This window comes from Solanum verrucosum, unplaced genomic scaffold (assembly GCF_900185275.1).
Source record: "Solanum verrucosum unplaced genomic scaffold, falcon-dt-bn FXZP01000094.1, whole genome shotgun sequence".
NCBI lineage: Eukaryota > Viridiplantae > Streptophyta > Magnoliopsida > Solanales > Solanaceae > Solanum > Solanum verrucosum.
This window is the reverse complement of record NW_026019970.1, coordinates 2,048,675-2,118,863: the sequence shown is the minus strand read 5'-3', so window position 1 is coordinate 2,118,863 and position 70,189 is coordinate 2,048,675. Positions and strand designations below refer to the sequence as shown.

At 30.6% G+C, this 70,189-nt stretch overlaps 4 protein-coding genes and 1 non-coding gene across 5 annotated transcripts; 3 read left to right on the top strand and 2 right to left on the bottom strand.

Annotated features, from left to right (window-relative positions):
- Window positions 1-6,474: 6,474 nt before the first annotated feature.
- On the bottom strand, window positions 6,475-7,119 carry LOC125817111 (abscisic acid receptor PYL4-like). The gene has a single exon (XM_049496685.1). The coding sequence runs from the start codon at window positions 7,117-7,119 to the stop codon at window positions 6,475-6,477; it is 645 nt and encodes a 214-aa protein (XP_049352642.1).
- Window positions 7,120-26,065: 18,946 nt separating this feature from the next.
- On the top strand, window positions 26,066-27,419 carry LOC125817040 (uncharacterized protein At5g01610-like). The gene is made up of 3 exons (XM_049496629.1): window positions 26,066-26,171; window positions 26,739-26,793; window positions 27,037-27,419. Exons 1-3 carry the CDS (start codon window positions 26,085-26,087, stop codon window positions 27,408-27,410), a joined length of 516 nt encoding a protein of 171 aa, XP_049352586.1. The 5' UTR covers window positions 26,066-26,084; the 3' UTR covers window positions 27,411-27,419.
- A 6,194-nt stretch (window positions 27,420-33,613) lies between these two features.
- LOC125817034 (ferritin-3, chloroplastic-like) lies at window positions 33,614-36,503 on the top strand. The gene is made up of 8 exons (XM_049496623.1): window positions 33,614-33,934; window positions 34,863-34,946; window positions 35,034-35,094; window positions 35,316-35,403; window positions 35,597-35,658; window positions 35,765-35,830; window positions 35,922-35,985; window positions 36,261-36,503. Exons 1-8 carry the CDS (start codon window positions 33,672-33,674, stop codon window positions 36,293-36,295), a joined length of 723 nt encoding a protein of 240 aa, XP_049352580.1. The 5' UTR covers window positions 33,614-33,671; the 3' UTR covers window positions 36,296-36,503.
- LOC125817183 (U6 spliceosomal RNA) lies at window positions 35,456-35,560 on the top strand. The gene has a single exon (XR_007442279.1). It is a non-coding gene; the product is annotated as a U6 spliceosomal RNA (small nuclear RNA).
- Window positions 36,504-41,193: 4,690 nt separating the features above from the next.
- Window positions 41,194-41,880, bottom strand: LOC125817110 (uncharacterized). Its single transcript, XM_049496684.1, has one exon. It carries the CDS (start codon window positions 41,878-41,880, stop codon window positions 41,194-41,196), a length of 687 nt encoding a protein of 228 aa, XP_049352641.1.
- Between the last annotated feature and the right edge of the window lie 28,309 nt (window positions 41,881-70,189).

Sequence of the window (70,189 nt, the reverse complement as noted above, 5' to 3'; positions counted from 1 at the left end):
ATTACCATATCTTCTTCTCTATCCTTCAAATCACCATATGAATTACTTTACAATAGTTCTCTCATTAAGATTTTCCCAAAACTTTCGCTTGCCTTTTTTATCCCTTTCTTCGACCCTACAACAATCATAAAGTTGATTTCGGTTTGTTACCATATCAGGTTTTCCCGAATATACATTACTCTTCATGTTGTGTTCCACGAAAATACTTTTCCTTATTCCTCCATGCTTCCAATCACAAAATCATCCTCTCCATCATCACATTCCAAAAACTCATCCCTTTTTTTACTCGATTAAGCTTCTCAACATATAGTGCGTTCACATTCTCCCGCACACCTCATCGTGGCGAGGTCATTATCAAATATTCTAGTTGTATCATCTATACCCTCACCTGAGCACACTAATAATACAAACTTACCCTCTATTGTACCTCTCCGTCTCCTCCACAAGTAGAGCATACATCATCTACTAACCTACCTGAGCATCTACCATCTATTGGTTCCTCTTACCCGACCACAACTCCTTCGTATTTTCGACCCTCAGATACCTCTCACCATCACATAGTTGTTCGAAGTAAAACAATTTCCTTAAACCAAAAGCTCTTATAACATCTCGACATTTTGTTCCTCCTGATCCCTCTTACATTCCAGAACCTCCTACAACTTATCATCAAGCGTCCAAATTTCCTGAATGGCACCATGCTATGCAGATAGAATTTTTAGCTCTTATGCGAAATAAGACTTGGCCATTGGTTCCACCACCGTCTAACTCTAACATTATTGGTTGTAAATGGGTCTATAGGATTAAGAGGAAAGCCAATTGATCAATTGAACGTCACAAAACTCACTTTGTAGCTAAAGGCTTTCACCAAGAGGAGGGTGTTGATTACTTCGATACATTTAGTCCTGTTGTTAAGCCCACAACCATTCGGCTTATATAGGTGGCCCATTCGGCAACTTGACATTAACAATGCCTTCTTAAATGGTGATCTCTCTGAACAAGTATTTATAAAGCAACCAAAAGGATTCATTGAACCTCACCAACCGCATTTTGTATACAAATTGAACAAGGCCTTATATGGCCTCAAGCAAGCACCACGTGCTTGGTTCAATAAGTTAAAGGTTTTTCTCCTCGCCATTGGCTTCCGCTCTTGTTTATCTGACTACTCTGTTTTTGTGCAGCAGGCTTCTAAGCACACAACATATGTTCTTGTTTATGTGGATGACCTTATTATAACTAGCAGTGATAGTGATTTTATCACTACATTTATCTTTATCAACAATTCTCTCTCAAGGATCTTGGTTCATTAAATTATTTTCTTGGTGTTGAGGTAACTCCAACATCAGATGGGATTATTTTATCTCAAGGCAAGTACATTCGCGACTTACTTCGCCGCACTAACATGGTTGATGCTAAGCCCATTTCTAGTCCGGCTGAACCTGGATCTCGACTTATTCTTTCTGGTGATCATCTTACTGATGCTCATTTATATCGTAGTGTTGTTGGTTCCCTTTAATATGTTACTATCACTAGGCCAAAAATATCCTACGCAGTCAATCGAGTATATCAATTTATGCAATCACCCACCATTTCTCATTGGTCAGCTGTAAAACGCATACTTCGATATCTGAAAGGATCCCTCCATGATGGCCTCTTCCTACGACCTATGTCTGATTCTAGTCTGATAGCCTTTTCAGATGTTGGTTGGATATCTAACCTTGATGATAGTCGCTCCCAACATGGTTTTGCACTATTTTATGGAGGTAACTTGATCAGTTGGTTTTCTCGAAAACAAAAAGTTGTAGCCCGCTCAAGGACTGAAGCTGAGTATCGTGCTTTAGCTCTGGCAACTACTAAATTAATCTGGGTACAATAAGTTATCAGTGAACTGCGTGCTCCTCTCACTGCACCTCCCATAGTTCTTTGTGATAATTTTAGTGCACATTTTTTATCTCGGAATCCTGTCATCCATCAACGGTCAAAGCATATTCGTCTTGATTATCACTTTGTCCGAGAGATGGTTGAAGATCAATCTTTGGTGGTTCGCTATGTTTCATCTCAAAATCAAATAGCAGATATCTTTTCTAAAGTTGTTGGCACAACTCGGTTCCTCAACCTTAGATCCAAGCTCATGGTTCGATCAAGAACATGATTTTGCAGGGGGCTATTAGAGTCCATCACCTATTTGAATTCAAATAATGTAGTTAATTTCAAATTCAATTGTCGTAGCTTATTCTTTGTAACAAAGGATTACCCTTCCTTTAGAATAGGTATTAGATTAGGACTCTTATACTTATCGTCAATATGTACAAAATCTATAAATACAAAACAAATACGGCAGAACTATAATCTGCTCTTATTTTCTCAAAAGCTTCGCATACTTATTCTTCATAAGAGGGGAGGATTGTCCAATCAATATTAAGAATTCAAGGAATCCATTCATTTTCAATGTAAGGTTTCATTCATCACCCCCACACACTTGAACAATTTTGCGATATTATATGTGTGAACAGTCTATAAGGGACCCAACATTGATAAGACTCTGATGTCATGCTAAATCAAGGAAGAAGAACCACGGAAGAGAGAACAATATATAGTTATGAAAATTTTCACATCTTTAATTTCTCATTAGCCATACTATCTATTAATATTCAAGGAAATAATTGAATCTCTAACATATTCAGCTAGCCAAATCCTAACTCCTAACCTATTCACCTACCCAAATCCTAACTCATTAGGTCTATAATTTCTATGTCTACCATAATCCAAATTTACCATATGTACACGTATTTCCATGTTTACATTTAATTTAATAATAAATCAAGAGTTAACGGTCAGATAACTCACAAGACATGTTAGAATGACTTTTTTTATATGACTAAAAGAATAACAACTTCTTTTGTGACGAAATAAATTAAAAATAATAAGTTTACTACACATATAATTTAGTTAAGTGACCATTAGACTGATAAAATCCACCAAAATTAAAGAAACAAATCATATTTTATACTTAAAATGTGTACAATATATTTCTCACATCCAATCACACAAAATTATGGATCGTGTCTCGATCGAGTTGGGAAAGCCTTAGTTTGCACATTCTTATTTAAGTTGAAAATCCTTATTAGATATACATTCAAACTATATATACTAATTCTATCTATACTTTTAAATAATTACGTATCTTACCACTAATTAAGAATTTCTTACCATATATTGAGGAAGATAAACCTAGATACATGTATTTTTCCAACCAAATACACTAAAATATGGAGAGAAGAAAACGAGATTTGTTATGTATCTCAGATACATGCGAATCACTCTAGATACATGTATCTGATGTGATTTACATGTATCTGGGATACAACCAGATATACACAGGAGAGTGGCGAAGGATGCGAGGGAGGCAATCGAGATTTGTTATGTATTTGAGATACATGTGAAACCACAATTGGATACAATGTATCTAAAACAAATTACAGTTAATTTAGACCCATGTATCCCGAGATACATATATCTGGACGTATTAGACGCATCAAAATCTGATAAAATTAGTTATATTGCAAACTAAAATATATCTAAATAATTAACACATAAACGTAGGATTTTTGTAAGTTGCCCATATATATATATATATATATATATGATTCTTTGGCAAAACAAAAGAACATAATTAAAGAGAAACAAAAAAAAAACCAACAAAGAGATACGTAATTCAGAGCGGAAGGTAGTGTGAAGTCATTTTTTATAATATAGTAATAATAAAGACTCTAATGAGTAGTACATCCACTTGCAACTCCAACTTGCAATTATTAATTAATTAATCTTCTTAAAATATAACTCAAAGTCACAACACTACAAACAGTGATGAGGTGAGGTGAGGTGATACCAGCAATATTATTGATGCAACTTGCACATCTTCCTTTATTAAAAAGGAGCAAACGAATATTGAAAGTATGCAACTTGCAATTTCTTTATTGATAGATCAGAAAAGGAAACATCCTTAAATTATGTAAAATTAAATAAAAATATTGTCTTTTTAATAATTTGATTTAAAAATATTCTTACAGTCAATAGTGATATTTTTGGATCAAATTATTAATTAAGAATATTTTTATTTAATTTCACATAATCTTGAGACATTTTTTAATCCCATTTTCGTTGATAGATGTATTTTCAACTAATTGGTATCTCTTTCAACAACAAAAAAAGAGAATAGTTCGTTCCAACTTGCAACAACCCCAAGTGTTTGATTATCATCATGTTATCTACTTATTTGATTTATACTACTGTATAGTTATTCGATTTAAGTTATATATACATTGATAAAGTATTAAATTCCCACATTATCATATATTTTAATGCCTCCTCCCCATTATGCCTCAAATGGAAATTCTTAGGTTTCGCATTTGCTTTCATCTTTCTATCTTTTTTTACTATACCAAAATGATTTTTAGCGACAATTAACTAACGACAATAGCTTAATTGCCACTAAATATGCATTTTTATTGGAAATTAACATTCTTTATAAATGACCCTAAAGCCTATAGCGACATTATATCTAATGACAATTAACTAATGCCGATAAATGTTTTAACACTCTGTCAATGTGCTTTATTGCCACTAAAAGATGTTTTTGTTATCGTGTTTATACATCATCTTTTCTACGTTGTTACTATTTTACTAACTATCATCTTTCGGATCTAACCCGATTAAATAACTCGAAAATGGCAAGCAAGGTGCTAAATATTTCTTATATCTTGGATTTAAGTACTATATAATGGTAGTACAAAGAATTTTTTATATCAGAATTTAATTTAAACGGATATAATAAGTGATCATTCCACTTTAAGATATATTATATATACTTCTCCCATCTCAATTTATGTGCTACATTTGGTTTTAAGGATTCAAACTATGTAAAGTTTGACCTAACATTTTAAATTATGTTTTTTCATCATATTAACATGAAAGAAATTACAACTTATAGTGTTTTTCGTGTAGTTTTTGAATATATAAATTATAAATTTAAAATATTGAATTGATATAATCTAATTCAGCGTTAAAGATTAGTCAACCTGACTGTTCAAAAGCAAAAAAATATGGAAATATATAAATAAGACAAAGCTAGTAGGAAGGTCGTAGGAAGATTCAAAGGAGCAGTTTCTATTGGTTTGCCCAAAGATTTTACGAGGTTTATCAACTATCGTGCGGGCCAGTAAACTTGATTAACTTAATCAATAAAATAATCAAACACTATTAAATAAATCATATATAATAATAATGGCTTCATCGTACTAATTAGTTTCGTCGAACATATATAGAGACAAACAATTAATATTATTCCCTTTGTAACCTATTGTAAGCTAATCGCTAGCTAGCATTACTATTATATCACACCCGCATCCATTCACGTGGATTCCACAATACCGTTTCTCGAGAAAAAACTTACCCGCACCGTGTGTATACACCAAACTAATGCAATTTTCATTATTATGTGATTTAATAAAGTAAAACACATGTTAATTAATTAAAATTAAGTAAAATGAATTATAAATTTAAACACATTGAATGCATGTATTGAATTGGTGTATACATGACCCAATGCGGATAAGTTTAATCGCCGTTTCTCGGGTATGTTTACGCACATCTCAAATAATTTTATCATAACTTACCTAATTTATTAGGTTCAAAATTTAAAACTTAGTAATTTATTTTGATTTAGTAATACAATGTATTTAGACATTATTCATAATCATCCATACTGTACTCAATAGGGTAACAATGCTAAACAAATAAAACAAAACACTTCGCTAATTAGTTACTCCATCTTTTTTGAATCTGTCTTTAATGACAAAATTTGTACCCAAATTAATTGATTGATGATATCTCCATAATTCGATCACCCAAAATTCTAATTCAACAATAATATAACAACTCAATGAGAAATAATTATATGCTTTGGATAATATGGATATTAAACTAACATGAAATACTTGCATTTGAACTTGTCATTTTTTTCCTTTTAACTCATTACTTATTCATATCCTTCAGTTTTTTGTACCATAAATAAGAATTAAAATGCATAGATCATAGATGAAGTTGAAAGAGGCACCAAAGGAGAAACAAATTAAATTCCTACCATAATAAGTTTATTACAATTAATCTTTTTTTAAATTTTATGATATTGAACATATCTTCAACAAAATATGAAAGAAAAAAAAAGGAATTATTTTAAGATCTAATTCGTACCCAAAAGATATCTTCTGATAAAAAACAAAAAAAAAACATCATGATCCATTAGTTGTTTTAATGTGTTTAACTCTTTTGATGACCTCAATTCCCCCAATTCATAATTTTATGATTCATTCTTTAGCTCATTTTGACCAATCTATTTTGACTCCAAGCAAACTTTGAACAGACTTGATGATAAGAAACTGATCAACCAGTTCATTTGACACCTCTACGTACCTCATTTCAATTAGCAGTATTTCGTCTTGTTGAATTCTGAGCGATCTGGGCAAGAGATTGAAGGTTACATTTAACAATCGTATCCACAAACACACATGTTTCTTCTTTAGTATTCCCATGTGGTATATCAACAACGTACGATTCGACAACGATCGTCGTCGTCCCAATATTATTTTGATCGGAGTGGAGGGTGGTAACAGATCGGTAATTCACCAGGCGGTGGTCCCCGCCTACGACGCTGAAGCTGATGACGTGGCGTTCCTCATCAAGGATCTCAAGTCTCTCCATGCTGTTAGCAGCGGGTAGCCCCGAGATGACCCGCACTTCACGGACGGTCCCCACGTTCCCATCTCCACCGATGACGTGGCAGCTCTTGACGAAGTGTTTGTATGCTTGAGGATTATCGAAGCGACGGAGGACGGACCAAACGGTGGAGATTGGGGCGGAGATATGTTGGATCACGGCGGAGCAACACTGGTTTGGGCTAACGGAATGAGTATGATGAGTAGTGACGGAATCGGGGACTTCAGTGGTACATGGTATTGGTGTACGTCTTTGTAGTTGTTTACCGGAGGTGGCGGTGGTGGTGGTGGTTGTAGAAGTGGTGGTGGGATTGATTCTTTGGAGTAAAAGTGATGATTTTGGAGGCATTTTTTTTTTAATTTGTTGATTGTCTAGTGGTATGATTGTTTATAAAATAGAGAGAAGGTGTTCTTTCGGATGAATAGAGTAGTATATATTTTCTGTTCCGTTTTATTTTATATGATACGGTACAAATTAAAATAAAAAGGAAATTCTATTTTATTCGTCTCAATTTATGTTTATTTTTATTTTAACAAACTAAAAAGAAAATAACGAATATAAGTATATATAACGTAAGAATGGGTATGGTAGAGCTGAGGTAAGAGAGAAAAGGAAGAGTTGGTTGGACTTTGAAAGTAAGAGAAGATGTGTGATTGTTCATGTGTGAGGATAGTAAAAATAGGAACTAGTGGCGGCGTGTGAGCTTATTATATTACTCACGCAGTTTTAATTTAATTCAACTCAAAAAAAAAAAAAAAAAACTTTCGAAGGGACTTCTAAGTCAAACGTCTAAAATCAAGATTCAATTGAGAAGTTGGATTCCAAAGTTTTAATGTAATTTTTTTATAAGAAATTATGAGACAAACATCTTTATCATGTCTAATAAATCTTGAGTTAATATCTCATATGGTCACTCAACTAATACTTCTTTTCACAGAAAGTCACTCAACTTTCATTTATAATCTCAAAGTCGCTCAATTATGGATTTTTTCACAGAAAGTCACTCAACTAATAGTTCATTTTACAGAAAGTCACTCAATTTTCTTTTATAACCTCAAAGTCACTCAACTATGAATATTTTACCTACAAAGTCACTCAACTATTGATATGTCATTTAGAAAGTCATCCAACCAATTTAAATATGTTTTCATTAAATTTTGTTGAAAAACAATTCTTTTTACGAAAAAACCGACCGAAAACCATATCACCAAAATATTCATGGAATAGAAAAAATTATCTAATTCCTTTAAATGGTTCCTAATACCCAAAAAAATGGCGAGCCTTCACATATTTCACCCCCAACACCCTACAGAAAGTTCCGTAAAAATTTTGCAAAAAAATCATCTGAAAACCATAATATAATAATATTTAAAATGTTGAATAACATGCCTATTGACACTAACGTTCTGATAAGAAGCAAAATAAATAAATTGAAAAGGCACTTTAACTTAATATAATAATATAAAAAAAATGCCATAACAATCCCCAATAATTTTAAAAATATTACACAAGAGGGTATATCAGCTAAAGAAAGATTATTATACAAAATGAAATTGTGCTCTGCATTGAACCTTCACTTAGCGTAACAATAACTTTTACTCCAGAGTCATAGTGGTCTCAGACTTAAAACTATGACTGCTTAAGGGAAATAAAATATCACTGCTCACACACAACAATGAAGGTGTTGACATGAGCTTTAAAAGCCAACACGTTACGTCCTTGTGCTATCCCAGTTTCATGAATGCTTTTGAGAACAAACTCAATTCTCATAGGAAGTGACCTACTTCCACACTCACATTGGTGAAATCTGTCGAGAGTGCTCTTGTAAGTTTAACACTCCACACATATGAGTTACAGATTTTCATTAAGAACTTTGTAAGCTCAACATTCACAAATCATTACAGGAAACAATGCACTCACATCATAGGGAGGAAATAAAAAGTAGTGCATTTTTTCACATCAAGTCATCATATGATTCATTTTTCCATTGAACCTAGTTATAGGATCTCTAGTCCCCATGTTGGATTTCCTCATATATGACTCAAGGATTTATATAGGCTTCAATCATATCCCTCTCGATGTGCTCCCGGCCTTTTCTCTTGCTAAGGCCTTAGTAAGAGGATTTGCAAGATTATCACACGATTTGACATAATCAACATTAATGGTACCACCTGTCAAATACGATCTTACAATACTGTGTTTCCACTTTATAACTTTAGATTTACCGTTGAAATATAATTTTGAACTCTATCAATTGCAGCATTGCTATCACAATGAATTAAAATAGAAGAAATTGGTTTTTCAAAATAAGGTATTTGAAATTGTTGGTTGATAGAGGATATTCTCCATATCAAGATTTGATGCTCTAAGATCTTAAGATAATTGTTGTAATGCTAGAATATCTTTTTCTCTTCTTTTTTTTTTTGTAAAATATATGATTTTATTGAATTCCAGAATTTATGGGATCTAGGTGATTTCATTCCATAATCTCCCATGTATATAAAGTTATGTATATGACATAGAAAGACATAAATGAAATTATTCAACTATCTAATTTTCACATGTTATCAGAGCTTTAGACTTTTTCCTGACTAGTTTTATTCATCTTGTCTTGAAAAAATCTTTTTTTTCTATCTTTATTCAAAATCATTCAAGAACCATGTCAGAATATGTGATTGTTGCAACTATTCCAGCCTCTGGAAATGTTTTTGCAACTGTAGAGAATATCTCAACAATTTCAACTGGTGATTAGCAAACATTTAAGTCTCTTATCGGTTGAATGGAAAATATTACCTAAAATGGGCCCAACTGATTCATACATTTTTAAAGGGTAAAGGGAAAATACGACACCTTCTCGATACAAAACCATCTAAAGAATACCCCACGTTTGATACATGGGATGAACATGATGTGGTGGTGTTGTCTTGGTTTTGGAACTCTATGCTTTTAGAAATGAGCGATAACATTATGTTAACTGAGCACCGCTTAGGAAATTTAGGATGCAGTGAAGGAGACGTACTCTAAAGTACATGATGTTTTCAGGATCTATGAAATAAAAATATTTTTTTTGCAGCAAAATAGGGAGATCGACCTATCACTAAATATTCTAACTTTTTACAGGGGTTATGAAAATAAATGGATCATTATCAATGCATTCAAATGGATTGTAAAGATGATTCTGTAATTCTGAAAAAAATTATTGAAAAGAAAGGATTTATGATTTTCTTGCAGGGCTAAATGCAGAATTTGATTCCATGAGAGTGTTAATCTTAGGAAAAGAAGATTTGTCATCATTGAATGAGACAATGACCATTATACAGAAGAAGGATGGAAGAATGTTATGCTTGAAACTCAAATTAATGAAGGGTCAGCTCTTTAGCAAAAGGAACAAGTCCAAAAGAATCTGAAGTTTAACAATGAGAGAGCACCATCAAGCCTGTGGGTTCATTCAAACCGTCATTCAATAGGGACAATCTATATTGCACATATTACAAAAAATATCGGCACACCCAAGAGATGTTGGAGACTCAATGGTAGACCTCCAAATAGAAACATTAGTGATGGAAAGTAGACACATATAGTTGTTCATTGGTCTTCACATGTATTTCTTGCTCTTTTGTTACTAATATCTCAGACAAAATTTCTCCAATATAGCTGGTTGATTCTAGGGCAACTGATCACATGACCAATTCCCTTTATCTCTTCATATCATATTCCCCTTGTCCTTGTTATAAAAAATAATTATAGCTGATAGTTCAGTTATTATTGTATTTGGACAAAGAGACATATACCGGAGAAATTCTTGATACTTAAAGTTATTTGCAAATCTCATTTCTAACTAGAAAATGCCAAAAATTTCAAATGCCAAGTAATTTTCTTCCCTTCATATTGTTTATTTCAGGAACAGAACACAAAGAAGATGATTGGGCGTGCTAGTAAGAAATGTGGTCTTTATTGTCAAGATGTCCACAGTGGTGAAGATATAACTAAGAATTTCGTATCTAGTTTATTCTTGTCTGAATCTGTTATGTCCAATAAAGAGAAAGTATGGTTTTCTCATCATCGATTAGGTCAACCAGCCTTTTATGTAATCAAAATGATGTTTCCATCTTTATTCAAATATTTGATTATTGAGTCTTTACATTGTGATGATTGTGAAATTGCAAAACACAAACGTATTTCCTATTTAATTAGTCACAAAAGAAGTCAAAGATCCATTTTATCTTATTCATAGTGATATTTGGAGACCCTCTTCCATTCCTAATATTTCTAGTGCTAGATGATTTGTGTCATTCATCGATGATTGTAAAAGAGTAACTTGGATCTATTTTCTAAAGAAGAAAAATCAGATTTTAGTCGAATTCATCCTACTTTTTTTAATTTGATCAAAACCCAATATAATGTGCCTATGTAAAGATTCCAATTTGATAATGCCAAAGACAACTTCAATCAAATCCTCTCTGTTTTCTTCTAAAAGAGTGGATTATTCATGAATCTTCATGTGTCAATACTCCTCAACAAAATGGAATAGCAGAGAGAAGAAATGGTCTATTATATAACATTACTAGATCACTATTGTTTCACAAAAGGGTGCCAAAACAGTATTGAGGGGAAGTTGTCCTAACTGCTACACATCTTAGTAACAAAATGCCGTTGAGAATTTTGAACTTTAAAAGTCCGCTTGATACTCTTAGAAATTTCTTTCTGAATTTTAAAATTTTCAACAAATTGGTTACTAGATTTTTGGGAGTGTTGCCTATGTTTATATTCATTCTCAAAATTGAGGCAAATTAGACCTACATGTTTTTAAGTGTGTTTTCTTAGGATATTCTCCTACTCAAAAAGGTGATAAGTGTTATCAACCATCATCAAAGAAATTCTTTGTTTCCTGATGTTACATTTGATAAGAGTGAATCCTTTTTTGGTCATTCTTACAATCAAGGAGAGTTATTGAAGGGAGAGGGACCCCTAGACTTGTCACTATTTTATTTTTTTATTTCTAGTCGTGTCAAATTCTTGCCTGAGTCATCATTTCTTCGGTCACCCGAGTCTCTGAATTCAAATGAATTTATTGAGTCTCCTAATCCGGATATAGATAATGGAGATCTAGAAAATAATCTACCATTGTAGGTTTATTCCAGAAGAAAGAAGCTAACTGATCATCTCCTAAGGTTACTGCTCTTAGTACCCATCTTGAACCTGTTGAACTATCAGAAATACAGAACCAAACTAATCATGAAGAAGAACCTAACCAACCTAATGACCTTGACCTTCTAATTGCACTCATAAAAGGAACCAAAACTTAGACACAACACCTTTTGAGCCTTTCCGTGACATATCAAAATATATCCCCCCCCCCCCCAAGTCATAAAGTTTTTCTTTGTAACCTCCACACAATTTCTATCCCCAAATATTTGTCTGAAGTACTAGAAAACATAGAGTGGGAGAAAGCTATGAAGGTTGAAATTGAAGTGTTGGAGAAAAATAAAATTTAGGAAATTGTGGAATTACCAAAAGGAAAAAAGTTGGTCGCATGCAGATGGATGTTACTGTGAAATATAAGTCAGATGGCTCCATATAAAGATCTAAAGCTCATTTGGTAGCAAACAGTAAAACACAAACCTATGAAATTGATCATTTGGAGACTTTTTCATGTGGTAAAAATGAATACTTTGAGAACCTTATTATCATTGACTGCAATTTTTAATTGAAACCTACAATCATTTGATGTAAAAAAAAATACTTTTTTATATGAAGACTTAGATGAGGAGATCTATATGAAAGTGCCATCTGATTTTGAAATCTAGAAGGGAATGGTGTGTAGATTGAAGAAGGAACTCTATGGATTAAAGAAATCACATCATGCATGGTTTGGAAGATATCACCTTATGCATGGTTTGGAAGATTTACAAAGGTTATGATCAAGTTAGGATATCGACTAAGTCAAGGAGACCACACCTTGTTCATTGACACGCAAAAACAGAAAATGTGACAGCATTATTGGTTTATGTAGATGACATCATAGTAGCATGTAATGATTCAGAGGAGCTACAAAACTTGAAGAAGTGTTTATTGAAGGAATTTGAATCAAAGAGCTTGGAAAATTAAAGTATTTTTTGACAATCGAAGTGGCACACTCAAAATAATGAATCTTTATTTTCCAACAAAAATATGTGTTTGATTTGCTAAAAGAAATAAGAAAATTATGGTGTAAACCAATGGCTATACCAATTGAATATAATCACAAATTGTACAATGCTCTAGAAGATTTTGTGGTAGATAAAGGCTTGTACATAAATTGATTTACTTGTCTCATACAAAGCCGAATATTTTCTTTGTTGCAAGTGTTGTTAGCCAATTTATGCATGATCATAGAAAATGCATCTTCAAGCTATCAACAAGATTCTACAATATCTAAAGGGAAGTCCAGCAAAAGGAATACTATTCAAAAGAGAAGGAGACATAGTTTTAGAGGCTTATATTGATGGAGACTATGTTGGTTCATTAGTAGATCAAAGGTCAAGTTTTGGATATTGCACTTTCTTAGGAGGAAATCTGGTGACTTGGAGGAGTAAAAAATAAAATGTAGTACCCAGATCAAGTGCAGAATCTGAGTTTAGATATATGGTTATGGGAGTTTGTAAGTTATTATGATTAAAGATAATCCTCGATAATTTGAAGATAAGATGAGAAGGACCTATGAAACTATATTGTGACAATAAATCAACAATAAGTATAACTCATAATTCTGTACAACATGATCGCACTAAGAATATTGAGGTATCTAGACATTTCATTATGGAGAAATTAGATAGCGGACTCATTTGTACGTCATTTGTATAAACAAAAGATCATGTGGCAGATGTTTTAACAAAATGACTGCCAAATAATGTGTTTCAAGATCTAATAAGAAAGCAATGAATAGAAGATATTCATTCACCCGCTTAAGGGAGAGTGTTGGCTGATAAAGGATGATCCTCTAAGATCTTAAGATAAATGTTGTAATCTAGAATATCCTTTTCTCCTCTTTATTTTTTTGTAAAATATATGCTTTTATAGAATCCTAGATTTCATAGGATCTAGGTGATTCTGTTCAACAATCTCTCATGTATATAAAGTCATGTATATGACATAGAAAGACATGAATGAAATTATTCAACTATTTTATTCCACAGAAATATAAATCTCTCAACCAATTTGTTTCCTCACTAGCTGAAGCTAGCTAAAACAATTAGTTTAGCTTCCATTATTAAGTTAGCAATTATAATTTTCTTTTTTGATCTTCAACAAATAGCACCACCACCCAAAGTAAAGATATAACAAATAGTAGAACAAAAATCTCTTGATAAAGTATTTCAATCTGCATTAGAAAAACCTTCAAGTACAACAAGATATTTTCTGTAGAACAAACTATAAGTTTTTGTCCAATTAAATATCTCATAACTCTTGTTATAGCATGCCAATGTTCATTACCTGACTTGCTTGTGAACTTGATAAGTACTCCACCTGCATAACAGTGGTGGAACCAAATTTTTTGTCAATGGTGTTCATACTTTAGGACAAGTAAAAAATAAACCTTTCTGCTTAGGATTTTCGTTACTTTTATTTATTTTTTTAACTTAAAAAACGGAACTAATTTTTTTAAAAGTAAAACGCCTAAGCCTAGGCTCGAACCCAAGCTTCCAAGACAAATTTGAACAACCTTAACCATTGTGTTATCTTTCTTTACTATGTTAAAGGTATTCAACAATTAGTATATATCCAAAAATATTGATATTTAAAATATATACTCGCAAATATTTTTCGAGGAAGGTTGTTCATCTGACCACCCTTGTTAAGGTATAGCTCCGTCGTTGCTGCATAAGCAATATCAGGTCTAGTGCAATCAGTCATACATCTCAAACTTTCGATTAATCTAGCATATTCTTTTTGATTTATTACATCATTTTCACTTTGAACAGGGAACAAGTGAAAATTTGAATCAAAAGGAGTACAAAATGCTTGCAATCAAGAAAGTTATATTTTTTCAAAATTTTCTCAACATAATGTGATTGGTCAAGGAAAATTCTACCACATGTTCTTGTAATTTTTATTCCAAGAATAAAATTTACCTCACAATCTTTCATATCAAAATGGATTTTAAATATATTTTTACCTTCATTAATAACATTCATGTTAGAGCCAAAGATCAATAAATCATCAGCATATAGGCAAATAATAACATGTGATTGATTTCAAGACTTATCATATATGCACTTATCACACTCATTTGCTTTTAAAAGGCAAAAGTACTCATTACCCCCCTGAACTTGAAGCTTTTTATACGGTGTACATCTAAACTAAATTCCATTTTAATTACCCCCCCCCCTCGAACTTGTTTATTCCTCCCTCAAGTACACATTTATTGTCCGATCACTCCAATCGTGTCTACACATGCATGACACCTAGATAAATATTAGCCACCTAGATAAATTTTAGCCACCAAGATAATTAAATGTCAGGTTTTTCACCTAAATTATAACTTCCGGACTAATCTCTAATCCTCTCACTAAGCTCTAACTTTTGGTAAGAAGTGTAATCGACGGACGACGACATATTTCAAAACTTTTGGCTCTCTAAGAAGTGTAATCGACGGAGTAAAGGGTAGATTTCGCGGAACTCTTTTCGGATTTGGGTCAGTTGCAGTTCTTAGACGTGAAGGCTTGCTCGATTTCGTGAAGCATTTGGTCGATTGATCGATTTTCTTTCGATCTTGTCTAAAATTGTTACCAAGTAAGTGATTATCCACTCTTATGATGTGTTATTGTTTGTTTCCTTTACTTTTTTATTTATATTTTGCCCTATTTTTCGTTTAAGGTTTCACCGTAATTTGACTAGGGTTTCGCCATAGTTTCCGATTGAGTTTCCGATTAGGGGTTTTATGGTTTTCAACTAGAAATTTCACTTAATGAATGTATTATTATGAAGTCGTTCAGCTTATGCATGCATGAGTATTAGGGTTTCTGGTAATTAGTTCAAAAAATTAGGGCTTTTTAGTAAAATTAAGATTCTAGGGTTTTTATTTCAATATTCTATTTTGGTATTGTTAAATGGTGGGGTATTTTGTAATTTCCTTATGTATATTTGTATGATGTTGAGTAATATGGCTACTAAGTACCAATTATGTTTTTGTATTATTTATTATAATTTCCTTGTATAATTATATGCTTATGAGTTAAATTTGGTTTTGTTGCTTCTGTTTTGGTGTTGTTGCCTCTGTTTTGTTGTTGTTGCATATGTTTTGTTGTTGTTGCCTTGTACAATATATTGATTGTTATTGGTGGTTATAGGTTGACACTATGGCTACTAAGTACCTCTATTTAATGTTCAAATTTAGGGGTATCTTGGTGAGTGTGGTAGGTCCAATATATGTTGGGGGTAGGACTGAATATGTAGAGAATGTGGATGAAGATCATTTGTCAATTCCTGAACATGCAGATTATGCTAAGTCTTTTGGGATTAGTAAGTTAGGAAAAACTTATGCTAAGCCTCTAGGGGGTGATCTGGTGGAATTACAAAATGACATGGACATTTGTAACATTGCATTATTTATGCATGATGGGGACACAATAGATATTTATGTGATGACACTATTATGGAGGATGTGGGTCCCAATGAAGGTCAAATTAGTCAATCTTTAAGTCAAGTGGTTGAGTCTTTTAATGCACATGGGAATCTGATGGTTCTTTAACTGCACAGCCAAAAAAAAACAGATCTAGGGTTAGGTTCCTCTTCTTCCTTTCCATCTAGTGAAAGAGTTGAGAATGATGGGGTTGCAAGGGTCCAACAAGAAACTGATGATGATTATTCTTCAATAGATTGGACTGATACTGAAGAAGAAGGTGAACCTACTGTCCAACAAGGAACTGAACCTTCTATTCAAGAAGAAGTTGAACCAAGTGCCCAAGAAAATGCAGAGGAAGACATAGACAGTGATTCTATTTGTTCTGACCAATCTATTGACTATGGAAGTGATGTGCATGAGGAGTTGAGGATTGTTAAGGAAGATGTGAGAAAGTTTAAAGAAAGTAGGAGGAGAAAGAAGAAGGAAAAAAACAAAAGGGTTTTTAGGTGAAGTTGGACTTGATGAAGGGTATGAGGATATTGAAAAAGGCAAAAATAAATTCAAGGGTAAGCTAACAGAAGATGAGCCATACTATGACAGTTCTGATTGTGATAGTTTTCAAAGTGATGAAGAAGAACCTGTTTCTGATGATGAACTTGAAGGAGGGAGTTTAAGGGGAAGAAAGAAGAGTAATAGAGTGATAGATGATTCTACTTGTGATGTTGTAATATGGCAGTGTGGTTTGGTATTTGAAAGTGTAAAGGAATTTAGAGAGGTAGTTACAAAATATGCTATAAAAAAAGGAGTTGAGTTAGACAAGTATGTGAATGAGAGTACTAGAGTAAGAGCCAAGTGTAAAAGTGATTGTCCATGGCTGTTGTATGCAAGCAAGGAAGGGAGGAGTGAGAACTTCACTATCAAGACATACAACCCAAGGCACAGATATACTAGGACTACAAATAATATTTTGTTTAATTCAAAAATTTTATGTAAGTATTTGAAAGATAGGATTATTTCTCAACCTAGTATAAAAGGGTGGGAAATACAAGATTTGGTGAGGAAAGAGTTGAATGTTCATGTAGGCAAGACAGTTTGTTTAAAAACAAGAAAAATTATTTTAAAGGAAATTATGTGGGATCATGTGGCAGAATTTAACAGAATCCTAAACTACAGGGATGTGTTACTCCAAACAAATCCTGGTAGTACTTGTATTGTGAAGCTTAAAGATTCAGAATCAGAAAATGGGATGAAACAGTTTCACTCATTTTATATATGTTTTGATGCTATGAAAAAGGGTTTCCAACAAGGATGCAGAAGATGTATAGGGCTGGATGGGTGTTTTCTAAAAGGAATTTGTAAGGGTCAACTTTTGATAGTTGTTGCTAAGGATGCAAACAACCAAATGTATCCAATAGCATGGGCAATAATTTGTACTGAAAGCAAGTTGACATAGAAATGGTTCATGACCATTCTGCAAAATAATCTTAATCTAGGAGATGGTCACTATCGTTAGTGATATGCAAAAGGTAACTGAATTTCTTTTTTTTTGTTTATCTTTAATTTAATTTGATCAAAATTTAACTATTTTTATTATTTTGTTTTGCAACTACAGGGACTAATAGCTACTGTAGATGAACTATTTCCAGAATGTGAGCACAGAATGTGTGCTAGACACATATTAGCAAATTAGTCACAAAACTTCAGAGGCATAGAGAGAAGGACAAAATTTTTGGCTTGTGCTAGATTAACATTTGAGGCACAATTTAAGTACAATATAAATGCCCTATCTAAGTTAGGAAAAGGTATAGTTGAAGCCCTTATCAAATACAATAAGGAGAAATGGTGCAAAGCTTTTTTCCAAACTTTTTCAAAATGTGATAGTATAGATAACAACATGGCAGAGAGTTTCAATGCTTGGATCTTGGGACCTAGGAACAAGACTATTGTAACTATGTTGGAAGAAATTATAGTTAAGGTGATTAGCAGGGTGAGTAAGTCAAGAGAATTTGCTGAAACATGGACAGATGGAATATCTCCAATGGCAATGATGGTATTCAATATCAATGTAACAAGATCAATGCAGTACAACATTGAATGAAATGGTGATGATGGATTTGAAGTGTTAGAAGGGGTAGACAAACATACTGTGAACTTGGGTCAACAGAAATGTAGTTGCAGATCTTGGGAATTAAAAGGTATCCCATGTGCACATGGTATAGCAGCAATGGACCACTTGAACATGGATGCATCACAAGCAATTTCAAGCTGGTATAGAAAAGAGACATATCTAAAGACATATTCTCATTTCATTCAACCAATCCCAAACATGAAAATGTGCTTGAAACCAGAAACCTAATGGTTGAACCACCTGAGGCAAGGCAAATGCCTGGTAGGCCACCAAAGAATAGAAGAAGAGAAATAGGTGAAGTGAGAAAAGCTGAGAAGTTGCCAAGAATGGGGACAGTAATGACATGTTCAATTTGCAAAGGAGCAAATCATAACTAGAGATATTGTCCAAAAAATCCTAAACCTAAGTCTACACCAACACCCACTCAAGAGGTACATTCACATTAATTTGCTTTTATAAATTAGATTAGGTTACTTATTAATTTAGTCTCTTGTTGTATTCTTTTTCTACTCACATTAGTCCGCCACTGGGAAAAAGAGGGGTAGAGGTCAATATGAAAGAGCAAGCAGCAGCAAGACTGGTACAAGAAGAGGTGCAGAAAGTGGTTACAAGAAGAGGCCTAAAGTGGTTGGACAAGGTGTATTTGTTGTTGATACTGGATATACATGTATTAATGTAAGTATCTTATAAAACTGTCAAAATTATATTTTTAAATGTGAGACCCAAAATAACTATGTTGTTAATATTGCAGCAAGGATTGTCTAGCAGTATGAGGGTTAATATTGGTGTGGTGAGTTCTGCACATGTGACAGGTGATATTGGTTTTAAACCTACCAAGGGACTGAAGTGGAAAGGCAAACAGGCCATGACTCAAAGAGAACTTCAAGTCCAAAATGTTATGCGTCATATTCAAACCGGATCAAAAGCTGTTGGAATTCAAACAACGGCACAAGCCAAGGGAAAATCACCCTCAAAGAAAACTTCTTAGTTGTGTGGTTGTATTTTGTGCTTGTGTGGTTGTTCAACCAAATTTAAAGTAGTATCTGTTTTGTGTTTTGGTGCTTGTGTGGTTGTTCAACCAAACTTAAAGTAGTAACTGTTTTTTGTTTTGGTGGTTAACTGAAGTTATTGTAGTTGTTGATTGAAACAATGAAACACTATGATGTTTGTGTTTGATGATCAAGAAAGCACTAGTTATGTTATGCCTTTATGTTCTTATTTCGTGTTTTGTTATCATAATACCAATTACATGTAACTGTAGTTTTATGAAAAAAGGACAAGTCAATTGAACATACACAAAGATATATATATATATATATATATATATATATATATATATATATATATATATATATAGCTTTAATCAGCAGAAACATACATCACTAAAACACCAAACCAAACTAATCCACAAAATGAGAACCCTAGAACCAAAAGACCTTGCGTTAATAACAATTGCATTCACAAAAAAAAATTCAACGACACACTAAATAAACGAACAATATCACATTACATATCAAACTAATGCCCAAAATCAGTTTTGACATGCTTCTACACTTCAGCTGTTTTTCTTGTTTGTTGGTCTTCTTCAACAGACCCAAAATCACAGTATTCGCCTGACTAGGAAATTCTGGATCATACCAATCGAAAAACTTACAATTATTTCAAAATGAGGACTGCATTTTATAAAATCAAAGTTAAAAAAATTACATAATACGAACTTGGCAAACAAAAAGCAAAAAAATATGAAACAATACATACCCCATAGTGTCTACAACCGAGAAATCTACGTCCGAAATTGTCATTTGTCCATGAAATTTTCAGAATTGGAGGAGTCCCACATAGACAAACAAGTCTCCTATTATAATTCATGAATTTAGCAAGAGCAATTAAAACAAAAAAGAGAGAAAAATTCTGAAATTTGAAAAGGGAGAAGGGATTAGGGAGAATAAATAGTTAGAGAATAGAGAGAGAAAAATCTTTAAAATATGTCAAATATTAAGGAAAAATGGAGATTTTACGTTTTTTACTGTTGCAGCTTTATGATGTGGCAAGAAATCACTTTCTCACGTGCCTAGTAGAGTGTGTTGTCAATTTCTACGCCAGGTGGACAATAAAGGTGTACTCGACGGAGGAATAAACAAGTTCGGGGGTAATTAAAACAGAATTTAGTTTAGGTGTACACCGTATAAAAAACTTCAAGTTCGGGGGGGTAATGAGTACGTTTGCCTTTTTTAAATCATTTTAAATCATGCTGAAATCAAACTTTTCTTGTCATTGCTTTGGTGCCTGTTTCAAGCCATATAGGGATTTAGTAAGTTTACACATTTTGCTTTCTTGGCCTGCTTCAACAAAATATTCGGGTTGATCCATATATATTTCCTCATTTAGGTCTCCAATTTTTTTTAAAAAAAATTACATCCATTTAATGAATTTACAAATAAAAAATTGCAGTCATAGCAGTTAAAAGTCTTATGGATGTAATTCTAGTTACCGCAAAAAAAGTATCAAACAATTATAGGCCTTCTAGTTGCGTAAAACTTTTTACAACTAGTCTAGCCTTATATTTATCAATAGATTCATCGAGTTTCAACTTTTTTCGTAACCCATTTGCAACAGATTATTTTACAATCCCGTGGTAAATAAACTAATTTTCAAGTTTTATTAGAAATTAGTGATTGCATTTTATCATTTTACATCCTCTTTCCATAAAATAGAATCATGTAAAGATAAAGTTTCTTCCAAAGTGAGAGGGTCATCTCCAACATTAAACACATAAAACTCGGGATCAAAAAAAAAATCTGCTCTAGCTTTTTTACTTTTTCTTAACTCGAAATCATCGATTTCTTTATTTTTCAAAGTAAGAGTAAAAGAACTAGGTAGTGACAACATATTTTGTTCAATCCTTTGACCCCCACTATTTTAGAATCAAAATGAAATTTATTTTCATGAAAAATAGTATCATCCGATTCTATTATAATATTATCTTCAAGATTAAAAAGTCTATAGTTTGTACTATTTGAAGTATAACCAAGAAAAGCACAAGTAGTACCCAACTGTGTAATCTTGGGTTCCATTAGTCTCACAAAGGCTAGAAGACCCCAAGCTCTTAAATATCCCAAACTTGACTTGTGACCTTTCCACAATTCAAAATGTGTCAATTTAGACTTTTTATGAGGCATACAATTCAACACATAACAAGTAGTCAAAATAGCTTCACCCCATAAATTTAATGGTACACGTGACCCAATAAGCGTGACATTAGTCAATTCAATCAAAGTTTTATTTTTCCTTTCCGCTACACCATTAGATGCATGAGAATAAGGAGGTGTACTTTCATGAATTAATCTCAATGATCTAAAAAAGAACTAAACTCATTTGACTCATATTCACGACCTCTATCACATTAGTCCTTTTTTATTTTTCTTCCAAATTGATTATCAACCTCATGAAGATAGATTTAAAAAAATTTAAAATCAACACTTTTATTTTTCATCAAGTAACATACATAACTTAGAAAAATTATCAATGAAAGTGATAAAATATATATTTTCTCCACGAGTTAAAATTCATCCAAGTTTACAAATATCAGTATGAATTAATTCCAATAAATCAGTTTTTCATTCAACTTGAAAATAAAGCCTTTTAGTGATTTTGACTTTACTACAAGTCTCACACTTTTCGAAATTATTTTTAATCATTGGGTTTAATCCTAAACTACTCATGATTCCAACATAACGATCATTAATATGACACAGATGAGCATACCAAAAATTAGTCGAAGAAAGCATTTCAACATTCAGTTTGAACATCCCATCATAAGCATACCACTTTTCCACAAAAATATCTTTTTTTATAAATACATGTTGATCCGATACAATATTCTGTTTAAAGAGTAATTTATTAAGAAAAAAACTAGACATAAAAAATCATGGAAAGAGTATAAAGTATATCTTTCAAAGTTAACACATTTTCAGAGGTAAAACACAATTCGACATCTCCCATTCCAAGCACTTGAGTAGGACCACATTTTTGGAATTTACAAAATCAAGCAATACGTCCACTCTTGCCACAAACAAAGTATGGTCCCTTATCTTGAACTTGTTGATTTTTCTGCTTGGTTATTTCTATCACTATTTTTGTTGGGAGGTCTACCATTATCTTTCTTAAAATTTTTCTTCTTAGGCTTCATAGAAGTGTTTTTGTGAGATTCAGGAGTAGCATTACTTGAAGTAATTAAATTTACCTTCATTGTGTTGTTACTCTCTTCTAATTGTAAAAGTGCATCTTGGCCCATTGCCTCCTCTTCCACGCAGATTTTTATTATCAATGTTTCAAGAGAGGTTTCCTTTTGTTTGTGGCGCATAGTTTTTTTAAATTCCTTTCAAGAAAGTAGAAGTTTATCTACTATACCACAAACAATAAGGTTATCTCATATTTTGATCTCTTCGGACGTGAGCTCTCCATTAATCAGTATTAAGTCTTGAGCTTGATCTACCACTGATTTGTTGTCCACCATTTGAAAATGAAAAAAACTTACTAGCCACAAATGTTTTCGCTCCAACCTCTTCAATACGATACTTACTCTACAATGCTTTTTGAATTTTCTTTGAACTAGAGTAAGTTCTATCATAACAATTAAGAATATATGACCAACACTTGTAGAAATCACCATCGTACTTTTTCACTTTCTGATCATGATGCGAAATAAGTTCATCATCATTTATGGAGGTGTAATCAACTTCATTAGGATTTTTCTTTGTTAACACATAAGAAACATTGAGAAGACTTAAGTAGAAAAATACTTTGCCCTTCCATCTCTTGTAATGGTTACAATTGAGCCAAAATGGCTTGTTAATATCTCCCATCTTGACATTCGTGAGTTTTTCAATTGTAGCCATTTCTCCTTAAAATTGTTGGTGAAAATTACAAGATTACAATTGAAAATAAAACGAAGAAATAAAAATATCTTCAGGATGTGGCGCAGATATCTCACTCTCTTTAAGGAGATTCAAGCCCACTGCAGCAAATGTTTTCAACCGTCCAACAGTAGTCCTCTTGAATTGTCCCCTCCAGAATACGAAAACCTAATTACAAAGAATAACTCAACAAATACTGGACAAGAGTTGAATCCAAAGCTCCACAAAAAAATTTCCTCCTTTCAACAAATAAATATTCTCTTTTTGACAAATTTTTATGCACTCTATATTTTTTGTACCCAAAACAAATGAATGCCATCACTATTTATAGTTGACGTGAGAGCTGGCTTTTCAAATGATAAGGTTGAAGAATTTATTGATATTGTCATCTAAATGACCATTTCAAAGTCTTCATATAATCAATCTTATAGAACATACCTTATTGGCCAAATCCCCCACTCACCACTTAATAAAATGTGTTTCTTCTTTTATTTTTTCTTAATTATTTGGTTTGTGTGATCGTTATTTCACATTGAATTATGTGAAACTTTTTTTTTTCTCATGTCTTAAAAAGCGGGAAGTTCTTATATTTAAAAGTAATTTAATTTTATCTTTTAATTTTAAATTTAGTAATATGTTCTTATAATCATATTAATGCTAATAATATATTTAAAATCACAAATTTAGACTCAATCAAACAATTTAAAAAATATTTCTATTGTCTATTATTTTTTTCGTATGTGCATAATTTCACACGAGTTTCTCATATAACAAAGTATTATGAAAAGATTAACTTGCTAATTATCATCTCGCTAAACTTATACTCCATCCGACTCAATTTATATGATGTAGTTTGACTAGATACATACCTTAAAAAAATATAGGAAGACAACGAAAAAGTATAAATTATATACTTACTTAGTCATTGATTCTTTAATAAAATAGAAAATGTCATCTTTATTTTAATACATATGAATAAAAATAAATGGTTATGAAACGATAACTTTAATGAGAATATATATCAGTATTTTTTGTCAAATGTTCAACTTAAGTTAGGGTCAAATAAACTGTCATTAAGAGTACTAGCTAGTTGCACTTAGAGGGAAGTAGTGGCATGGAAAGTTATCAATTAAGACTGGCTAAACATGACAATATTTTCTCCAAAGACTTTTCGAATGCCTAAGCCTCCACAATTTTCCCAATTAATAAGGTGAATACGTTTTTTTATTTATTTACATGACTATTTTATTTTAGGAAAAATTACATGGTTAAGCAAACATATATTAATTATTTAATTAGTCATCATAGCTATAGTTTAAGTTAATTACCATTCACAACCAGCATTCAGTAATAATTACGTGGGATGGGATTTCGAGTTTGTATAATTCAGAATGTGTATAATATAATTTGTATAACTTTTGTATATTGTTATTTTGTATAATATAATTTGTATAACTGTTTAAAGTTCAGATGTTTGTGTGTGTTTACATTTGTTATTTCGAGTTTATACAAAAATAACTCAATTATACAAATGTACCCGTGAATTATACAAACTCACCTGCGAATTATACAAATCCACAAATTATACAAATGAGGCAGTTTAAACTGTAACTACACCGTAAATATGCAAACTATAGCAATAGAACATAATTAAATTTATTTGAATTGCTATTTACGAAAATTCTCCATTTTGTTGGGTAGAGGCCCAAAAAGAATTGCGTTGCAACGGATCTATAGAGTGAAGAAATTTTTGGGGCGAAGCATAGCATAGGCAGGATTGGGAAGTTAAATTAGGCGTTTGGTGGGAGATATTTCAAATTCTATTGCTTTACTTATTTATTTATTTGGTTTTATTATTGTGTTTGCTTTTGTAGGAAAAAGAGCATGGAAGCAAAGTCATTGAAATTTGTAGTGCCTACATAAAAAATCATGTAAAGGGAGAAATATGATTATTTCATGTCATGAGCTGCTAATGCTTCTGTATTTGATTGTTCAAGAAGTTTTTTCTACTCTTGCATTTTTGTAAGGGAAAAAGGACAAATATACCTCCGAATTATCGTAAATGGTATGCAAATACCCTCTGTCATACTTTTGGGACATTGGTGCTCTCGCCGTCGAAAAACTAGAGCATATATACCTTTTATACACGTGTCATAATCTTATCCACCGATCCAACATTTATTAAATATCGGATCGACGGATAAGATTGTGCCATGTGTCCCTATTTAGTCTTCCGTTAGAGTATATATGCTCTAGTTTTTAGACGGTAGGAGCACCTATGTCCCAAAAGTATGAAGGAGGGTATCTGCATACCATTTACGATAGTTCGGAGGTTATTTAACATATTAACATATTAAAAAATGTTAATATGAATTTTGATCCTCATATTTAGTTCAATCCGCTAGAAAAGGATTGGTTATATCATAATTAGCTACCGAAAATTCTTGCTCATACACCCTCCCCTTTTCTTTCTCAATTGTGCTAAGAGAAGACAAAAATAAGAATTCTATAATTTCTAAATACGAAATCATTAATGATTTATAATCCATAGATATTTAACTTTTTCCAAAGAAAAAAGAGATAAAAGTATCGAAAAAATTGTGTAGATCCAATTCGAAGAAAAAGAAATAAAGAGATTTAGACAACATAATAATAACAATTAGCGATGGATATGGTGATGAACAAGGCAGGTTCGTATTTGATTGGTCAGAAAGCTGGCAAGGAATTCAATTCCGTCACCAATGATCTTAACGTACGCAATTTTCTTTTTTAAATTTTTTTTATTTCATTATTTAGATTTGTTTAATTTATGATTTGGTAATGAAGATTGAATTTTATTGTCTTTTAGAGGTTCTATAAATATTTATAGAATTCATATGAAATTTTGTTTTTTTCTTTAATAGCATACATGTTTGTTCTAGAGTTTTTTGTGATCTAGTTTCTTTCTTGTAATCTAATTTGGAGGGAAAAAAATTATTTACTTACACATGAGAATAACAGAATTGAGGAGAAACAAGATGGGGATATGAGAATTGGGAATATGGGACTTTGTTGAGTTTTATTATTTATAATTATTTGATATTCGAAATTCATTGATCTATCTATCAAGATTCTAATACAGATGCCTTTGTTGGCATTGACAATAATTTGTTTTTTTTTTTAAAACATGGTAGTAAAGCACATAAAATTGTTGGAGGAACCAAATGGATAGTCATCTTAAACAATAATGTTACCATCTTCTATATAGTTGTGGCTACATGGAATTCTTCTTTTTTGTTTTATTTTCTTCATTCTGACCTTTTTTCCCCTTCAAAATTAGAACTTGCAAAACAGTATTACTGGAGGAACCAAAAAGCTTGTGAACAAAATGAAAGGTTAGTGTAAGTTTAAATTGTTAGCCAGTGTACATTTTATTTACTTAATTACTCCTTTCTTTACCTCCCCCTCAAACTCCCTCGGTATCCCCTTATTGCTCTGATATAATTTTGAAATTTGTGACTATCTCATCTAAAAGTTAAAGTTACATACTATACTTTTAGTTACATAGTTATATTATTTTGTACATGTACACTTAAGGATGTTGATATCATCCCCTACTATTCATGTTGATTTTGTAGGAAAAACACAAAGGCCATTACCAGAGCTACTAAAGGAGTATGAAATTCCAGCGGGAATTTTCCCTCGCGAAGCAACAAACTATGAGTTTAACGAAGAGACAAAGAAACTTACTGTCCATCTACCTGAGATATGTGAAATTACATACAGAGATGCATCGATAGTAAGATTCAATAATACAGTTAGTGCACATATAGAGAAGGGAAAGTTAGATGAAATAGAAGGAATGAAAACAAAAGTGATGTTCCTTTTTATAACAGTTAGTGTTATTTTGTTTGAACAAACAGAAATTCATTTCACTGCTGGATTGAGGAGAACACGTCCAAGAAATGCATATGAAGCAATAAGAGATGGAATTGGGATAGACAAATTTTAGTGAGACCAACTAACTATATATAAAACATTAAGTTTGTCATATTATAATACGATAAAATTTGGGGAGAGTTGATTTTGTAGTTCACTTATAAAAAAATTTCGTTTTATGAGAGATCTTCTTTTTACACATATATTTTAGACTTTCTTGATTGTTCGTGTAGTGATTGTAACTAAAAGATTGTATTGATAGTATGAGTTCAAATTTCAACTAGTATTTTAGTTTTTTCAGATACTACGTACAGAGCATGTTCTTAAAAAACTCGATACTAAGGAGTTTGATTCAATAGCTCGATCTCAATCCTAGTCCATTCAACCAAAAAGTCATTTGATAACATGAGGTCTTAAAATGTCGTGTTAAATCGAGAAGGATACGTTCTACGGGATGAATTTGCAGATAGGATAGAAATATACCTAGTTTGTGATTCCCATACAAGAGATGAAAATGAATTAGAATTAGTTAACATATCATTAACTCTCGAAGCTACCATGATTATACTTAGGGGTGTACAAAACCGAACCGAGAACCGAACCAAACCGCAAACCGAGTCAACCCGAAAAAAAAACCCGACTAGTGGTTTGGTTTGACTTGGTTTGGTTTTGAAAAAAAAAAACCCGACTATATTTGGGTTGGTTTGGTTTTAACTAAAAAAAACCAACCCGAGACCAAACCAACCCGAATTTATATATATAATTTTAAAATTTTATTTTATACATAAAAATATTTACTTTGATATAATTTTTAAATATTTCTTATACTTTTCCATAGTTTTTATCTTTTAATATATTATTTCAAGTTTGAAACTTAGAATTATGAATGGGCCAATAAAGATTATAGTCCACAAATGTTGGTAATTATAATAAAGCTTAAATCAAAATCAAATTATACTAATGCAAAAAGAAACTAAGAATGACAATAATATTGAATATTTGTTCTTTAGTTTTACATTGGTTTAGATAATTAAAAAACATAATCTAATTTTAATTTTCTTTAATATTTAGTCATGTAACTAATACTTATAAAACTTAATTTTAGCATGATTTAGTACTTTTAAATTATGATCATTTTCATTCTGACTTGTTAATTTGCAATATTTGGTTTACGCAATTTCATTATTATTATTTTTGTTGGATATTTTAGTGTCATTAATCATATCATATTGTCTTATATTTTAAAGAAACATCTTAGATAGTTGTATTTTGGTAGGACTAAATAAATATTTGAAGTACAAGTAAATCATATGTTGTATATGAATACTTGACGGAAAAACCCGAAACAACCCGAAAAACCGAAAAACCGAAAAACCCGAAAAAACCCGAAAAAATCCGAGGTTGAAAAACCCGAGTTTTATTGGTTTGGTTTGGTTCATAAATTTAAAAATCCGACACAAATGGTTTGGTTTGATATTTGAAAAACCCGAACCAACCCGGCCATGTACACCCCTAATTATACTATTAACTCCGTGAGTTAATAATTTGATAGTAATTAGCATGACAATTACTAAGGTGTAAACATGATGTGAATACGAAAAGTGTCATAACCCTGGAATCTATATCCTCTATGAATTTAAACCAATTAAATTTGATCACTTTGTATTTATAAAGTCATAAATTAGAAATAAACAAAATAACAATCAACTCTTTTATGAAAAACACTTATTCTCCTAAGTATAATATATTCCATCGAATAATTATCAGTAGTAAGTTTTGTGAAATTCGAGTTTCAAATATTGCAAAGAAATTGTTATATTACTTGGCAACTACATATACTTGCGTGTACACAGAAATTGCAACATTTATTATATTTCATGATTTACTTCTTGTTAAACAACGAAAGAGGCTGGTTCTCAGTGAATTAGGTGGCATTATAAAATAATAGAGCGCATAATTCATAATTAATGTGTGGAAACACACGTACGTACATTCAAAGTTATGTGATTTTATTAAAATCATTTTACATCACTCATATTCAAACGACGAAAATAGGACAACATGAATTGATTTTAGTGGTAAAGATAAATATGCATAGTATACAGTCAAAAAAAGTTTATAATAGCATCGTTTGTTTCGTTATCTTTTATTTGCTTTAGCAAAATATTATATTATTAAAAACATGTGATTATATAATATAATATAATAAAGAGAAAATTATGCGGTTAAGCAAACTTATTCTACTTAATTAGTTATCATAGCTTTAGTTTGTTATAATTAACACTCGTGACTAACTTTAACCATTAATTACATGGGTTGACTTCGAATTTGTATAATTAACCACGTTTGTATAATTCACAACTAACAATTCTTCGATTGATTTGTATTTGTATATGACAATGATTTCCTTTGGTTTTTCAATTTTATTACCATATACATTCAATCTTTTTTTGTATAACTTTTTAAAGTTTGTATAAATGTGTAGTTTTCGGATTTTGTATAATATAATTTATATAATGTAATTTGTAGAATATAAATTGTATAATTGTTTAAAGTTCATATGTTTATGTTTGTATCGATTCATTATTTCGAGTTTTATCATATTTGCATAATGCAGACTTTGTATTACTCAATTATACAAAACCACGCGAATTATACAAACAAGATATTAATCATGCAAATTATTGTCCTCTCTCGCTCTCTTCTCTTCTCCCTCTCCCAATCTCTCTCGCCTTTCTCCAGTCTCCTCCCTCTCCCAATCTCGCTCGTCAGATATACAAATACATATGTATATATATATACAATTATCTACCCGATATACATATGCATTTCACCTCTCTGCCACTCTCTGCCCTCTCTCCTCCCTCTCCCAATCTCGCTCGCCATACTCTCCTCCCTATAACATGTAGCTACAAATTATAATTAGCGAGCTATAACTATGGAGCGTAATTAAGAAATTTTTGAGTGGCGATATGTGAAAGTTCCCCTATAAAAATCAATTTCACTTAAAACATAATTATTATAATAAAATCTAATTATAGAGATTTTTTACTAAGTTTAATAAGTTAGAAAGGAAAAAAAAAACGAAAATAAGTTAGGATTTGGCAACAAATTTTCAAATATTTTCTACAAGTCATATTTGGGGTGAAAATTCACTATATATTCGTTTGTCCATAGATTTTGGGAGAAATACTTGACTTTAAAAAAATATTATTTATACTCATAAGTTCTAAAAATTAATAAAAATACTTATAAGTTTGTATTATCATTTTATAATGAAAATGTTCGGTAAAAAATCATGACAACGTACATAATTAATATGAATTTGAAAAAAGAGGAAATAAACAAAATGAAAATATCATTGATTTGTACCCAAAAATACTACTATTTCTACTTGTAATTAGAAGTGACTTCAAAGAGCATACTCAGAAAAAATCGTACAAAATATATATATTTGAGATATTTGTCAAATATATATTTGCTAAATAATAATAAATTATATAGCAAAACATTAATTTAAAAAAAATCAAATATATTTGTGATCAAACGGCTGGAAAAACAAAAGTCTAATACTTCAATCTAGGAGAGTTTGGAATCTAATTAAGTCACAAAAAGATAAAAGTGACCAAAATAAGCCACTATTCTAGTAAGTAACTAAAATAGGCTTAGTGGAAGAAAAAAATCAATTTTATGCAATATTCCAAACGTTTTCCGTTAGTCTCATAACGTGTATATTTTAATACATAACGGAACTATTTTTTACACCTTGTAAAACGGAACTATTACTTACACTTTGTAAAGTGTAAGGTTTTCTTACACTTTGTAAAGTGGAGTTTTTCTTGCACTTTATAAAGTGGAAGAAAAAATTATGTTTTACAAAGAGAAATATTTTTCACGTTCTCTTTATGAAACTTTTGTGTTTGTCATACAGTTATATTGGTTTTGACATATTATTAAAACGGAAAAAATTATTACATTATGTATTTTTATTTTTTTGTTCTGAAAACTCCTCTAAGCTCTATTTAGAACTGGGAACCTAAATAAGCCACAAAAACATAAAAGTGACCAAAATAAGTCACTACTTTAGGAAGTAACTAAAATAGGCTTAGTGGAAGAAAAAATTCCACTTTATCTAATATTCTAAACGTTTTCCGTTAGTCTCATGAGGTGTATATTTTAATATATAACGGAATTATTTTCTACACTTTATAAAATGGAATTATTTCTTACACTTTATAAAGTGGAACTTTTTCTTACACTTTATAAAGTGGGAGAAAATCTTACACTTTATAAAGTGGAAGAGAAAATTCCACTTTACAAAGAGAAATATTTTCACGTTTTTATCTCTTTTGCAGTGTTTGTCATACAATTATATTGATTTGACATATCATAAAAAAGGAAAAAATTATTACACTATGTATTTTTATTTTTTTATTCTGAAAAATCCTCCAATCTCTATTTAAGGAGGACGTTCAAACATTAACTGGTAGCACCTACAACATACTTTCTATATTTGTTCATTTCAATCTCAAAAAAAAAATGTCTTCTAAACCAAAAGTTAGAGTTTTGATTTATTGGGATGACGAAATTATACATGATGGAAATACCGTTTATTATAATTGTCCTCCCAAACACAATGCTAAATATTCAATTAATGTCCGATATCATAAATTTCTTTCATCAATTTATAAAAGAATGGGTATAAACAGTACTGTTTATAATTTGATTATAGTCGTAAAATACCCTACTTCATTTTTATCACAAGGACAAGTAAATTTTGGAGAGTGGATTATCTATAATGACGAATCGTTGACCGACTTTTTGAGGGTTCCAGATGACTACATAGATCAAATCAAGTTAACAATACTTGAAATCTATGTTAGGAAGGAGCCTAAGACTAGTCAACAACGTTCTCCTTTATCGGTCAATGTCCATCCACTTTATAAAAAGTGTAATAAAAAGTTCCACTTTATAAAGTGTAAGAAAAAGTTCCACTTTATAAAGTGTAAGAAATAGTTCCATTTTATAAAGTGTAGAAAATAATTCCGTTATATATTAAAATATACACGTTATGAGACTAACGGAAAACGTTTAGAATATTAGATAAAGTGGAATTTTTTCTTCCACTAAGCCTATTTTAGTTACTTCCTAAAGTAGTGGCTTATTTTGGTCACTTTTATGTTTTTGTGGCTTATTTAGGTTCCCAGTCCCTCTATTTAAGGACGTTCAAACGTCGTACCTTCAATATCTTTTGTCTTCTATTTTTCTTCATTTCAATCACAAAAAATGTCTTCTAAACCAAAAGTTAGAGTTTCGATTTATTGGGATGGCGAAACTATACATGACGAAAATATCGTTTACTATAATTGTCTTTTCAAACACAATGCTAAATATTTAATTAATGTCAGATATCATAAATTTCTTTCATCAATTTATAAAAGAATGAGTATAAATAGTACTAATTATAATTTGATTATAGTCGAAAAATATCCTACTTCATTTTTGTCACAAGGACAAGTAAATTTTGGAGAGTGGATTATCTATAGTGACGAATCATTGACCGACTTTTTGAGGGTTCCAAATGACTACATAGATCAAGTTAACCTTATGATACATATTGTAATAATTTTTTCCTTAAATAAAGCTTGGAGGAGTTTTCATAATAAAATAAAAATAAAAATACATAATGTAATAATTTTTTTCGTTTTTATGATATGTCAAATCAATATAATTGTATGACAAACACTGCAAAAGCTTCATAAAGAGATACAATTTAATGCAAAACGTGAAAAATATTCGTCTTGGTAAAACAAAAAATTTTCTTCCACTTTATAAAGTGTAAGAAAACTTACACTTTACAAAGTGTAAGAAATAGTTCTGTTATATATTAAAATATACCCGTTATGAGACTAACAAAAAACGTTTGAAATATTTCATAAAATGAAATTTTTTCTTCCATTAAGCCTATTTTAATTACTTACTAAAATAGTGATTTATTTTGATCACTTTTATCTTTTTATGGCTTATTTAGGTTCCGAATTCAATCTAGGACAAGAGTCATTAACACGTAAGATGATAACGATATATTCCAGAATTTTCCAATTTTGATACCCCTAAGTATTCAACTTTTTTTATTAGGGCCACGAGCCTGCCACACGCCTCGTACAATTGGACTAATCGACAAATCCCACGTGTCAGTCCCTCATCGGCTCAAATAAATCGTACTCTACTTGATTACTCTCATCAACCTTTCTATATACTTATCTCTTGTCAATGCTAATCTCAATATTGAAAATTATCATCTTTCTTATTAGTTTTTCTGAATTCTGAAATAATGGCAGTTTCAGCTACTACTACTCTTATGACTCCATTGAAAACTTCATCGTTATCTTTTTCTTCTGTTTCAAATGTTGCTTTTCCTAAGAAACAATACTTTAAACTTTGTGCAACATCTGATGTTTCACTTACTGGTGTGGTGTTTGAGCCATTTGATGAAGTTCACAAGGATGAATTTATGGTTCCTATCACACCACACACTTCACTTGCTCGACAGAGGTACGCGGACGAATGTGAAGGTGCTATCAATGAGCAGATCAAGTCAGTTCTTTACCTCTTTTCATTTTTCTTTCTAGTGCTTTAGCTATAGAGTTGTGATGGTTGTTGGTGTTTGTTCGTTTTAATTTATTCCTTATAGTTTGACTAGAGACAAAGTTTACAGAAAATAAGAAGAAAAATCTTCAAATTTTGTGGTTTTATACTAAAAATGTGTATACAGTATTAAAATGTTTTTCAGATCTGGTGTGCTTAAATATGTTACATGAGATATTATAATTTAAGAGTTACGACTAGAGAAAATGATATTTTTATTGTACTAAAAAGATCGAGAAGTAAAACATATAATTGAAATAGTAAGAGTAAAAACTATTGAAAACAAATAAATAAAATCTAATCTTTTCACAAGTTAAGATTTAGATGAGATGGCACACAACATATCATGATAAGATCTTGGGGTTCAAGTGTCACTGTTAGTTTACCACCCTTAATCAAAAGGAATTTTTAGGTGTTTGTCACATGAAAGATAAAAGAATTAAGTCGCACATGAATGAACGTGTTGAAATCATATAGTTAAGTAAATAAAAATATGTTTGTCTTTAATAGATTTTAAAGTTTTTAGAGAAGATGACGCACAATAAATCAGAAACCCCTGTTTCTTTTAGTACTGACATGGATGCATATACTCTGTCTAAACAATAGAAATTAAATAGATCCAAAAGGGGTAGAGGAAAATCATGGGTATATATATATATATATAAGATTAACTTTTATACACTGATAGTGAAAAAGGTCATCTGAAAGGTAACTATGCACAATTATTCATAGAAAGTGAGACTGGTAACCTAGAAAATAAGACAGGTTATCTGCTATAACAAGTTAAAATATAATGATGGCGTAAAAATATTTTCTCTATACATATATATAAGTTAAATTGTTTTGCTGATTGAGTTCATTGTGTATTTGATTGCAGTGTGGAGTACAACATTTCGTATGTATACCACGCCATGTTCGCCTACTTTGACAGGGACAACGTAGCTCTAAAAGGCCTCGCAAAGTAATGACTAGAAAATCGTCAATCTCCTTGTACTGTATTTTCCATATTTTTCAGTGTTCATATGTTAATGGAGAAATTTTGTATCAGATTCTTCAAGGAGTCTAGTGAAGAAGAAAAGGAACATGCTGAGAAGTTAATGCATTATCAGGTCCCCTTGCACAATCATAAAATTTGAAAAGCACACTATACTCCCTGTGTCTCAATTTATGTGACATATTTTCCGTTTTAGTACATCTCAAAAAGAGTGTTGCATTTCTATAATTGCAAATAATTTAGATTTACACTTCCCCTTTTGCTGTTAATGAAATGATTTATAGTCACATAAATGGTCGAAGTTTTTTTTTTTTTTTTGCTTCTTATGAATAATAGAACATCCGAGGAGGAAGAGTGAAGCTACATTCTATTATGATGCCTCCCTCTGAATTTGATCATGTTGATAAGGGAGACGCGTTGTATGGTTAGTTTTCTTGCATTCTTTTACGAGCATTATAACTTTTTGAGTCAATAATGTGCCCCTTCAAACACATCCGATAAAATTGGAACGATACAGAAAAGATAATCATAACTCCATCACAAGAATGACACGCACAAATTAAGAAATGATCCAAATTTAAGTCAATATTATCAACTCTTAGCTGTTTGTGATGCAGCAATGGAACTGGCATTGTCCTTGGAGAAGTTAACAAAGGAGAAACTTTTGACCCTGCATAGCGTAAAAACGTCTTCTTTTCTCTTCATATCAGAGATAATTTCAAGTGTCCAATTGCCTAAATGGTATCCTTTGCTTAAGCTTAACCTTCATTCTTGATTAACAACAGGTGGCTGATCGAAACAATGACTCCGAAATGCAAGATTTTGTTGAACGCGAATTTTTGGCCGAGCAGGTAAATTGGATTGTTAACAATGAAGGATTCTTTGCTTATTCTTACACTTTAGTTTCTAATGAGTGCATTATTATGCTACTTATTTTGGCAGGTTGAGGCTATTAAGAAAATTGCAGAATATGTAAGTCAGCTAAGGAGGGTTGGAAAAGGACATGGTATGATTCATCCTCTCCAACTTACTATTCCCCCGTTTTAATTTGTCTGACTAAAAGATTAAAGAACATTTTGGTACATTCCACATATCTTTGGTTTAAGAATGCCACATGATTCAGAAGTCCTTTTTATTTTCTTAAATTGTGTGTCAAGTCAAAACCAATCAAACAAATTGAAACAGAGTGAGTAGTAACTAAATTTCACACTGTTTTGGACTTAACTAAGTAATATCCCTACCTAATATACTAAAAATAATATATTTCTTTTTTACTTACAGGAGTGTGGCACTTTGATCAGATGCTTTTACATTAATATACATAATGGTGCAGCTTGAAGGTCCCCCAGTTCAGGCTCCTTTTATCTTAAGATTATAAGTCTCTACTCTATATGTTGTTGTCCAATAATGTAATACATATTTATGTTACTTCAAATTCAAGTCATGTATAGGCTTGATCCTAGAAGATTAATATGGCAGCTTGCTTTCAAGAAATAAAAGTTGTTTGATGAGGAATTAAAACCAGAGCTCTCATCTAGCTAAGTTTGCTCGTTTATTGCTAAGTAGATGTAATCTTTACAAAAGGTGTTAAGACCTTGTTGAAGAATGATGGGTGGTGTCCTTACAAGGCTTGCACAATCCTTCTCTGTTTAAGCTAGCTTTTGGGGAATGAGTTAGGACCAAGACCTAATTTTACAGACCTCTCGACAACTCCTATACCTATAGAAATATATAAAAGGGCCATCCGTCAAGGGGATTGAAATCTCAATAGAACTAAGCAAATCAGCCAAGTATAAGAGTTCAAGCTTTGGGATTGATCAAACGAATGGCAAAGGGAAGCAAGTTTGTCCACCACTTGGAATATATATATATGTTGGAATTGAACATCTGTGTGACCATGTACAAAAGAACAACTTAAGAAGAAGCCAAATATGGACGAAAATGAGGATCCCAAATTGCAAAAGCAATAGGTCTTATAAGTAAACAGAGGATCATGTATCCACAATTCAAAAGTTCCTTACCAAGCTACACAAAGGACATTCTAGTTATGACTTATGACTCCACCAACTATGAGTAAAGACCTTATCATAGTCAATACGAGCCCTCACCGTCGATCCAATGCACAGTGATGGAACAGAGGACATAATCAAAACAACTCGATGATGTCTAAGCAAACTCGTATCGAATTTATACTTACCAAGGTCTCAATTCCTATGAGAAAGAAACAAGCACATTCTATATGTACTAAACTCTAATTTTGTTATAAAATCTCCAGCAAAAAGGCCTTTTCTTGCATTTGGTTTCATTGACATTGGAGTGAATCATCTCCCACATAACTTGTATATCATTGTATCCTGCACAAGCCTCCATATCCTTGTAAAGATTCACCAATCCACTTCTAGTCCCTGTCATTACAAACCATCAAATTAGCCTTAAGATGTGACAAAAAAAAAATCAAAATTTTCAATGAGTGTACTATACCTTTATTTCTAACAGTAAGAAAACTGCATTTAGTTGAAAATAGAAATGAGTTCATGAAGTTGAAGCTCTTAGTAGGAAGTAGAAATGAGCTATTGAAATTGAAGCAGAAGCAAGTTTTCTTCATTTCCTTTTCTACACAAACCATCTCTTTGACCTTGCTAGTATTTATATGTCATGAATAATGATTGCAGTGGCGTAGCCACATGTAGTGAAGGATGGTCAGTTGAACACTCTTTGTCAAAAAATTATATTATATTTATGTATATAGAAAATTATATACGTCAAAAATTATTTTTCATACATATATATTATATCTGGATCATTTTAACAGAATTTCTGATTTCGTCACTGATAATGAGTACTCTCTTTTCATATATGTTAATATTTTGAAAGAAGAAGATCCAAAAAGGATTAGACAAAGTAGAAAACAACATCCAATAAGATGGAAAAGTCTTTTAAGTTCACACAAATTATACTTAAACTTTCTATTAATAAAATTAGAAAATCTTATAAATAGTTTAATACTACTTATTGAGATTTTAAAAAATTTGAAAAAAATATCTGAATATTTGAGGGAAGGAAATAGACATGTTGAGTAGGCAGATTTATTTTGGATTTTTGTTTTGCTACTTATTATTTTGATAAAAGATTCCAAGTCCTATTGTTTCTTAAGGTGGTGATTAATGGGACCCTGGTCAAACGGTTTGTTGGCTTTTCTTTTATTTGCTTCCTTGATTTCTTTAGTTTTTGCATTTTTATTTGATTGACCATTAATCTTCATTTGCTTACATTGTTTTTTCTAAATAATTATTTTTTTAAAAAAAAAAATTGTACATAATCCTTGACTCACCAAGAAAGAAAAAGATGTCAGATGATCGGGTATCAGAAACTTGTACTCCTATATATATGCCGTTAATGTGACACTCTTTTTTTTTCGTCTTTTAAATAAATAACATTCATATTTTGAAATTATTTAATTTTAAACTTTTTAATTTATTCTTTATAACATATTTTTTTTAAGTCATAGAAATATAATGACATGTTTAAGTGGACAGATGCTATAAGTTCTTAGTGCTCTTAAGTTTCACGTATTAATAATCATCAATTTTATGTGCTTGTGATCAAACAAGATTAGAAGAATCAAGTGTCTGAAATTTAAATCTTCTTCCTATGATGTTCATAATTATTATATGTATCGTGAAGTCATAAATTTCGGTAAGTATATTTAAGAAGTAATTTATAACTAATATACTTTTCTCGACGAATGATATTTAACAAGCTATTTTTTCGACAAATAATATTCAACTGTCTACTCTTTGTATGTACTTTTTTTGATAAATAATATTCAACTAACCACTATTTGTATTATTTTTTTTTAATAAATAAAATTTAATTGACCACTCTTCGTTTTATATGCCACTTGTCAGAGTAATGCATGTGGACTAACCAGTTCTTGTAATGTATTGAGCAGGAAATGCTTGGATTGACATTTAACCAACTCGTTTACTTACTTTTACCCAAAATTAGGTTCTTATTCGGTTTGGTATACTGGAAAGGGAAAATGTGCTGCTAATATTAGTAACCTTTTATTTTACGAAACCGTCAAAAATGCTTTTAAATATGCAAAAATAGAATAAAATTGCTCCTTGTTAATCATTTGATCCAAAAATTTCTCTATCATTAATAATGTATCTCAAAAATGTCCTTGTCTTTATTAGTTTGATTAAAAAATGTTCTTAATGGAGTATTATTTAATTGGGTCGAAAAAATCATTTTTTTGAAGTATAAAATACAAAAATTCCATACATTTGGGGCTAACTACATCATATCCCAGATGTTTCCCCAATTACAAAAATCTCGATTTGTCATTGCTCTCGGATACATTATATTAATTCCTTGGTTGTCCGATACATTGCAAAAGATTCATTAATTAGTGGGAGGAATGTATTCGAGAGGGATAGGTATGGATCCAATTGAGGATTTTTGTAATTTTTAAAAGCATGACATGTTTATGTAGTAGTTTTAATATTTGTCTTATTGTCTATACTAATATGTTTAAAATTCAATCAAAACAATTTATTTAAAAAAAAAAAAAGAGAAGCAAACGATAAGAATGAACCAAAAATGAAAAATTAAACCGACTAATTTTCATAAGGAAATGACATATGACATCATAATTAAATAAACAAAATGCAATCATAGAACACTTATATCGTCATCAAATAAATAAGTTATGTTTGTTAAGACATTTCTTTTTTCTATAGAGGTTCCTCGATTAACTTGAGCATATTGAATCTCATCTTAGTAGCATTTGGTTGTTCTCTTTTCTAATCTTCTTTACCACAACTTTGCTACACTCTTGATCAATTTGAGATATGGTTATTAAGAACCTTATTGGGAATAGAGCCCTAGACTTTTCTCGATCATGAACAAGACATTGTGATTTGATGCACATGTATCAATTCGGATCGTAAACCATAATAATACTTATACGAATCTGAAATTTATAATTCGTGAGAATCGTCATCACGCTTTATATCAGATTTTTAGTAGTATGTTTTATGAGTATTTTCTAAAAAAATTAGAGTTTTGCATGAAAATTGATAAAGTATGCTAAACACTAAAAATAGTTTATATCATAACAGGAATTTACTTCACATGTTAAGACCCTCATGGTTAACTCTAGATACTTCAAAACAATCCAACCTAGCTTTCGATTGCCCACTAATATTAATTAGACAATTTAAATGCAGTCAAGCAATAGATATGAGATGCTTTAAAGAAAAATAATCAAATTATGAGTTATTAATTAGACAATATAAATGCAGTCAAGCAATAGATATGAGATGATTTTAAGAAAAATAATCAAATTATGAGTTAAAATTTCAATTGTCTTGTATTCGATATGCAAAGCAAGCTATCTTGAAATTTCAAACTCCGCTTAAACAACCTTCAATGACACTAATCCGTTCAAAATCATAAATAACGAATTCAAATTAATCTAGAAAAATAAAAAAATTATAATTTTTGAATGCATCGAAATTTAAGACAACTCTTAGTAACTGTCCCTTGGATCAATGACAAGAAATTCAAAATTAATTACACATATGCATCGCCTATAAGCTATGAAGTTTGTAAGTTTTGAGTCGTAGGCCCCCCATGTGGACCGATCCAATCCGATCTGATCCAAGAAGTTGTCTGGTAAGAGATAAAAATTAATTATCTCTTATTTGAAAAAAAAATATGAGAAAACAGTTATCAAACTGGTAAACTTCCCAACCTCTCTTTATAGAAAAAATGAAAGAACAACAACGTAAACCGAAAAAAAAAAAAAGAAAAAAACTTGAAACTTTTTATGTTTGAAGATCAACAAAGATGTGAAACACAAATATACATTTAGTTTGTGAATCATACTATGTTTTCTAGTGATTCAAAAATGTACTTTGGAGCAATCTTATTAAAGTAGCAAAATCAATGACTTCCGTTGCAAATACAAGTTATCAGTGGCGGACCCAGGATTTACACGAAGTGGGTTCAAGATATAACAAATAAATAAGCAAAAAAGCAAACAAAACAAATTTTGATTAATTAAAATGTATCATTACAATTCTATTCTATGAGTTTGCATTTCTTGAAACCTATTCATAATACTCTCATCACAAATAGTATTAAATATTACTTTCTCTACATAAGGCATCATACAACTACTTATGAAATCATCATCCATTCCATTTCACAATTCACTCTTGATCAACTTCATTGCCGAGAAAGCTCTTTCAACTGTAGCAGTAGCAATTGGCAGGAGCAACACAAATTTTATAAGGCGAAACACAAGAGGATAATTTAAATGCTTCTTTACCTTAACTAGCATTTCAGAAATATCGCCAAGCCCTTTTAAGTTGGAGAACCTTTTATCAACATCACAGACATCAACTATATAAGCTAGCTGATTCCTAAGAGTAACCATTACATTTTTAGCAAAATCATCAGGATATAATTCAGTCATTCTCAATATGTTCTTGATGTCAAAACTAGAAAATGAGTCAACTGGATTCAAGCGAGCAACTCCAATAAGCAAATATGTTCTAACCTCATTAAAACGATCATTGAGTTCTTGAAGCTGCCAATCAATAATCTTAAAAAATACTTTCATACGATAGTGATGTGAGATAGTATACTCATCAACTTTACGTCGAGATCTTTCAAAATTAACATAGAACCCATCAAAATTAGGTATCGAAATATCATACTTGACACAAAATGCAGACACATTCTCGACAAGTGAATCACATCCTTCATTCCTTAAATCTTGCACTCGTTTCTTCACCACTTTAACAAGTAGAATGTCATTTGCAATATCTTGTTCTTTCTTTTGTAAAGATTCATTAAACTCATTTGTGATCACTAAAATATCTCTCATTAAATGCAATATGAAAGCAATCTCAAATGCTTGACAAACTTTAAGATATCATGTTGCCTTAGCTTTTTCTTCAACAGATTCAGAATCAACAACAATAGTATCAAGAACATCAGTAATAGAGCCAAACATACTAAAAAATTTCTTAAAAGATTTATAATGTGAACCCACCGAGTATTGACAGCTCTAGCAAGACTAAGTTCTTGATTCAATCCCGTACCACTTTCAACTTCACTCATATCAAGTGCCTCTTGAACACTTTTTGCTTGAGATTCTCAAAGTTCATCCATACGTTTAAAATAACATTACACTACATTTAAGACATTAGAAACCAACAATACAAGTTTTCTAACTTGAAGGCATTTTTTAGATACCCCAACAAGAGCTAACTGAAGTTGGTGAGCAAAACAATGAATTGCATGAGCTGATCTACTTACTTGTTGAATCAAAAATTTAAGGTCACTTAAACGCCCTTGCATGTTGCTAGCTCCATCGTAGCATTGCCCCCGTATAAAAGATAAACTCAAATAATGTTGCGCAAGATAGTTAACAATAGCTTCTTTCAAACATAAAGCACTAGTATCATGAGCATGAATAATTCCTATGAACCGCTCTCTATCAACATAATGCAAAAAAATTGTCATTTGCTCCTTACGTGATATATCACAAGATTCATCAACTAACAATGAAAAATAGTCACCGTTTAGATCCTCCATAATAGCTTTAATTGTTTCAAGCTTACCTGTAGTATCCTTTTTGAATTTTATGAAAAGTCAACTAGTCATTTTTTAGAGTCTTTTTCAACACAATTTCACTAATTTTATCACACCGCTTCGCATACCATGAAAGAATTTCAAGAAAGTTACCTTTGTTTAGCGATGATTCATATTTACGATGTCCACGAAATGTCAATTCTTGATTCAAGAGAAGTCTCACCACTTCAATTGAAGCCTTTAAATGAATTTTGTGCTCAAGCTTGATTTGATTGGATAGCTTAACAAATGCAGCTTGAATTGATTGTTCTTGTCGCATTAGATCTTCACACTTCTTTTTTGCCTGAGCACTGTTTGACTTACCAATATGTGTATCTAATCTTTTTTTTTGTGCCAACCCTTGAACCCTATACTTGAAAATGCTTCACCTCCAACTGGATGAGCGCTTTCATCTTGAAATAAATAGCAACACAAACAATAACCTGCATTTTCAGTCACACTATACTCCAACCAATCATGATTTTTTTTAAACCATTTGCGATTAAAACAACATTTTGATCCATAAATATCACTTTGAGGAAACTCTCGAATTTCAGGTTGATGAGGACCTCTTTGGATATATGCTCTTCTAATCTCATCACGTTCATCCGGATGATAGTCTAGCTAATGTGTATTCTTTTCTTTGGATTTGCCGGTAAAGAATTCAAATCTACTCCTTATTTCGATCCTTTAGCGGAAGGATGAGTTTCTTCTAATTGGTTCGAATTTTCTTACACCCATGGAGCATTTTGAGCTCATGAACTTGATTGTGGCAACTTCGAGGATATAAGAGAGAAAAATCTCTTCATTTGATACTCAACATGTATTACCAAATTAAAATTCTAATTAGAAAGTAATTAAGCAAAGCATTGTTAAATAAATGAAATTTCAATTTATCAATATAAACTAAGAAGATAAAACAATTTATTATGAATGATTTCATTTTCTCCTCATTCAACATTTAATAAATAAAAACAAAATATTAAATAAAACAATTATAACGCTAATTTCAGAATCAAATACATAGAAATATACCTAATATTATTTGTAATTTTTCATTGATTTTAGAATGATAAGGATTTTTTTTAGTTGAAGAAATAAAAAATAACCAGAATATATATATATATATATATATATATATATAGATTTCGGAGCAAAAAACAAACTTGATGGATATTGACTATTGATGCGAGATTTGAGAGACAGAGAGAGTCTTTTTCCTTCAACAAAAATATATGCTCAAATTTTTGGGGATGAAAAGCAAGAGAGGCTCAAGAAGTGTTCAACAAAGAAGAAGACAAAGGGTTTTTAGAATTGAGAATAATAGGGATAGTACCTTTTTAGTTGAGTTTTTTTTTTTAAAAAAAAAAACTAAAAACAAAAAGAATAAAAGTTGTTGACTATTGGACTTTTAAACGTAAAAGTAAAAAGATGTTGTACTTTTTATAGTTTCTAAAAAACTAAAAGGACAAAAGTTAACCTAGATAGCGGACAAAAGTGTGTGGACGTTTTATATATTAAAAACATGAATTAAAACTAAAATGTGGCAACAAGAATTCAAACTCGGGTTGGCTGGAAAAATTGAACCCTCTTCACCACTCGTCGAAGTGTCACACTTGTGTTAGTGGGGTCAAAAGTTAATATATACATATAAAATTTTAAAAATTGATTAAATATACATATATATATATACGGTGTTATTTTTCAACGAAATGGATTCATATGAACCCACTTGACCCACTGTAGGTCCACCCTGCAAGATACATAACTCTTAGATTTTACTTTATATATTTTACATTGGTATCAGAGCCAAGTTATAACAATAAGCTAAAATGTATTCACAAATACATTAATAACAATCCATAAAAGAAGTAGTCACACATAAAAACTATCATTGTAATACATTATCTCTTTCAAAATAATAAAACAAAAAGGTTCAATAACTAGTAAAAGATATCACTTATTTTTTTCATTATATATTTTAAATGGAAAAACAAAAAAAAAATACTACTATCTTTAATTTTTCAAAAAAATAGTAGTGATTACTCTACCTTTAATATAAATAAATAATATAAAGTATTGAATGTTCTTTTCAAGAACTAACTTTGTGAAATTATGAAAAATACAGTATTTGGTCACTATTCATGAAGAAAAGGAAAAATTACAAGAAACTGACCCTTGAATCAATGACAAAAAAATCCAAAATTAACTATACATATGCATCGCATATAAGCTATGAAGTCTGTAAGTATTTAGTCATGGTCATCCATGTAGATCGATCCAATCCAAGAAGTTGTCTAAAAAGAAATAAAAGGTAATTATCTATTATTTGAAAAAACACGAGAGAATAATTATTAAACTGGTAAACTTCTCAACCCCTCTTTATAAAAAGAATTTTAAAGGACAACAATGTGAACAAAAAAAAAAAAATGTAACATCCCGCCTTAGAAAGAGCTAGAAATAGAAAGAACTAAATTGGAAAGAGTCAAATTAAAAAATTTGGCAACTGAAGCTAAGTTCTGAGTTTGGGTCAACTTCAAATTACCATAACTTTCAGTACATGATGAGTTATGTGGCCCATAAGATATCAAATGAAAGGTCTTGGAATCCTCTTTCCAACACCACCGAGTTTGCTAAATTTTGAGTTTAGATGAGAGAGATATGGTCATTTGAAAATCCACATGTCCAGTTAAGGAAAGTTACCCGGATTTAAGAGGGGTATTTTAGTAATATTAGGGGTCTAAACTGATTTGATTTAGTTTTACAAATCCTAATTTACGCTAGGGTTTTGAGAGGAGTTTAAGAAGAGGAGAAAATGAGAAAAGTCAAGGCGTTCTTCAAGTTTTCTTGCGAATCGAAGATGTTTCGCCAAGGGTTTAATCCCTAAGAGGTATGTGAGTTCTCATAGTGTTGGGTTCGTTCACCCACACACCAATCATGTTATTTTCAGTGCAATTTTGTTCTTGAAGTTGAAGAATTTGGTTCTTGATGAGTTTTCTTGAAGTTTCATTCGTAATCCTGATTATTGAGGTTTTGATGAATTCTTTAGATAGATGTTAGTAGTTTGAGGGTTGTTTTGAGTAGATTATCATGTTCTTATGATGTATATTTGAATCTAAGTGAGTTGGGACGAAACCATTCGATTCTAGACAAAATTGGGGTTAGAAAATGAGAAAGAAAATTCGTCAGGAAATTCTGGGCAGGGTGTGGCACGCCATGCCAGCAATGCGCCACAAAAGTTGTCCTGTAGTGCCCCCACCCTTTTTAACGTCGTTTGGCTCGTCTAAGTTCTTTAAAAGGATACATTCACTCCTTTTTAAGTCCAATCACTCTAAACTACTTCTAAACATTGAGAGTTCATTTATAACATGAATCATAAATTTGAATTTATAATTCAAATTCAAGGTAGAGTTAAGATTCAAGTTTTGAGAGTTCCTTCGAGTCTTTTGAGAAGTCTTTTGCAAACCTTTTTAAACTTGTTTTAAGACTTGAGCATTTGAGTTTGAGGAAGAGTAGAGTTGAGTTCAATTTCTTTAAAATGATATATGGGAACTAAGTATTCCCAAGAGTAAATGTTTTTACATTTAAGATAAAAGAAAACACCAATTTCCAAAACACTTCTTGAACAATTTTGAGCACTATCTCTTTTAAGAGAAATATTTTGAGTAATAATCTCAAATCAGAGAAAGAGATGTGTTTTTTTAAACATATGAGCTAAGTTATATTTTTGGGAGTAGTATTGAGCACCTATCTAAAGAATGAAGAACCGCTACTGAACGAGAGCGAGTGAAGTGAGTAAGCACGGAACGAGCTAAATAACAATATAGTCAACTTGGGTAGAAAGGTTCATCCTTTTTTAATGATTCCTTATTGCTTTTTAGCATAGACTAGTGGATCCACTTAGTTAGTACGTCATATACCCCTAAAAAGTATAGAATAGTTCTGACAGCGTGGGCTAGACGTTGTATCATTACATAGCTCATAGTGATGATTATCGGTTAGAGAATCTCCCACAGAGTTATTTTGTATTCTTATATACAACACATTTATTTTGTATTCTTATATACAACAAAGTTATTTTGTATTCTTGCATACAAACTGAGTTATATTATAATTTCTAATGCATTGAGTTATTGTCTACTGTTTTAATAGTTTTTCTCTATAATGCATCTTTACTACTACTTTATATTGAAATGAGTTGAGTAAGCTTGAGTATCCCTGAGTTGAGTTGAGATGGAGTAAGTTGTTTCTTTAGTTCCAGTTCAAGCTTATGTCTTGTTTAGATTTTCCCTTGCATGCTCGTACATTTCATGTGCTGACGCCATTTGTCCTGCATCTTTCATGATGCAGATACAGGTAACCAGGATCATCAACCAATGCTTCGTTGATCCAGTCGAGTTCCAGAGTTGTTTGGTGAGTCTTCTTGTTTCCGGATGATCCCTTCTTTATGTTTTATCATTCCAGTTTTGTTATGATGATCAGGGGTCTTGTCCCAACATCCCTCATAGTATTAGATGCTTCATAGATAGATAGACATTAGTTCACGAGTCTTGTTCATTTCAATTACTATGTTCTAGACTTGAGTTGCCTCTTTGGCTAGTGAATGTTTATTTCTAAACTATTCTAAGTTGTCTAATTTGAGACTTTTTGAGTTAAAGCTTTCATTTGAGTTTATTCTATGTTGATTAAGTCTTCCGCTAAAAGTAAGTCAGGCCAAGGGTTTGCTTGGGGCCAACAATGGTTCTCGAGTGCCGACCACGTCCAAGGTTGTCACGCCCTGAGCCTACACCCTGGGCGGGATCGGCACCCGGAGACCATTTCTGGCCCCAAGCGAACCCTTGGCCTAACTTTCTTAATTCAGCGGAAACCTAACCCAACAAAATAACTCAATGCAATGCAATATTATAAAACAACTTAACTTATAAAATATGGCCATAAAGGCAACTCGAATCTCAAAATAGAATATTTACATATATACATAGATGAAAGACTCAAAACTAACTGACTGACTGTCTGTCTATGAAGCCTCTAAAATACTGAGATGGATGTTGGGACAGACCCCGCAACATCCTAATAAAACAAAAACTAAGAACACAAAATAATTGAGTCCTCCGGAATGCAAGGAGGCTCACTACTGACTCTGGAGTGCTCAGCTGGATCAACGACGTGCAGGATGCTGATCCGGGGTACCTGTATCTGCATCATAAGACGATGCAGGCCAACTGGCATCAGTACATGGAATGTACGAGTATGCGAGTTGGAAAACTAAGCAACATAGGCTAGAAGGAAATTTGGAAGAAACTGAAAAGTTTACCTTGCTCAACTCAACTCAACTTGACTGACTTCTTTCAATATAAGGCAATTTAAAACAAGTGTGATATAAAGAAAGACTGTTTAAAACATGCTATAAACTCTGTGTGTATACAAGGATACAATAGGTCTGAGATGTATATAGAAATACAATTGAACTGATGTATATAAAATACAATAATTTATGTGTATAAAAATACAATAACTGCTGTGGGAGTTTCTCTAACCGACAACCATCACATAAGAGCTATAGTGATGATACAGCGATCGACCTCACGCTGCCAGAGCATCTTATACCCGGCCAAAGGTATAAGACCAGAACTGCCTAATGGATCCACTAGTCTAATCTGAAAAGGATTCATCTAAAAAGTATGATCCTTTTCTACCCATGGTGGCTAACATGGTTCTATGGGGGTTGTGGGTTCTTTGAACGCTCCCCTAATTCGGTGCTCGATACTACTCCCAAAAATGTACTAGCTCTTATGTTTTTAAAACATATTTATTCCTGCTGATATGAGATAATTACTCAAAAACTAGCCCGAAGGCTCTTTGGAAATCTCAGTTTCCAACCTTGTTTAAATGTAAAGACATTTCTTTAAAACTTCTTTGGGAATACATAGTTCCCTAATAACTTTGAGAAATGAACTCAACTTTAAACTCTTTACTTTACTTGTACTCTTGGTTTGATGTGAAACTCTTAACTTAACATGAAACTCTTAACTTAACATGAAACTCTTAACTTTTGACTTGACTTGAAACTCAATACTTTTGACTTGACTTGAAACTCGAGTCTTAAAAATATGAAGCTAAAACATTCACTAAAGACTCTTGAACAACTTTGAAAACTTGCTTTGACTTACTTCACTTCTAAGCTTAACTCTTAACTTCACTTGACTTCTAACTTTACTTGACTTGGAACTAACTCTCCTTGAATTGGATTATGAATTCAAAGGTAATGATTTGTGTTTGGAGGATCCCATGATGATTAGGAATAATTTAGGACAGTTAAACTTAAGAAGAATTTTGAAATTAAATTCTGAAAACAGATCAGATTTTGTTCACAGAGGGAACACAGCTGCAACGCAGACTTGTTTCCTGAAAGCAGCCTGACTTTTCTCCTTCATGTTGCCAACTCTAAACCCTCTTAACTTCAAAGGTTCTTTTCCCAAATACTTGGGGTCATAAACCCCTCAACATACAGTGGATTCCACTAAAAAACACAACCAAATCATGTCCCAAATCAGCAAGAACTTCAACAACACAACTAACAACTTCAACAACCAAAATAAATCTTTTCTTGGAATTAAAAACGAGTTGGTGTGTGGGGGTATGAACCAACCAACACTAAGGATCATAAAATTCCTCAACATACAAGAGATTCAACTAAAAAACACAGCCAAATCATGTCTCAAATCAACAAGGGACTTCAACAACACAGTTAACAATATCAACAACACAACCAATTTTTTCTCAATAATAAAACGAGTTTGGTGTGTGGGGAAAAGAATCAACCCATCACTATGAACTCACATAACTATTTCCACGACGATCTTTGACGGAAACTCCTTGATCTCCTCTTCTTCTTCTCTTCTTTCTCTCTTCTTCTCTTCTTCACTCAAGAACCCTAACTCTTACTCTTTTAAAATGGAACAAAAATGATCCACAATCAGCCTAACATAAAAATATAACCTCAAAAGAAATGATTTGTGAAAAGACCAAAATACCCTTAAATTTCCGGACGGACTCCCTGCCAACTGCCCAACTTTCAAAGGGAATAACTCGCTCATACAAACTCGGAATCGAGCAAACTTGGTGGCGTTGGTAAGATCGTTCCAAGGGATTTCCAAAAATAACTGGAACTACTCTTGGCTCATCCTGAGCTAAGAGTTATGACTGCTCAAAGTTGGCCAAAAACTCACTGATTTCCACACTTAGCCAAATTTCCAGATTTTGAATTTAGCCAAATTTCCAGATTCTGAACTTAGCCAAATTTTAAAAAAATGACTACTTCCAATTTCAAGCTTCTTCATATTCATTTTAAATTGTCGGATGTTACAAAGGTGTAGACTCGGGGCGTGACAAAAAACTTTAAAGTACTTTTTCTATTTGAAGATCAACAAAGGTGTGAAACACAAATATACATTTAGTTTGTGAATTAAATTTTGTTTCCTAGTGATTCAAAGAGGGACTTTGGAGCAATCTTGTTAAAGTAGAACAATCAACGACTTTCGTTGCTAATACAAGGTACACAACTCATCGATTTGACTTTATATTTTTTTACAGTGGTATCAGAGCCAAGTTACAACAATGAACTAAAATGTATTCACAAATACATTAATAACACAATCCAGAAAAGAAATAGTCACACATAAAATCTATCACTGTTATATATTATTTCTTTCAAAATAATAAAACAAAAAGGTACAATAACTAGTAGAAGAGACTACTTATTTTTTTCATTATATATTTTAAATGACAAAACAAAAAACAGTACTACTATCTTAAAATACATTTTTCAAAAAAATAGTAGTGACTACTCTACCATTTATATAAATATATAATATAAAGTACTGGATGCTCTTTTCGAAACTAACTTTGTGTAAGTATGAAAAGTACTTTATTTTGTTATTATTTTTAAAGTAAAGAAAAAATTACAAGAATATACTATTTAAGACATTAATTTACATAATATTATTCTAGTCTTTTTATTTGTGACATTAACATTTTAATTATATATATGAAAATTTATTATAAAATAAATAGATGCACGATTTAAGACCTATTTATTGGTTAGTGAGCTGATTTTATGAAACTCATATTTTACCTTTTATTTTATTTTACTTTTTAGAATCTCAATCACAATTATATTTGGATATGTTCCTTTAATAAATATCTCATTTTTCTCTCTCTCTTGTTAACCTTATAGAGAATGAATATCACTATTTCATTCTCTTTTTTTCTTGGTATTGACTAATTGTTGCACTCTTTTTTTCTCTTTTTCAATGTCATCTTTATCAAGGATATGTTTTGTATCTCCTTGAAAATATTCATTAACAAATTGCTTTCATTCTTTTTGTTTCTTTTCAAAATCATCCCTTACAACACAGAAAAACATTTCTTCTTGAAAAAGATTGATTATGCGTAAGAACGTTATTTTTGATAATATTCTCCGAAAGAGTCATCGTTTGATGAAGTGTAATACCGATTTCAACAGTTACATCATTTATCACTCCTTTAATTTTGAATTACACATACATTCTTGCGTCAAAAGTTCAGAAATAGTTACACACAAATAACACTGTAAATAGAATTACAGTTTAATTAATATGGTAACATGAATTTAGTAAACTCTTCAAACTGATATTTGTGTATTGATATAGTTTATGATACAGAATAATATAATTAATCTATTGATTTAAATGTTGTGCAAAATTGATATAAATTATATTATTGAATGGGTATAAATCTATTGTTTTTCTTATGGTGTATATTATTATGATGTATATAAGGGTTACAAGTTTGTGTACACTTTAAACTGGTATACAATGTAAGATATACACCATTATTTGCACCACGAAATAACCAAACAATGTCAGCTAACAAACTAACCATTGTCATATAACAAACAATACTAAATTTTCATGCTTAATCAAAATAATTTATAAAATTCATTTATATTTGTTGTTAATTTTGTTTTCGCTATATGACTAATACCATCATACACAAAACTATTGTCGAATTAATTTTTAATCGAATAACACGATAAATAACATACAAACAAAAATACAACATAACAAATTCGTGTATATATAATATCTAATAATATTAACTACACCAACACATACACCACAACCCAAAGAACCTATGTATCTAAAATATATTTACATCTATACATAAATCACTAATTAATCAATAATTTAACTATAGGCAAGTACCTATGTATGGTGCAAATTAATTGAGAACGTTATGATCTATGTTGTACAAATCAAGACCAAAAAACACCAATCACCAAAGTTATAACAATATATGTTTATAAAAAAAGATCAACAAAATACTTCAAAAATATCATAATCGAAGCAACTACTAAGGTGAATATCTGTTACATCCCATCTTCCGTCATGCTGAATTAAAATTGAGAAAATGTTTATATTTTTCATCGAACACACTTTCCCATTGAACTAGCTGTCGGAGAAGGGGAACTTCAACTAAGAAAGAAGAAGAATAAGAAGAATTGCTTAAGTATGGCCATTTTGTGTTCGAATTCTAAACTGACGAGGCGCTATTGGATGCTTCTGATCAGTAGAACACAAAGAAGAGAACAGAGGAGGTACAAAGTTTGATTTTGATTAGAGTTATGAGAGAGAAGCATTAACTATATCTAAGATATTTGTGGAAGGTAAATAGGAGAGGGGAAGAAAATTAAGGAATTAAAATATCTTCAAATAATAAATCGTAGATTGTCATGCTCTTTTTTTTTTCTTTTTTTTTAAATATCCTTTTTAAAAATTATTTTACTGTTTTTATCAAAAAAAATCTATTGCTATGTTGGTGAAAAGTAGAACTGGTGTTATATAGTGATTATTTATGTGCTTATTTTGTATAGTTAGATTTTTTTTTCCTAAAGAATAAAATATCAACTTCTTTACACGGAACAACTTTTCAGAAAAGCATGAAAAATACTTTCACAATTTTTTTTTATTCAACGTTACGTTCACAGGTCTTATTAAAAATACAATACTCCTTTTAAAAGACTACTTTTGAGAAAAAGTAAAAGATACTTTTACAAGACCCAACAAAATACATAATTTAACAATAAATATATTTAACACAACTTAAATTGGCACGAATTGGCACAACTCCATTTTTTCATATTATTTTCGTAATTAGAGGGGGTGGCAAGGATGGATCGGTACATTCATTTTTTATTTGCACCCAAAATGTCCTTTAAAATTTAAACCACTAAAAGTAACTCCTAAATCACTACTTTATTTTCCAAAACACTGCCCAAGGATTACAATCCCAAAAAATAACTCTGCCTAAGAAATAACTTGTCAAAATCCTAACGGCTGCGCAGAAGTCAGTGTGTGAGGATTTCACTTTTTGAATAAAATAATATATGGGTCCTACCTTTCTCAACTTCATTTATTTCTTTCTTCTCTCCTTTTCTCCTCACACCCTTTTTTTTTTTGCATTTCTTCCCTTTCACTTTATTTTAATTCAACTTTTATATTAATTTTTCAAATCAGTTTTTTAGTCATAAAATTATTTATCTTATTATTTTTATTTTATTTACATACCTTTCAGATACATTTATATTATTTCAACTTATTTAATCATATAAAAAATATAAGAAAGAAAAATATGGGAGGAAATTATAAAATGTAAAATTAAATATTTATCTACAAAGTGAAAATCTAACTAGTCAATCAATTAAATTATCAAAATAGTATTTGATATGTGTAGACGATAATCTAATTTTTATCTAATTATATCTAATACAATTATGCCGTCCTTATGTTCCTCCAAGACGTGATGTAACGACCCGTTAGGCCGTTTCGAATACTAGAACTATTTCGACTATTGCCGTAAATTTTAAATGATAATCTTGAACTATTGGTGTAACTACAATTATTTAGTTAGTGATATTTATTAACTAATTAATATTTAGTTGATTGTAAATGGGTCAAGCCTGAAATTTAATTAATACATTATACCACATGACCCATATTTATTAAAATAAATCAATGAAATTTAACATTGATTTTTTATTGAATCATAATTTTATTTTCCCTAATTATTTAAAAGAAAACAAAGGGAGCGAAAATACTTACCTGGACGACAATTACAAGGAGTAGTTGTGAAGCTTCTTCAACTAGTATATTATTTTTGGGAAAAAGGATAAATTTATTTCGAACTATCATAAATGGTATCTAAATATCCTCTGTTATACTTTTAGGACATTGATGCCCTTACCGTCTAATTTGTGGGATGTATATTTCCTTTGAACTAACAGAGGGACACATGTCTCGATCTTAAAGACCTACCCAAAATTTATTTATTTTTACCCATAATTTTAAAAAAAAATAACCAAGTAAAAATCCACCCAAATAACTAAGATCCAACCCAAATTATAAGCCAAATTCTTCATATGCCCATTTCAAAAATTATTTCATTCCCAAAAGAATTCAAATCTTGATACCACAGGCCACATCATACATCTCAAATGAAAAGCAATACGTTGAAGCATATCAAAGAATCAAATCGGAAACAAAATTAACATCAATAAACTTTCAAATTCCAAGGAAAAAAAATTAAATTTAGGGTAAGAGTTCACTATACGTCAATCAACAAATTACAAGCCCTAATATGCTTAAAGAAGTAATAGAACACTTTGAAGATCAAATTGATGAAAATATCAAAACTTTATCAAAAATCTCAACAACATACTATCATCAGGTCAGATCTGAAAACCAATCACTAAATGAGAAGACAAATTCAAAAATCGAAATGTTCCAAAAAATAAAAATAAAGTGAGCACTTTGAGGACTAAATTGATGAGAAGATTTGAACTTGGTTAGAAATCACAGTCAACTTGAACACTTTAATCTTTGCCTAGGTTTATTTCCATGTCAGTTGAAGCAAGACACTTCAGTTTTTTCACTCAATAACATCAGCAAATCATTTTGAATCAAGGAAATTAGTGTTCCTACAATACCCAGATGGGGTTCTTCTCTTTTGCCGTTGCTGAGACCGAATTGTTTTGCCTTTCGTGTGACTCCGTTCAGCCTAAAGTATCTCTTGAAATTTGATATAAGGTCTCAATTAGGAAATTAAATGTGTAATGAAAGTGAAGATTTTTGGGATGTTTTTGGATTATAATTAGAGTGTGGGTTCAAGTTATTTGGGTGGGTTTTGAATTTCTTGCGTGGATTTTTTAATCATAGGTAAAAATCAAATAAATTTTGGATAGATTTTTAAGATTGAGACACATGTTCCTCCGTTAGTCTAAAGGTATATACATGAAAAATGGTATCAGAGCTTTGGATGAAAAGAAATATAAGAAGAAACATACTAGTAGAAAGTTAAGAAAAATAAGAAGAAAATTAAATAAATTATATCCGGAATATAAACAACTCAATATCACAAAAACTGATAACAAAAAATTAGATCAATTAATAGATAATATATCTAAAATAGAATATAAATATATTCAATATTTAAAAATACAATGAATAATGAGAATAACGAATATAGACAAAAACTTACTGAAATAATTATAGCAAAAATACAAGAATTAGCACATAGGCAAAGTAGACTTAACAATAATATATTCGCAGGAACTTATAAAATATCTATAGTAGCATAAAGAAAAACTATTTTATATCTACAGATACAGATAGAAAGTTTAGAATATAAACTTCAACACAATCTATAAATGAATAAGGAAGAATATGTCATAGACGAAAAAACATATGAAAACTATGACTGATTAAAAATAAAGATAATATTTTCTAATCTAGGAAGAAGATACAAAAAAAATAGGTGACAATATAAGTTTAATATTAGAGAAAGAAACAGTAAAACTAGAAGATAGTTTAACTGCTATGATAAGAATAACAAAAGAAAATGAAGAAATAGATAGAAAAATGATAATTGAAAAAATAAAATAACAAGCAAAAAAGGAAGTACAACAATTAGAAGAAGTAAAAAATACTAAAATAATAGAACTAGAAAAAGAGCTGGCAATGTTAAAAGAGATGTATGAAATGAAACAAAAAGAAAAAGAACAAAAAACGAAATTAGCAAATGAGATAAATAAATTTAAAGAAAAATTGCAATTAGAAGAAGAACTAGAAGAAAATAACCAAGATAATCTACCTGAAATAAGAATTGATGAAATAAATGACGATGAAATAGATGGACAACATTCAGAAACAAGCGAAACATATACGAAACTTTTAGCAAACATAAATAATACAAAGAATTTAGAAGTAAATACAGGAGACGTAGACATGGATGAAAAACCTATCACATCAGGAGTAAAAAAACCAAAAAATTTAAATCCAAAATATTATAATGAAAACTATGGACAATATGATAGATAAAAAACTATATGGGATAAAAGAATAAACAAAAAATGGACACCTAAACCAATAACCGAACAACATAATTTTTTAGATTTAGACTGTGTAGCAGATATAAATAAAACAATCCAATTATGGATGTGATATATATCAAAACAATTAATAGATAACAAAATAGTAATGACAGAAACACCAGGATATATAGAAAGAACACTTATAGAAACAGTAAAATTATGGCTACAAAATTTATCAGATGAAAGTTTACAAACTCTAAGAAGTAATAAAAAATTTGATGGTGAAATAGCTACTACAACTATGAAAATATTATATAAATACGAAATAGCTATAAGAAACGAATTTAGTAGTATGACAACAGAAGTAGAAGAACAAAATAAAAAAAAATCATAAATCGGAATCTAATGACAAAATTAGCAATATGTAACATGTGTTATATAGATGAATATACATGTGCATTTAGAGAATACTATTATAAAGGAACATATAACATAGACGAAAGTAAAGAAATAAGAAAATTATATTTTACAAAATTACCGGAACCTTTTAATTCAAAAGTAATAAAAAGCTGGAATGAAGCAGGATTAACAGATACCTTAGGAGCTAGAATAAAATTCTTACAACGATGGTTTATAGAACTATGTAAAAGTCATAAAGAAGAAATAAAAATGAAAAAAATACTAGTAAAAAACTTAGCATGTTGCAAAAATAAAATGGCACCCCAATTTGGTTGTACGGACAAATACTATAAAAAGAGATATAACAAAAAATATAGATCAAAATATAAATATAAAAAACCAAGAAGAAGATACTACGTAAAAAACTACAAAACCAAAAGACCATATAGACCAAAAAGAAAACTAATGAAATGTACTTGTTATAATTGTGAGAAATTAGGACATATAGCTAGAGATTGTAAATTACCTAAAAATCCAAAGAAAAAACAAATATCATAAATAATAATAGACGATGAAAAATATACGCAGATAGAGTACGTAGATTATGAATTAGAAAGTGAAGATAATATATATGAATTATCAGAAAACGAAACAGACGAAATAGAAAATAATTCAGTAATAGAATCAAATAATGAATACTATATCAATGACTGAAACAACTATACAAATAATAACTACCGAACAATTATGCCCCGAACTACCAAAAGCATTAATGTATACCGAAGAAACTACAGAAAAGGAAATAATCATTGGAAGAGTACCAATAGTAATAAAATTTAAAATATATCAAGGAGATGGAAATATCACTTTAGGAATAAAATGGCTAGAACAAGTAAAACCATATAATCTAGAAGACAAACAGTTAATAATAAATTATGAAAATAAAACAATAATAATAAAAAGGACTTTAGTATGATAAAAATATGAAAATATATATATTTGCAAAGATAATAATAGAGGGTTATTACAACAGATATTATACACCAATGATAGATACGGGAGCCGAAACTAATATATGTAAATACAATTGTTTACCAGAAGATAAATGGGAAAAATTAAAAACACCGATAGGCGATAGTAGTAACATGATTTAATAACGAAGGAAGCATGATCACATATAAGGCAAAAATTATAAAAATACAAATATGGGATAAGATATTAACTATAGAGGATATATATAACTTTGAATTGACTACAAAAGATATGCTATTACGAATGCCATTTTTAGAAAAACTATACCCACATATAATACAAAAACACACTGGTGGTTCACAACACCGTGTAAACAAAAAATAGGAGCAAAAAGAGTAAATAACAAAAAACGAAAAACAACAGAATGGATAAAAGGAAGTGAAAAAATTACACAAAAATTAGAAAATGTAAAAGAAGAAGACCCTAAGATAGAATTAATTATATTCTCTATAGATAAAGTAAAAATAATCCAAGATAAGTTAGAATTATTATATAGTGAAGATCCTTTACAAGGATGGGAAAAACATTAAACAAAAATAAAAATTGAACTAATTGATAATAATAGCATAATAACCCAAAAACCATTAAAATATAATTTTAATTATTTAATAGAATTTAAGATACATATAAGTGAATTACTAGAAAAAGGGTACATACAAGAAAGCAATAGCAAGCATACAAGCCCAGCATTTATAGTAAATAAACATAATGAACAAAAAAGAGGAAAAAGTAAAATGGTTATTGATTATAGAAATTTAAATGCAAAAACTAAAACATATAACTACCCCATACCAAATAAAATATTAAAAATAAGACAACTACAAGGATATAATTACTTTAGTAAATTTGACTGCAAATCGGGATTTTACCACTTAAAATTAGAAGAAGAATCTAAAAAACTTACAGCATTTACAGTACCACAAGGATTTTATGAAATGTACTACCATTTGGATATAAAAATGCCCTAGGTAGATATCAACACTTTATGGATAACTACTTTAAACAACTAAAAAATTGTGTAGTATATATTGATGATATATTACTATATTCTAAAACTCAAGATGAACACATAAGATTATTAGAAAAATTCATATATATTATAGAATATTCAGGCATAAGCCTAAGTAAAAAGAAAGCAAACATAATGAAAAGCAAAATAGAATTCCTAGGATTACAAATAGATAAAAATGGAATAAAAATGCAAACACATATAGTACAAAAAATAATCAACTCAAATGAACAGGTAGATGCGAAAAATAAATTACAATCATTTCTAGGACTAGTAAACCAAGTAAGAGAATACATATCAAAATTAGCAGAGAATTTGAAACCACTACAACAAAAATTAAAGAAAGATGTAGAATACCAGTTTGATAACAAAGACCAAACACAAATACAAAAAATAAAATTATTATGTAAGAACCTATCTAAACTATATTTTCCGGATGAAAACAAAATATTTACTTATATAGTAGAATCAGACGCTAGCGAAAAAAGTTATGGAGGAATCTTAAAATACGAGTATGATGAAGAAAAAATAGAACATCATTGTAGATATTATTCAAGAACATTTACTAATACAGAAATAAAATGGGAAATAAACAGGAAAGAATTATATTCAGTATATAAATATTTATTATCATTTGAACCATATATCGTATATAACAAATTTATTATAAGGACAGATAACACACAAGTAAAATGGTGGCTAACAAGAAAAATACAAGATTCAGTGACGACAAAAGAAATAAGGAGATTGGTATTAAATATATCAAATTTTACATTCACTATTGAAGTAATAAAAACTGATAAGAATGTTATTGCAGATTACTTGTCAAGGCAAATCTACTCAGACTGAGAAAGAAAATACACTACAAGCGCTTTAATAACCTTACCCTTGTGCCACTCCTAACCTTACCCTTGAGTCACTCTCAGCCTGAGTAGCTTTGTCTTGATAAGTAATCTGCAATAACATTCTTATCAGTTTTTATTACTTCAATAGTGAACGTAAACTTTAATATATTTAATACCAATCTCCTCATTTCTTTTGTCGTCACTGAATCTTGTATTTTTCTTGTTAGCCACCATTTTACTTGTGTGTTATATGTCCTTATAATAAATTTGTTATATATGATATATGGTTCAAATGATAATAAACATTTATATACTGAATATAATTTTTTCCTGTTTATTTCCCATTTTATTTCTGTATTAGTAAATGTTCCTGAATAATATCTACAATGATGTTCTATTTTTTCTCCATCATACTCGTATTTTAAAATTCCTCCATAACTTTTTTCACTAGCGTCTGATTCTACTATATAGGTAAATTTTTTGTTTTCAGCCGAAAAATATAATTTAGGTAGGTTCTTACATAATAATTTTATTTTTTGTATTTGTGTTTGGTCTTTGTTATCAAACTGGTATTCTACATCTTTCTTTAATTTTTGTTGTAATGGTTTTAAATTCTCTGCAAATTTTGGTATGTATTCTCTTACTTGGTGTACTAGTCCTAGAAATGATTGTAATTTCTTTTTCGTATCTAGCTGTTCATTTGAGTTAATTATTTTTTATAAAATATGTGTTTGCATTTTTATTCCATTTTTATCTATTTGTGTTCCTAGGAATTCTATTTGGCTTTTCATTATGTCTGTTTTCTTTTTACTTAGGCTTATGCCTGAATATAATATAATATATATGAATTTTTCTAATAATCTTATGTGTTCATCTTGGGTTTTAGAATATAGTAATATATCATCAATATATACTACACAATTTTCTAGTTGTTTAAAGTAGTTATCCATAAAATGTTGATATCTACCTAGGGCATTTTTATATCCAAATGGTAGTACATTCCATTCATAAAATCATTGTGGTACTGTAAATGCTGTAAGTTTTTTAGATTCTTCTTCTAATTTTAAGTGGTAAAATCCTGATTTGCAGTCAAATTTACTAAAGTAATTATATCCTCATATTTGTCTTATTTTAATATTTTATTTGGTATTGGGTAGCTATATGTTTTAGTTTTTGCATTTAAATTTCTATAAGCAATAACCATTATACTTTTTCCTCTTTTTTGTTCACTATGTTTATTTGCTATAAATGCTGGGCTTGTATGCTTGCTATTGCTTTCTTGTATGTACCCTTTTTCTAGTAATTCACTTATATGTATCTTAAATTCTGTTAAATCATTAAAGTTATTATACTATTATTATCAATTAGTTCAATTTTTATTTTTGTTTTATGTTTTTCCCATCCTTGTAAAGGATCTTCACTATATAATAATTCTAACTTATCTTGGATTATTTTTACTTTATCTATAGAGAATATAATTAATTCTATCTTAGGGTCTTCTTCTTTTACATTTTCTAATTTTTGTGTAATTTTTTCACTTCCTTTTATCCATTCTGTTGTTTTTCGTTTTTTGTTATTTACTCTTTTTGCTCCTATTTTTTGTTTACACGGTGTTGTGAACCACCAGTGTGTTTTTTTTAATTATATGTGGGTATAGTTTTTCTAAAAATGGCATTCCTAATAGCATATCTTTTGTAGTCAATTCAAAGTTATATATTTCCTCTATAGTTAATATCTTATCCTGTAGTTGTATTTTTATAATTTTTGCCTTATATGTGATCACGCTTCCTTCATTATTAAATCCTGTTACTACTATCGGTGGTTTTAATTTTTCTCATTTATCTTCTGGTAAACAATTGTATTTACAAATATTAGTTTCTGCTCCCGTATCTATCACTGGTGTATAATGTCTGTTGTAATATCCCTCTATTATTATCTTTGCAAATATATATATTTTCATATTTTTATCATACTAAAGTCCTTTTTATTATTACTGTTTTATTTTCATAATATATTATTAACTGTTTGTCTTCTAGATTATATGGTTTTACTTGTTCTAGCCATTTTATTCCTAAAGTGATATTTTCATCTCCTTGATATATTTTAAATTTTATTACTATTGGTACTCCTCCAATGATTATTTCTTTTTCTGTAGTTTCTTCGGTATACATTAATGTTTTTGGTAGTTCGGGGCATAATTGTTCAGTAGTTATTATTTGTATATTTGTTTCAGTCGTTGATATAGTATTCATTATTTGATTCTATTACTGAATTATTTTCCATTTCGTCTGTTTCGTTTTCTGATAATTCATATATATTATCTTCACTTTCTAATTCATAATCTACGTACTCTATCTGCATATATTTTTCATCGTCTATTATTATTTATGATATTTGTTTTTTCTTTGGATTTTTAGGTAATTTACAATCTCTAGCTATATGTCCTAATTTCCCACAATTATAACAAGTACATTTCGTTAGTTTTCTTTTTGGTCTATATGGTCTTTTGGTTTTGTAGTTTTTTACATAGTATCTTCTTCTTGGCTTTTTATAGTTATATTTTGATCTATATTTTTTGTTATATCTCTTTTTATAGTATTTGTCCGTACAACCAAATTGGGGTGCCGTTTTATTTTTGCAACATGCTAAGTTTTTTACTAGTATTTTTTCCATTTTTATTTCTTCTTTTTGTCTTTCACATAGTTTTATAAACCATCGTTGTAAGAATTTTATTCTAGCTCCTAAGGTATCTGTTAATCCTGCGTCATTCCAGCTTTTTATTACTTTTGAATTAAAAGGTTCCGGTAATTTTATAAAATATAATTTTCTTATTTCTTTACTTTCGTCTATGCTATATGTTCCTTTATAATAGTATTCTCTAAATGCACATGTATATTCATCTATATAACACATATTACATATTGCTAATTTTGTCATTAGATTCCAGTTTATGATTTTTTCTTTATTTTGTTCTTCTACTTATGTTGTCATACTACTAAATTCGTTTCTTATAGCTATTTCGTATTTATATAATATTTTCATAGTTGTAGTAGTTATTTCACCATCAAATTTTTTATTACTTCTTAGAGTTTGTAAACTTTCATCTGATAAATTTTGTAGCCATAATTTTACTGTTTCTATAAGTGTTCTTTCTATATATCCTGGTGTTTCTGTCATTACTATTTTGTTATCTATTAATTGTTTTGATATATATCCCATCCATAATTGGATTGTTTTATTTATATCTGCTACACAGTCTAAATCTAAAAAATTATGTTGTTCGGTTATTGGTTTAGGCGTCCATTTTTTCTTTAATCTTTTATCCCATATAGTTTTTTATCTATCATATTGTCCATAGTTTTCATTATAATATTTTGGATTTAAATTTTTTGGGTTTTTTACTCATGATGTGATAGGTTTTTCATCCATGTCTACGTCTCCTGTATTTACTTCTAAATTCTTTGTATTATTTATGTTTGCTAAAAGTTTCGTATATGTTTCGCTTGTTTCTGAATGTTGTCCATCTAGTTCATCGTCATTTATTTCATCAATTCTTATTTCAGGTAGATTATCTTGGTTATTTTCTTCTAGTTCTTCTTCTAATTGCAAATTTTCTTTAAATTTATTTATCTCATTTGCTAATTTCGTTTTTTGTTCTTTTTCTTTTTGTTTCATTTCATACATCTCTTTTAACATTGCCAGCTCTTTTTCTAGTTCTATTATTTTAGTATTTTTTACTTCTTCTAATTGTTGTACTTCCTTTTTTGCTTGTTGTTTTATTTTTTCAATTTTCGTTTTTCTATCTATTTCTTCATTTTCTTTTGTTATTCTTATCATAGCAGTTAAACTATCTTCTAGTTTTACTGTTTCTTTCTCTAATATTAAACTTATATTGTCACCTATTTTTTGTATCTTCTTCCTAGATTAGAAAATATTATCTTTATTTTTAATCCGTCATAGTTTTCATATGTTTTTTCGTCTATGGCATATTCTTCCTTATTCATTTATAGATTGTGTTGAAGTTTATATTCTAAACTTTCTATCTGTATCTGTAGATATAAAATAGTTTTCCTTTGTGCTACTATTGATTTTTTACAAGTTCCTGCGAATATATTATTGTTAAGTCTACTTTGCCTATGTGCTAATTCTTGTCTTTTTGCTATAATTATTTCAGTAAATTTTTATCTATATTCGTTATTCTCGTTATTCATTGTATTTTTAAATATTGAATATATTTATATTCTATTTTAGATATATTATCTATTAATTGATCTAATTTTTCGTTATCAGTTTTTGTGATATTGAGTTGTTTATAATCCGAATATAATTTATTTAATTTTCTTCTTATTTTTCTTAACTTTCTACTGGTATGTTTTTTCTTATATTTCTTTTCATCCATAGTCCCATCACCTATGCAATGTGGTTTATACGATTGGATGGGTTAGGTTGCTAGTTATGGTATAATTATTAAAAGCTAAACATGGGTTTCGCCACTGGTTCGTAATCTGTGGGCTTCCAATTTTAATTAGTATTACTCCCTCCTTTTCAATTTATATGGCACTTTTCGAATTTCGAGATTCAAACAAGTTTTACTTTGATGGTAAATTTTTCATGTATCTTTTAAATATTTTGAATTGTCAATTATTGTGACTTATAGTAATTTTTACATAGTTTATAAATATATAAATTTTATTTCAAAAAAATTGAAGATTCGATGTGCAAATTCTCTATGAAACTTAAATTGTTTGAATCTCGAAAAATGAAAAGTGCCGCATAAATTGGGATAGAAAGAGTTTTTTATTATTACATTATAAAGTAAGTTGTGATATATTGAGATATACGTAATTAAATAGAGGTGTATTATATTATATGAATTTCATTAAAGTTATGGTAATTGAAAGAATTGAGATTTAATTCCAGGCTTAAAAAATTAAGAAATAGGAGACTTGGCATATTAATTGACATCAAGATTAGAAAATTGAATATAGATTTGTGCTTGATAATTTTTTAGATCTATGCTAGATGTATAGCAATATGGATGTCTATGGACTCGTTTGCTTACAAATATTGTATACTTGATAGATTGCAAACATTTTAGGGCATTAAGGAAAGAAAAGGCAGTGGGGAATTAGCTTGCTTGACTTCAATTCTTCAGTTGAGGTAGATTATGGGTTGTTCTATATGATAGAGAGACTCTTAATAGTGATTGATAGTCATTGAGTTATGTCATGAAATTTCCTATGTACTTCATTGTTGTGGTTTGGATGATATACATGTTGTTGTGATTGGTTTGTAATTGCAAGACTGTGGAATTCATAATCTCAAACTTGCCCTATAAAAGTGATGCCTTGAATAATTTAAAGAAGGCTTGATGAAATATTTTTAATGAAGTGGAAAATGATGAGAAAAAATGATGAATTAACTATATTATTGGATCAGATGCCACGAGTAACCAATATATATTTGGATCGGGTGCACGAACAATCATGATATTATTGGATCGGGTGTCATGTTCCGGTGTAACATTAAAGGAAAACATATTAAAATAACTTAATGTACTCAATCTCAAATAACCCAATTCCCAAAAGAGAGTAGTGTGGAGGCCTGAGTCCTCATATTTGTTCTTGATATTGTTGACTGATCATGTACTTGATTCGGTATTGTTGCCACTTGTTTATTTGTTTGTTGCTTGCCACCTGCTAAGTGTTATAGTTGATTTTTGTTATCACTTTATGTATTTTGATTTCCATCTTATCAGATAGAGGTATACAATTTACTTCTAACTTTTGGAGGACCTTGCAGGCTGAGTTAGGTACTAGATTGATCTTAGTACCGCATTTCACCCTCAGACTGATGGCAATCTGAGCGGACAATGCAAGTGTTGGAGGATATGCTTTGTGCATGCGTAATAGATTTTGATGGTCATTGGGATTAGTTCTTACCCTTGGCAAAATTTGCGTACAATAATAGCTACCACTAGAGTATTGATATGGCCTCATTTGAGGCATTATATAAGATGAGATGTAGGATTCTTATTGGTTGGTTTGATGCATTTGATGCGAGGCCTTGGGGTACTAATCTTTTGAGGGAATCTTTAGAGAAGTTGAATTCATTCAGGAGAAACTTCTAGCAGCTCAGAGCAGGCAGAAGGAGTATGCAGATCGTAAGGTCAGAGACTTGGAGTATATGAAGGGAAAGCAAGTGTTGTTGAAGGTTTCACCCTATGAAGGGTGTGATGAGGTTTGGTAAGCGAGGTAAGCTTAGTCCAACATGTATTGATTCATTTGAAGTTCTTAAACGTATATGAAAGGTGACCTATGAATTGGTTTTTCCTCCAAGATTGTACGGAGTACACTTGATATTTCATGTCTTTTTTTAAGAAATATCATGGTGATAGAAACTACACTATTCGTTGTGATTCGGTCCTACTTGATGAGAATTTGTCATATAAGAAGGAGTCTGTAGCTATTTTAGATAGAAAGGTTCTGTCACTCCCCGAGCTTACACCTTGGACATGGCCGACACTCGAGAATAATTGTTGGTCCCTAAGCATACCATTAGCCTGACTGGCTACTTAGCGGAAGACTTACTCAAACGATAATTGGCTTAAAACAGAATTTTGAACATTTAAACTCAAAGTAAATACTCAACTTCAACTGTCTCTGAAATAATCAATAACATAAGTCTAATAGTGTCACGACCCCAGCCTATATCCTAGATGTGGCCGGCACTCAAGAACCATTGTTGGTCCCCAAGCGAACCCTCATCCTGGCTGACTACTAGCAGAAAACTAACTTGAGCATACATAAGCATCAAATTGAAAGAAACGTTTAAAAAAAGTTTATTGAATCTCAAAACTGAACTGGATATACTTAGTATGAAACATAAGTTTTAAATAAAATATAGGTAACTAAAAGACTCTCCAAAACTGTCTATCTATAAAGCCTCTACTATTAAGGAAGGATGTCAAGACAAGACCCACTATACCTCAAAACTACTAACTGGAAAGTAATTGTGAAGTCCTCTGGAATACAAGGAGGCTCATCAAATATAACTGGAGTGTAGAGTGAAATCAACGAAGCATCTGTTGATAATCATGAACACCTATATCTGTATCATAAAAGGATGCAGGTTGAATGTCATCAGTACATTGAATGTACGAGTATGTAATATTGTTGAATAAAAAATAAGTGAAAGAAAGGCTTGCAATAGATAACAATGAACTCAAAATTAATGTAAAGAAATAAAGGAGTAAAAGCATTTAAAGCTTTACAAAATACTTTCTCATCTCCGAACTCAACATAATAAGTGATATATAAAAATACACTTTAACTCTATTTAGGAGTTTCTCTATCTGACAACTATCATTATGAGCTATGTGATGATACACCATCTAGCCCACACTGCCAGAACTGTCTTATACTTTGTCAGGGTATAGAACCTACTACTAAGTGGATCCACTAAGCTATGCTTAAAAACAATAAGAAATCATTTAAAAAGTATGACCCTTTACCCATGTTGGCATACATGGTTTATGGGAGTTATGAGTTGTCTGAACTCTCCACCATATCGGTGCTCAATACTACTCCCAATAATATATATTCATGCTCATATGTTTTAAAAAAACATAACTCTTCCTCTAGTTTGAGATAATTGTTCAAACTACCCTCTTAAAAGAGGTAACTACTCTTGAAATAACTTTTGAACTCATAACTCATTTAGAAATCTTAGTTTCTCTTTTATCAATGTAAAAATTGATGCCTCTGGGAATACATAGTCCCCTTATACTTGAAAACTCTTTCTCAAAAACATTTCAAAATCATATTAAAATATGATCATTGATGACTCGGGAAGTCATACTGCATAAACATTGATGGTATATCTAGATACCATACTGCTTAAACATTGATGGCATAACTAGATACCATGCTGCTTAAACATTGATGACATAACTAGATACCATACTGCTTAAACATTGATGTCTTACTCGATTGTCATATTAATCATGTTTTAGAAACACTTTTCTCAAAACTCATCTTTACTTTCTCAAAACTCAGTTTAAAAACTCAAGTGTTGGCTTTAAAATAACTTTTCAAAATTTATAACTCAAAATAGAGTTCATGCTGAAATATAGACATGAACAAATCAACTCAAGGATCTCAATAACAATATAGAAACTCAATAATTAGGAGTAGAATTTTTAAAATAAACATGAACTGAAGAACTCAAAATCAACTTATCTCGAGAATACTCAAATCTAGGAAAAGATTAATAGATTACTCTTTTACTGATTTGAAAGAAGATGCAGTGTGTGAGGACGAACTAGTCCAACACTATGATAGCCTTACGAACTAGTCAAACACTATGATAGCCTTACATACCTGGAAGAACAAGGTTCTTGAAGAATTTTGAAGAAGAACTTGATTAGAAGCCTTGAAACCCTAGCGTAAAGGTAAATTTCTTGAGATTCTTGAATTAGTTTCTTGAAATCTCTATGGCCAAGAATTATGATTTTCATTAGTGATTCATAATTGTATGGAGGAATTTGAGTTGAAAAGAATGGAATTCTTGGAGAAAGACTTACCTTGAAGAAGAATCTTGGAAAAGATTGAAAGAATCTTGAATGGAGTCTTCTACTTTGATTTTTCCTTAGGGTTTTGCCCTAGGGTTTGAGAGAGAAAAGAATGATGGATAAAAAGATGAAAATATGATTGCTTTGAGCCTTTTATTAGTCAAAAATTTGTTTAGGATTTTCTTGGAGGTAAAAAGACAAAAACGATCCTTTTTAATGTTTTCCCATCAGCTAATTCGTAATAGCGTTGTATCGGGGTACTAAAATGGTCATAACTTTTTATTCAGAATTTGGATTGACACGAAATTTATGGTGTTGAAAAATAGATTCAAATACCTTTAATTTGATAGGTTATGGGCCACGTAACTCTTTATATTCTAAGAGATATGGTCGTTTGAAGTTGACCCAAGTAGAATCTTACATCAAAACTTAATCGATAAGGAAACTTCAAGAACACTTATAAAGAACTCATCAAGAAATTAAACTGCTCAATATTTATGGATAGATTCGCAAGAGAAACTCATGATTGGTGTGTGGATGAACAAACCCAACACTATGGAAGCATACATAACTCAAAGAACTAGATTTTTGGCGAAATCTTGAATTTCTTGAACGAACGCTTGAAACTTCAAACTTTTTCTCCCCTTGAATCTTCTCTCTAAAACCGTAAACGCTTTGGGAATGAATGAAATTGATTCTAATCAGTTCAGACCCCTAAAACCTTACTAAAAATGTTTAATTTGATTGGGTGAGGAAAAGACCAAAATACCCCTCATATTTTTGGGTAACTTTCCTTAATTTGACAACTTGACTTCAAATGGGCATAACTCCCTCATACGAGCTCAAAAATTAGCAAACTTGGTGGCGTTGGAAAAAAGATTCCAAGACCTTTCATTTGGTATTTTATGGGTCTCCTAACTCATCATGTGCTGAAAGTTATGGTCGTGTGAAGTTGATCCAAAACTTAAAAGAACTTAGGAATGACTTGAATATTCCTTTTGGAAATCAAGGTGCTATATCTAGTGATCTTAATACTTAAGAAAATTTAAATTCCTCCGTAAAATCTTACTCACAACGAAGAATGTCTGAGTCTTAGCTTAAAAAAATTTCGGGGTGTTACAAATAGTTTGCAAAAACATCTCAAGGAAAAGTAAATACGCAGAGACTCATCAACGCTATCTATCTATGAACCCTCTATTATTCAAGATGGATGTCGGGACAAGCCCACGACTTCTCAAGAACACTGACTAGAAAATAAATGTGTAGTCCTCTAGAATGCCAGGAGGCTCACCCAAGCTCTTTGAAGTGCAAAGTGATCTCAACGAAACACTTGTTGATGATCTTGAACACCTAACTGCATCATAAAGATGTAGGTCAAATGACATCAGTACATTGAATGTACGAGTATGTAATATAGTTGAATGGATAAATAACTGAATTGATAAGGCAGAAAGAATACTTACCTCAACTGAACTCAATACAAAACAATAACAAGAGATGACAATATTTAAAGCTTCATAAATAAAAGATTTTAACTCAAGGATGTATATAAAAATACAATAAAATACTCTATACTCTTATTTTGTAGATTCTCTAACCAATTACCATCACTATGAGCTTAAGACAATTGTTCGGTTAAAAATTAGATTCTCAATAATAACTCAATAAATGTTCAAATACTAGGGCTCATGCTGAAAATGGACATGAACAATCAACTCAAGAATCTCAATACAAGATATATACCAACTCAATAATTGAGATTAGAATTCAGAACTCAACAATCAAACTTATCTCAAGAATTTTCAAAATCAAGGATGTAATCCTAGATTATCCTTTACTGATAGAAAGTAGATGTAGGGCGTGCAGATGAACTCAGTCCATCACTATGATAGTCTTACATACCTGATTATCTTGAGCTTCATGAAGAACATTAGCTTTTTGGAGGAAACATTTGATATTGGAATCTAGGTGCTTGCTCTTGATAAAGAAACTCTTTTATAAAGTTCTTAGAGTGGAAGAACATGGGAAAATCTAGGGTGGAAGAATTCTCTTAGTATCTTGAATTTTTTACTTGAAGGTTTTGGGGTTCTTGTTGGAGAAGAGAAACCCTGGGTGAGTTTTAAGAGAATTTCTAAATACTTGAATGTTTAAATTGATTATTTTGAGAGAAAAACTAGTCAGTTGAATGATATATTCAGTTAAAACACTCAAAAATGACTTAGAATAGGGTTTAAAAACTTGGGAAAGGACCAAAATAACTCTAGAACGTGTGCAGAAAGTTGTGGAAAAAAAGTG

Bases quoted from the DNA above. Each gene is read 5' to 3' on its own strand.
- LOC125817111 (XM_049496685.1), bottom strand. From the start codon at position 7,119: ATGCCTCCAAAATCATCACTTTTACTCCAAAGAATCAATCCCACCACC.
- LOC125817040 (XM_049496629.1), top strand. From the start codon at position 26,085: ATGGATATGGTGATGAACAAGGCAGGTTCGTATTTGATTGGTCAGAAA. The intron at 26,172-26,738 runs GTACGCAATTTT...CTTCAAAATTAG, and splicing joins CCGTCACCAATGATCTTAAC to AACTTGCAAAACAGTATTAC. The intron at 26,794-27,036 runs GTTAGTGTAAGT...TTGATTTTGTAG, and splicing joins GCTTGTGAACAAAATGAAAG to GAAAAACACAAAGGCCATTA.
- LOC125817034 (XM_049496623.1), top strand. From the start codon at position 33,672: ATGGCAGTTTCAGCTACTACTACTCTTATGACTCCATTGAAAACTTCA. The intron at 34,947-35,033 runs GTAATGACTAGA...ATTTTGTATCAG, and splicing joins GCTCTAAAAGGCCTCGCAAA to ATTCTTCAAGGAGTCTAGTG. The intron at 35,986-36,260 runs GTATGATTCATC...TTTTACTTACAG, and splicing joins GAGGGTTGGAAAAGGACATG to GAGTGTGGCACTTTGATCAG.
- LOC125817110 (XM_049496684.1), bottom strand. From the start codon at position 41,880: ATGAGAGATATTTTAGTGATCACAAATGAGTTTAATGAATCTTTACAA.